General features: G+C 43.1%; 1 protein-coding gene across 1 annotated transcript; it reads left to right on the top strand.

Annotated features, from left to right (window-relative positions):
- The first annotated feature begins 22904 nt into the window (after nt 1-22904).
- Nucleotides 22905-44543, top strand: LOC140485483 (interleukin-8-like). The gene is made up of 5 exons (XM_072583681.1): nt 22905-23058; nt 41327-41492; nt 41987-42122; nt 43851-43934; nt 44384-44543. Exons 2-5 carry the CDS (start codon nt 41429-41431, stop codon nt 44409-44411), a joined length of 312 nt encoding a protein of 103 aa, XP_072439782.1. The 5' UTR covers nt 22905-23058; nt 41327-41428; the 3' UTR covers nt 44412-44543.
- The last annotated feature ends 27546 nt before the right edge of the window (nt 44544-72089 follow it).

The raw sequence follows: 72089 nt of genomic DNA, 5'->3' as shown, positions 1-72089 counted from the left end.
TGTCTGGCTGCTCCCGATTACACTTTATCCTGCTTTCCAGCAGAGACATACCTATATCTCTCTTGAATCAGTCGATTGATTCTGTCTCCATTGCATTCTGGGACTGGGAGTTCCACAGGTTCACAATCCCCTGAGAGGGGTATCTACTCCTCATCTCAGTTTTGAGTGCTCCTTTCACTCTAAATCTATGAACTCTTGTTCAAGACTGTCCTACATCTATTCAGTGTCCACCCTATCGATTCCCCTTTAGCATTTTAGAATACCTCAATCAGATCCTGTTAAACTCCTCACATGAAAACAAATGCATTTCTGACCACCAACCCCGCTGTGTTTAGTAACCTCTCCTGTCTGCTCTTCTCTTTAGCCTTACTGGCCTTAGTTTCAAGCTCCTCCTTTGGTTAATTCACTTGCTCACCTACTGCTCTGGGTCTCACTCCACATGCCACATTCATTCAAACCCTCTTGTGTGGCACTAGCAAACCTCCCTGCCTGGATATTGGTGCCCCTCCAGTTGAGGTGTAACCTATCCTTCTTGTTCAGGTCCTACCTGCCCTGGGAGACATCCCAATGATCCATATATCTGATGCCCTCCCTCCTGCACCAACTCTTTAGTTACATATTTAACTGTACTATCTTCCTATTCCTAGTCTCACTGGCACAGAGGTAATCCTGAGGTTACAACTATAGAGGTCCCTGGACTCCCTTTGCAGGACCCCATCTCTCTTTCCGCCTGTCTCATTAGTATCAATATGGACAACAACCTCTGGCTACTCATCCACCCCTTCCAGAATATCCAGTGCCCCCTCAAAGAGATCCTTGTCACTGGCACAAGGAGGCAATGTACCATACTGGAGTACCATACTCACTCTGTGTTCTTACTATATAGTCCTCAATCACTACTACGACCATCCTGCTGTACAACCGTGCCACTGATCTAGCTGTTGCTGCTGCTTTCCCCGAGAGGCCATTCCCCCCAACAGTATCCAAAATGGTTGACCTATTTTGAGAGGGGGATGGCCACAGGGGACTCCTGTACTGCCTGCCCACACTTACCCATCTTCCTGGTAGTCACCTCACTCTTTACTGTGGTGTGACCAGCTCGCTAAACATGCCATCCATGCCAACCTCAGCCAGGATTGCCAGGGCCTCCCTCCATGTTCAAACCTAAAGAACATAATTAGCATTATTTTAAACCCACTGCCTCTTTTTATCAGAAGGTTACAGAAAGCAGGGATGAAAAGGAGGAAGTTTGGAAACCAAGTTCTATGTATGTCTGTGTTTTGTGTGATGAGAAAGATGGCCCACTGGTGCTCATTGCAGACAGTGGGATGAGGATGCAGCAATGAAACAGTTGAGTTTCATCCCTTCTCAGAAGTTACCCTGTGAGATAGAGTCATAGAGTCATAGAGATGTACAGCATGGAAACAGACCCTTCGGTCCAACTCGTCCATGCTGACCAGATATCCCAACCCAATCTAGTCCCACCTGCCAGCACTCGGCCCATATCCCTCCAAACCCTTCCTACTCATATACCCATCCAAATGCCTCTTATATGTTGCAATTGTACCAGTCTCTACCACTTCCTCTGGCAGCTCATTTCATACACGTACCACCCTCTGTGTGAAAAAGATGCCTCTTTTATATCTTTCCTCTCTCACCCTAAATCTATGCCCTCTCGTTCTGGACTCCCCGACCCCAGGGAAAGGACTTTGTCTATTTATCCTATCCATGTCCCTCATAATTTTGTAAACCTCAATAAGACTTTGTCTATTTATCCTATCCATGTCCCTCATAATTTTGTAAACCTCTATAACCTCAGCCTCTAATGCTCCAGGGAAAACAGCCCCAGCCTGTTCTGCCTCTCCCTATAGCTCAAATCCTCCAACCCTGGCAACATCCTTGTAAATCTTTTCTGAACCCTTTCAAGTTTCACAATATCTTTCCGATAGGAAAGAAACCAGAATTGCACGCAATATTCCAACAGTGGCCTAACCAATGTCCTGTTCAGCCACAACTTGACCTCCCAACTCCTCTACTTAATATTCTGACCAATAAAGGAAAGCATACCAAACGCCTTCTTCACTATCCTATATCCCCGCGACTCCACTTTCAAGAAGCTATGAACCTGCACTCCAAGGTCTCTTTGTTCAGCAACACTCCCTAGGACCTTATCATTAAGTGTATAAGTCCTGCTAAGATTTGCTTTCCCAAAATGCAGCACCTCGCATTTATCTGAATTAAACTCCATCTGCCACTTCTCAGCCCATTGGCCCATCTGGTCAAGATCCTGTTGTAATCTGAGGTAACCCTCTTCGCTGTCCACTCCACCTCCAATTTTGGTTTCATCTGCAAATTTACTAACTGTACCTTTTATGCTCGCATCCAAATCATTTATGTAAATGACAAAAAGTAGAGGACCCAGCGCCGATCCTTATGACACTCCACTGGTCACAGGCCTCCAGTCTGAAAAACAACCGTCCACCACCACCCTCTGTCTTCTACCTTTGAGCCAGTTCTGTATCCAAATGGCTAGTTCTCTCTGTATTCCATGAGAGCGAACCTTGCTAATCAGTCTCCCATGGGGAACCTTGTCAAATGCCTTATTGAAATCCATATAGATCACATCTACTGCTCTGCCCTCATCAATCCTCTTTGTTACTTCTTCAAAAAACTCAATCAAGTTTGTGAGACATGATTTCCCATGCACAAAGCCATGTTGACTATCCCTAATCAGTGCCTTTCCAAATACATGTACATCCTGTCTCTTAGGATTCCCTCTAACAACTTGCCCACCACCAATGTCAGGCTCACTGGTCTATAGTTCCCTGGCTTGTCTTTACCACCCTTCTTAAACAGTGGCACCACGTTTGCCAACCTCCAGGCACCTCACCTGTGACATTCGATGATACAAATATCTCAGCAAGAGGCCCAGCAATCACTTCTCTCGCTTCCCACAGAGTTCTCGGGTACACCTGACCAAGTCCTGGGGATTTATCCACTTTTACCTGTTTCAAGACATCCAGCACTGCCTCCTCTGTAATCTGGACATTTTGCAAGATGCCACCATCTATTTCCCTACAGTCTATATCTCCCATATCCTTTTCCACAGTAAATACTGATGTAAAATATTCATTTAGTATCTCCCCCATTTTCTGTGGCTCCACACAAAGGCCGCCTTGCTGATCTTTGAGGGGCCCTATTCTCCCCCTAGTTATCCTTTTGTCCTTAATATATTTGTAAAACCCCTTTGGATTCTCCTTAATTCTATTTGCCAAAGCTATCTCATGCCCCCGTTTTGCCCTCCTGATTTCCCTCTTAAGTATACTCCTACTTTCTTTATACACTTTTAAGGATTCACTCGATCTATCCTGTCTATACCTGACATATGCTTCCTTTTTTTTCTTAACCAATCTCTCAATTTCTTTAGCCATCCAGCACTCCCTATACCTACCAGCCTTCCCTTTCACCCTGACAGGAATATACTTTCTCTGGACTCTTGTTATCTCATTTCTGAAGACTTCCCATTTTCCAGCCGTCCCTTTACCTGCGAACATCTGCCCCCAATCAGCTTTCGAAAGTTCTTGCCTAATGCCGTCAAAATTTGCCTTTCTCCAATTTAGAATTTCAACTTTTAGATCTGGTCTATCCTTTTCCATCACTATTTTAAAACTAATAGAATTATGGTCGCTGGCCCCAAAGTGATCCCCCACTGACACCTCAGTCACCTGTCCTGCCTTATTTCCCAAGAGTAGGTCAAGTTTTGCACCTTCTCTAGTAGGTACATCTACATACTCAATCAGAAAATTGTCTTGTACGCACTTAAGAAATTCCTCTCCATCTAAGACTTTAACACTATGGCAGTCCCAGTCGATGTTTGGAAAGTTAAAATCCCCAACCATAACTACCCTGTTATTCTTACAGATAGCTGAGATCTCCTTGCAAGTTTGTTTCTCAATTTCCCTCTGACTGTTGTGGTTTTGTTCGCTGAGTTGGGAATTTGTGTTGCAGACATTTCATCCCCTGTCTAGGTGACATCCTCAGTGCTTGGGAGCCTCCTGTGAAGCGCTTCTGTGATGTTTCCTCCGGCATTTATAGTGGCTTGTCTCTGCCACTTCTGGTTGTCTGTTCCAGTTGTCCGCTGTAGTGGCCGGTATATTGGGTCCAGGTCGATGTGTTTGTTGATAGAGTCTGTAGATGAGTGCCATGCCTCTAGGAATTCCCTGGCTGTTCTCTGTTTGGCTTGTCCTATAATGGTACTGTTGTCTCAGTCAAACTCATGTTGCCTGTCATCTGTGTGTGTGGCTACTAAGGATAGCTGGTCGTGTCGTTTCGTGGCTAGTTGGTGTTCATGGATAAGGATCGTTAACTGTCTTCCTGTTTGTCCGATGTAGTGTTTTGTGCAGTCCTTGCATGGGATTTTGTACACTACATTGGTTTTGTTCATGCTCGGTATCGGGTCCTTCGTTCTGGTGAGTTGTTGTCTGAGCGTGGCTGTTGGTTTGTGTGCTGTTATGAGTCCTAGTGGTCGCAGTAGTCTGGCTGTCAGTTCAGAAATGCTCCTGATGTATAGTAGTGTGGCTAGTCCTTTGGGTTGCGGCATATTCTCGTTCTGTTGTCTCTCCCTTAGGCATCTGTTGATGAAATTGCGCGGGCATCCGTTTTTGGCGAATACATTGTATAGGTGTTCCTCTTCCTCTTTTTGTAGTTCTGGTGTGCTGCAGTGTGTTGTGGCCCTTTTGAATAGTGTCTTGATGCAACTTCTTTTGTGTGTGTTGGGGTGGTTGCTTTCGTAGTTCAGGACTTGGTCTGTGTGTGTGGCTTTCCTGTATCCCTTTGTGGTGAATTTTCCGTTAGGTGTTCTCTGTACCATCATGTCTAGGAATGGGAGTTGGTTGTCCTTTTTCTTCCTCTCTAGTGAATCGGATTCCTGTGAATGTGGTGTTGATGATCCGGTGTGTGTTCTCTATTTCTGTGTTTTTTAATGATTACAAAGGTCCTACTATTATCAGACAGGCCAAACAGAGAACAGCCAGGGAATTCCTAGAGGCATGGCACTCATCCCCAGATTCAATCAATAAGCATCTCGATCTGGACCCAATATACCGGCCACTGCAACGGACAGCTGGAACTGACAACCGGAAGCGACAGATTCAAACCACTATAAATGCCGGAGGAAACAGCACAGAAGCGCTTCACAGGAGGCTCCCAAGCACTGAGGATGTCACCTAGACAGGGGACGAAACATCTGCAACACAAATTCCCAGCTCGGCGAACAGAACCACAACAACGAGCACCTGAGCTACAAATCTTCTCCCAAACTTTAAATTCCCTCTGACTATTAGGGGGTCTATAATACAGTCCCAATAAGGTGATCATCCCTTTCTTATTTCTCAGTTCCACCCAAATAACTTCCCTGGATGTATTTCTGGGAATATCCTCCCTCAGCACAGCTGTAATGCTGTCCGGAGATGATGTAAGAAAAGTGTTCACGTGTCTCATTTGCTCCTCAAGGACTTGGCTGGAATTGAGTAGAATCTTATCGATTATCTGTGGCCGGAATGTGCTCGTATGTTGCATGTACATTTGATAATCAACTAAGTTTAAACCATTCCTGAAGAAGGGCTCATGCCCGAAATGTCGATTCTCCTTCTCCTTTGATGCTGCCTGACCTGCTGCGCTTTTCCAGCAACACATTTTTAAGCTCTGATCTCCAGCATCTACAGTCCTCACTTTCTCCTAGTTAAGTTTAAACCATGCACATAATTGTTTATTTTAATGTGTGACAGTTCTCTGGCCCAATAATAGTGCAGGAAAAATGACACCATTCTGTCAAATAGTGATTACATTTACCCTGAGAAAATCTGACACAGATTTATCAAAGACGGTTTATAGTTTTCAATTCCTGGCTTTGTTTAGGCAAATATCAACACAACTGAGAAATTCACCTTCAAAATTCACACGAAACCAGGCTACAGGCCAACAGGTTGATTTGAAACATACAAGTTTTTGGAGCGCCTGCTCCTTCTTCAGGTAGCGAGTGAGAGAGAATACATTGGGCACAGAATTTATAAGCAAAAGATCAAAGGGTCATACAGTCTACGTGAAGGTATTGAACAATCCGAGATGGCTGTTACGTCTTTAATCAGTTCGAATAGAGGTGCAGGTTTATTGTATTTACATATTAATCATTCGAGGACAAAGTGAGGGCTGCAGATGCTGGAGAATCAGAGTCAAAATGTGTGGCACTGAGAAAGCACAATAGGTCAGGCAGCAACTGAGGAGCAGACGAGACAATGTTTCGGGCATAAGCCCTTCATCGGGAATGTGGAGGGGATAGGGGAATGAAAGATAAATAGCGGGGAGGGGGGGGGGGTGCTAATTTTATTCCCCACCTGCATCCACCTATCGCATTCCCACCTACTCTCCTCCCAGTCCCACCCCCACCACCCTCCCCCATTTATCATTCATCCCCCTCCCCCCTCAATGTTAATCAATCAAAACCTGCATCTCCATTCGAACTGATTAAAGACATAACAGCCATCTCGGTTTGTTCAATGCATTCGCATAGACTGTACGACCCTTTAATCTTTTGTTTAGAAATTCGGTGCCCGATGTATCCCCTCTCACTCACTACCTAAAGAATGGACAGGGGCTCCTAAAGCTTGTGGTTTCAAATAAACCTGTTGGCCTATAACCCGGTGTCATGTGATTTTTGCCGTTGTCCACTCCAGCCCAGTACTGAGAAATTCACAGCGCGATTCTGAATCATTTTAAAGAAAATCGCTGAAGTTCCCTGACAAGAAGCTCACGGCCTGGGTATCTAGGGCCTGAAACTCTCCGTACTGGCTCAGGAATTCACATCTATTTACCATCCTAATCAGGTCTCACCCACTTCTGCAACCCCTGAACATTTAACTTATTTACATTGTCATTCGAAGTTTACACTTTTCTATTGGTTAATTTAGAAACGTTTCCATGATATAGCGTTGACTTTTTTTAATATTGCAGTGCATGTCAATTTTATCACATGGGCACAATCGGATTGACAGCAGATTCGATCAGATGCCTAGTTCTGCATTCCTTATTGTTTAATGAAGTATTCGAGGAGAAAGTGAGGACTGCAGATGCTGGAGATCAGAGCTGAAAATGTGTTGCTGGAAAAGCGCAGCAGGTCAGGCAGCATCCAAGGAACAGGAGAATCGACGTTTCGGGCATGAGCCCTTCTTCAGGAATGAGGAGAGTGTGCCAAGCGGGCTGAGATAAAAGGTAGGGAGGAGGGATTTGGGGGAGGGGCGTTGGAAATGCAATAGGTGGAAGGAGGTCAAGGTGAGGGTGATAAGGTGAGGGTGATAGGCTGGAGTGGGGGTGGGGGCGGAGAGGTCAGGAAGAGGATTGCAAGTTAGGAAGGTGGTGCTGAGTTCGAGGGTTGGGACGAGACAAGGTGGGGGGGAGGGGAAATGAGGAAACTGGAGAAATCTGAGTTCATCCCTCGTGGTTGGAGGGTTCCGTCGTCATTTCTGCCGCCTCCAAACGGACCCCACCACCAGGGATATATTTCCCTCCCCTCCCCTATCAGTGTTCTGAAAAGACCACTCCCTCCGTGACCCCCTCGTCAGGTCCACACCCCCCACCAATCCAACCTCCACTCCCGGCACCTTCCCCTGCAACCGCAAGAAATGCAAAACTTGCACCCACACCTCCTCCCTTACTTCCCTCCAAGGCCCCAAGGGACACTTCCATATCCGCCACAAATTCACCTGCACCTCCACACACATCATTTACTGCATCCGCTACACCCGATGTGGCCTCCTCTATATTGGGGAGACAGGCCGCCTACTTGCGGAACGTTTCAGAGAACACCTCTGGGACACCCGGACCGACCAACCAACCCAACCACCCTGTGGCTGAACACTTCAACTCCCCCTCCCACTCCACCAAGGACATGCAGGTCCTTGGACTCCTCCATCACCAGACCATAGCAACACGACGGTTGGAGGAAGAGCGCCTCATCTTCCGCCCACAACCCCTCCAACCACAAGGGATGAACTCAGATTTCTCCAGTTTCCTCATTTCCCCTCCCCCCACCTTGTCTCAGTCAAATCCCTCGAACTCAGCACCGCCTTCCTAACCTGCAATCTTCTTCCTGACCTCTCCGCCCCCACCCCCACTCCGGCCTATTACCCTCACCTTGATCTCCTCCACCTATCGCATTTCCAACGCCCCTCCCCCAAGTCCCTCCTCCCTACCTTTTATCTTAGCCTGCTGGACACACTTTCCTCATTCCTGAAGAAGGGCTCATGCCCGAAACATTGATTCTCCTGCTCCTTGGATGCTGCCTGACCTGCTGCGCTTTTCCAGCAACACATTTTCAGCTGTGTTTAATGAAGTAGTTTAGATTGTATTGTCCAATCAGATTATCACATTCACATTGTTACTGCTGTATTAAGGTGGTAGTTTCTCAGTGCAATTCAGGCCCTGAAATGCGAGGTGCTGCATTTTGGGAAAGCAAATCTTAGCAGGACTTATACACTTAATGGTAAGGTCCTAGGGAGTATTGCTGAACAAAGAGACCTTGGAGTGAAGGTTCATAGCTCCTTGAAAGTGGAGTCGCAGGTAGATAGGATAGTGAAGGCGGCGTTTGGTATGCTTTCCTTTATTGGTCAGAGTATTGAGTACAGGAGTTGGGAGGTCATGTTGCGGCTGTACAGGACATTGGTTAGGCCACTGTTGGAGTATTGCATGCAATTCTGGTCTCCTTCCTATTAGAAAGATGTTGTGAAACTTGAAAGGGTTCAGAAAAGATTTACAAGGATGTTGCCAGGGTTGGAGGATCAGAGCTATAGGGAGAGGCTGAACAGGCTGGGGCTGTTTTCCCTGGAGCATTGGAGGCTGAGGGGTGACCTTATAGAGGTTTACAAAATTATGAGGGGCATGGATAGGATAAATAGACAAAGTCTTTTCCCTGGGGTCGGAGAGTCCAGAACTAGAGGGCATACGTTTAGGGTGAGAGTGGAAAGGTATAAAAGAGACCTAAGGGGCAACTTTTTCACACAGAGGGTGGTATGTGTATGGAATGAGCTGCCAGAGGAAGTGGTGGAGGCTGGTACAATTGCAACATTTAAGAGGCATTTGGTTGGGTTAATGAATAGGAAGGGTTTGGGGGGATATGGGCCAGGTGCTGGCAGGTGGGACTAGATTGGGTTGGGATATCTGGTCGGTATGGACGGGTTGGACCGAAGGGTCTGTTTCTACGTTGTACATCTCTATGACTCTATGTGCAGGTTAGGCAAATTGGCCATGTGAAATTGCTTATTATAGTCAGGAATCTGTACGTCAGATGTAATCGTTAGGGGAAGTGGTCTGGGTAGGGTACTCTTCAAAGGATTGGTGTGGACTTGTTGGGCCAAATGGCCTGTTACCACACTGTAGGGATTTAATGAAAGGTTTGCTTTTATTGTAAGAGGAATTGAGCACAAAAGTGGGGAAGTTACACAACAATTTTACAAAGTTAAAAATCACACAACACCAGGTTATAGTCCAACAGGTTTAATTGGAAGCACACTAGCTTTCGGAGTGCCGCTGCTTCATCAGGTGATAGTGGAGGGCTCGATCGTAACACAGAATTTATAGCAAAAATTTACAGTGTGATGTAACTGAAATTATATAATGTATAATTGTATAATTTCAATTACATCACACTGTAAATTTTTGCTATAAATTCAGTATTACGATCGAGCCCTCCACTATCACCTGATGAAGGAGTGTTGCTCCGAAAGCTAGCGTGCTTCCAATTAAACCTGTTGGACTATAACCTGGTGTTGTGTGATTTTCAACTTTCTACACCCCAGTCCAACACCGGCATCTCCAAATCATGAGAACAATTTTACAGGCATTGGTGAGACCGCACCTGAAGTACTGCGCATAATTTTGGTCTCATAACTTAAGAAAGGATGTAATTGCATGATGTGCAGTTCAGAGATGATTCACTCAAATTGATTTTTGGGATGAAGAGATGATTCGATGAGGTAAGGTTGACCAAATTGGATCTATACTCCCTGGGGTTTTGAACAAAAAGAGATTATCTCAGAGATAGCACAGACTGGAGTTGCTATAGAACGTGAGGAATCCCTGAACAGCAGACTACATGGGGACTACCCAGAAATGGAAGATACTGATAAGCCATTTACCTGTGTTTGGAATCCTCAAAGATTCCTTTAAAGAAGAAGAATTTTGATGTAATCCAGGAAATGTTAGAACATTAAAAAGCTAGTCTAACTGACCCTCGAAGTCACCAGCAAAACACCAACTACAAGGAAAGGAGTAGGTTCGAGGGGTTGTGAGGAAAGCCATATTCACCCAGAGGGTGGTGGGAGTCTGGAACTCGCTGTCTATAATTTGCCGTCCAGTGGGAACCCTCATAAGTTGAGAAAAGTATTTGGGTGTGCACTTGCGATGCCAAGGTGTATGAGGTATGAGCTGAGTGCTGGAAAGTGGGATGAGAATAGTTAGGTGATTGTTTTTGACTATCATGGATGTAATGGGCTGAAGAGTTTTTTTTTGACCCGTAGCTCTCTATGACTCCATCTCCCACTATGCCTTACAACCAAGGACCTCTGACAACCAGCAACCAATCAGATCCCACTAACCCAACACGATTCATTGCCCACTCCTGACCAGACTTCCAAATACAATTCTGTGACCTCACTGGACCCAACACCCTCCCGACAGCTCTAATATCCCCTCGCCTCATTTCCAAACTCAAAACAACCTTGCCCTGCTGCTAGATCGGAAACACACTACCTTGTCACTCCACCAGACCTGACATTTCTCTTTCTCCAACTGAACCCAAGACACTACACCCCTCAGATCCTAGTGCTTCCTACCACCCCCCCACTGAGAGAACACTATTGCTGTGCCAGCCCTGACATACCCCTTCATCTAATGCACACCCCTGGTCCTGCACCCTTGCTGTCAGATTCAATGCTATCCTTGTTGGCTCCAACACAATCACTAGCACAAAATCACCACCTCCTCCTGGTTCCACAAGCACCTTCCCCACATCCAGATCTGACAAACCTTCCCCACCCCTCTTTAGCCTAACCTACCCTGAGCCCTCCGTTACCAACCTAACACCTTAGCACTGAACACACCAGCAATCTGGATCACCTGGCACCCCATCCACCTGGCACTCTACCTGCCTAGTTTCCTCATCACTTGACTAACTGTCAGCCTACCTGCACTTAGCTCACACACTTGGTCTTTCATGGCTGCTGCTTTAAGTTTCCAAACACAGATTATTTAGATTCTGGACGTAAACTGGAAGTTTTGTTTTCAGACTATGTAACATCATTAGCACAGGTGGTATAGCCCGCTTTTTATTTATGTGTTTAGGTTTCCTTGGACTGGTAATGTCATTTCCTGTGATTATGTCATTTCCTGATCCTGTTCTTAGGGAGTGGTGAATGGGATGCAAGTCAATGTGTTTGTTGACAGAGTTCCGATTGGAATGCCATGCTTCTATAAATTCTTGTGTGTGTCTTTGACTTGTCCGAGGATGGAGGTGTTGTCCCTGTTGATGTGGTGTCCTTCCTCATCTGTATGTGAGGATACTAGTGAGAGTGGGTCATGTTGTTTTGCGGCTAGTTGGTGTTCATGTATCCTGGTGGCTAGTTTTCTGAGTGTTTGTTACAGTTTTTGTATGGTATTTTGTGAATGGCAGTAGTTTTGCTTGTTGTCTGTATAGGGTCTTTCAAATTCATTAGCTGCTGTTTTAGTGTGTTGGGTTTGTGGGCTACCATGATGCCAAGAGGTCTGAGTAGTCAGGCGGTCATCTCTGAGATGTCTTTGATGTAGGGGAGAGTGGCTAGGCTTTCTGGACATGTTGGGTCGGCTTGTTTGGGTTTGTCGCTGAGAAACCAGCGGACTGTGTTCATTGGGTAACCGTTCTTTTTGAATACACTGTATAGGTGATTTTCCTCTGCTCTGTGTAGTTACTCTGTGCTGCAGTGTGTGGTGCACTGAAACCTCTAAAAACAAACCTTTCAGCTCAGTGAGCAAACCCACATCCAAACCGGACCCTGAGCTACAAATCTTCTCAAAACTCGTTATTTAGATGATTTAAATCTCTGACCACAATTCACTGATGGCTGCAAAAGGGAACCTGGTTTAACTTTCCCGACAGTTGTACAGTCAGACATAGCTGTCTGACTTCAGGTCCACTTCCCAATTTTGAAAGAGCCACAAAATGCTGAAGTCGGCTCTAAGTTGAAAACAAAAGGATCTGACTGCGGTCGCCAGCCCTTGGAATATCACTCTCCAAATATAGACTGAGACTGTCATAATATGAAGGGTTTTAGATGCAGAAGAATATCTTAAGTGCGTACAAGACAATTTTCTGAATCAGTATGTGGATGTACTGACTACAGAAGGTGCAAACCTTGACCTACTCTTGGGAAATAAGGCCGGGCAGGTGACTGAGGTGTCAGTGGGGGGAGTCGGGGGGTGGGAGAACATTGGGGCCAGTGATTATAATTCGATTAGTTTTAAAATAGTGATGGAAAAGGATAGATCGGATCTAAAGGTCGAACTTTTATATTGGAGTTAGGCTAATTTTGTTGGTATTAGGCAAAAGCTTTCAAAAGCTGACTGGGGGCAAATATTCACAGGTAAAGGCACGGCTGGAAAATGGGAAACCTTCAGATATGAGATAACAAGAATCCAGAGAAAGTATGTTCCTGTGAAAGGAAAGGCTGGTAGATATAGGGAATGCTGGATGACTAGAGAAATTGAGAGTTTGGTTAAGGAAAAGAAGGAAACATATGTCAGGTATAGACAGGAGAGATTGAGTCAATCCTTAAAGTATAAAGGCAGTTGGAGTATACTCAAGAGGAAATTCAGGTGGGCAAAAAGGGGACTTGATATACCTTTGACAAATAAGGTTAAGGAGAATCCAAAGGAAGTTTATAAATACATTAAGGACAAAAGGGGAACTAGGAAGAGAATAGGGCCTCTCAAAGATCAGCAAGGCGGCCTTTGTGTGGAATTGCAGGAAGTGAGGGAGATACTAAATGAGTATTTTGCATCAGTGTTTCCTGTGGAGAAAGACATAGAAAATATAGAATGTGGGGAAATAGATGATGACATGTTGAAAAACATCCATGTTGCAAAGGAGGATGTGCTGGATGTCTTGAAATGTATACACGTGGATTAATCCCCAGGACCTGATCAGGTGTACCCTTGAACGCTGTGGGAAGCTAGTGTAGTGATTGCTGGGCCCTTTGCTGAGATACTTGTATCATCGATAGTCACAGGTGAGGTGCTGGAAGTCTAGAGATTGGCTAACATGGTGCTGCTATTTAAGAAAGGTGGTGAGGAAAAGCCAGGCAACTATAAACTGGTGAGCCTGACATCTGTGGTGGGCAAGTTGTTGGAGGGAATCCAAGATCCCAGACTTCTCCCTGAGGTGGGGAAGTCCAGAACTAGGGAGTATAGGTTTAGGTTGAGAGGGGAAAGATTTAAAAGGCAATCTTTTCATATCGAGGATGATATGTGTATGGAGTGAGTTGCCAGAGGATGTTGTGGAGGCTGGTACAATTACAACGTTTAAACGCATCTGGATGTGTATATGAATAGGAAGGGTTTAGATGGATATGGGCCAAGTGCTGGGAAATGGGACTAGATTAGGTTAGGATATCTGGATGGCATGGATGACTCAGACCAAAAGGTCTGTTTCTGTGCTGTACGTCTCTATGACTAAAGGGTGTATTCATCCTGATGAATGTTGTAATGGATTAAGTTTGCATACCAGTAACTTATTAGTATGTACAACCAACTCTCTCATCCCTACATCAGTGCAAAATAGTAAATTATCTCTAGAATTGCTTATTTAAAGTTTACATTATGACTGTGACTTATTGTAAATAGCTAGAACATGAAGAACAAGAGCTGACTTTAACACCTTTTATTGAGCCTGGTTACAAATAGATGACCTGCTGAACCATTGCTGGGACTGCCACCTTTACGGTGTACTTCTTTCTAAGAGCATGTTGTTTTCTGAATACAACTAACACCATGAGTATGATGGGTTTACCCAGAATTGAGGAATTGAAGCCATACACGTGACAGTCATTCCCCTTTCCTGGCCTTTCTTGGCGAGATGTGCTATGGAACTAACAGTGTTGAGTAGTGGCCTGGTGATTTAATTTGGCAGTCTGCTTATGTGTAATCACAGCATGAGAAACTAGGCATTCTCAAATCTTTTGCAATTATTTCTCCTCTTTTGACCCATGTTGTTAGATTGTCTGAAATGCATTGCGATATGAATAGTTCTGGTGATCCTGTCTTTGACAATAAATGCCTTCTTCCAGTAATATGCTTTTTATACAATTTTACAAACAGAAGTTAATTGTTCTTGAACTGTCACTAAAATACAGACATTGAGAAATAACAGGATCATTTGATCACAGGAAGAGAAGGAATCTTGCAGCCTAGTGAGTCTGTTCTGCTATGGACTTAGATCATTTCCGTCCTGTATGACTCTCTGACTCTGACTATTCTGTACTGTATCATCATCGGTCTATCTTTTTCAACACCCTTTAACGCTAAAACTATCAGTTTCAATTTTCCGATTGAATTAGTCTCAATGGCTATTTGGGAAGACAGTTCCAGCTTTTCCCATATACTCTGTGTGAACAGAGAACCACTGTACAGCCTAACTCTATTGTTGAAGTGATTCCACTCTTTCTGGGTTCTCTGACCAGAGGAATTTCTCTCTATCTGTCCCTCAGCCCAGATCTTCCAATGACAGCAGAGGTAAGACCATAAGACCAAAAGACATAGGAGTGGAAGTATGGCCATTCGGCCCATCGAGTCCACTCCGCCATTCAATCATGGCTGCTGGGCATTTCAAGCTCCACTTACCCGCATTCTCCCCATAGCCCTTAATTCCTTGTGACATCAAGAATTTATCAATCTCTGCCTTGAAGACATTTAGCGTCCCAGCCTCCACTGCACTCTGTGGCAATGAATTCCACAGGCCCACCACTCTCTGGCTGAAGAAATGTCTCCACATTTCTGTTCTGAATTTATCCCCACTAATTCTAAGGCTGTGTCCACGGGTCCTAGTCTCCTCGCCTAACAGAAACAATTTCCTAGCATCCACCCTCTCCAAGCCATGTATTATCTTGTAAGTTTCTATTAGATCTCCCCTTAATCTTCTAAACTCCAATAAATACAATCCCAGGATCCTCAGCCGTTCCTCATATGTTAGACCTACCATTCCAGGGATCATCCGTGTGAATCTCCGCTGGACACGCTCCAGTGCCCAGTATGTCCTTCCTGATGTGTGGGGACCAGAACTGGACACAGTACTCCAAATGGGGCCTAACCAGAGCTTTATAAAGTCTCATTAGCACAACGGTACTTTTATATTCCAACCCTCTTGAGATAAATGACAACATTGCATTCGCTTTCTTAATCACTGACTCAACCTGCATGTTTACCTTTACAGAATCCTTGACTAGCACTCCCAGATCCCTCTGTACTTTGGCTTTATGTATTTTCTTACCGTTTAGAAAGTAGTCCATGCTTGTATTCTTTTTTCCAAAGTGCAAGACCTCGCATTTGCTCACATTGAATTCCATCAGCCATTTCCTGGACCACTCTTCCAAAATGTCTTGATCCTTCTGCAGCCTCCCACTTCCTCAGTACTACCTGCCTGTCCACCTAACTTCGTATCATCGGCAAACTTCGCTAGAATGCCCCCAGTCTCTTCATCCAGATCATTAATATATAATGCGAACAGCTGCGGCCCCAACACTGAACCCTGCGGGACACCGCTTGTGACCGGTTGCCATTCTGAAAAAGAACCTTTTATCCCAACTCTCTGCCTTCTGTCAGACAGCCAATCCTCAATCCATCCCAGTAGCTCACCTCAAACACCATGGGCCCTCGCCTTTCTCAGCAGCCTCCTGTGTGGCACCTTATCAAAGGCTTTTTGGAAGTTTAGATAGACCACATGCACTGGGTTTCCCTGGTCTAACCTACTTGTCACCTCTTCAAAGAATTCCAACAGGTTTGTCAGGCACGACCTCCCCTTACTAAATCCATATTGACTTGTTCTAATCAGACTCTGCTCTTCCAAGAATTCAGAAACCTCATCCTTAATGATGGATTCTAGAATTTTACCAACAACCGAGGTTAAGCTAACTGGCCTATAATTTTCCATCTTTTGTCTTGATCCTTGCTTGAACAAGGGGATTACAACAGCAATCTTCCAATCACCCGGGACTTTTCCTGACTCCAGTGACTTTTGAAAGATCTCAACCAACGCCTCCGCTATTTCCTCAGCCACCTCCCTCAGAACTCTAGGATGTAGCCCATGGGGGCCAGGAGATTTATCAATTTTAAGACTTTTTAGCTTTTCTAGCACATTCTCTTTAGTAATGGCAACCATACTCAACTCAGCCCCCAAAATACTGAGACAGCGCTATGGTTTGTTTCAGTATTTGGAGTGAGTGCCAATATCTGCACATAGTTAACAACAAAGTTTAAACTTCTGATAGGTCGAATTATGTTGCCCATTTCTCTCTGAGAAAGTCTCAGGAACTGACTTGAATGTTGATGCATTCCACTTTCTTGGACATTGACCCCCTCGTTCACCACAATTAATGTCAGGTGGAAGACAGGAATGAACAGTTGGAGTTATATCAAAGAGTTCAAACCCTCTGCATCCCTGACAATGGTCATCCTCCTGTGCGTTTGTTACAATGTTCACCCCCTGCGCGCCCCCAACAATTACTCATCCCTGTGTAGGCACTCAGTCAATGCCTGAGTGAGCAATGGAAGTCCCATCTCCATGGAGCCTTTATCAGCTGCTGGGCTGCCATGCGAAGAGAAACAGAGATGCTACTTCTAAAGGTTCGACACACAATCATCAATTTCTTTTTGGCCCAAAGGGCCTGTTTCCATGCTCTAGGACTCTATAAGTTGGTCAGACATGCCCACCCCTTTAAAAAGTCATGCTGACTGTTCTTGATTAATCGCTGCCTCTCTGAAATAACTGCACAGAGAGTACCTGTGGCATCCTGCCACCAAGTCACCCTTTACATGTGCACAGTACACGGGCTCTGACCAGCCAGCTCAGAGCACACGCAATCATTAGCAGCACATATGGAGGCCATTTGTCCCATTCAATCCATGCTGTCATTCTGTAGAGCAATCCAATCAGTTACATTCCACTACTTTATCTACATGGGCTGCAATCAAATTTATTTCACGTAAATGTTCAGTCAATTCCCTTCTGAAATCATTCATCTCTACTTTGAACATCCTCATAGTCCTAGGGCATGACCACTTGCTGCTTTATAGTACTTATATTCCCATTACCTACCCCACCCCTACGGCACACCTCATATCCCATTTTAACACACACCATTTCTGGAGGAAATGACCACTCATCAAATATCCATTGAAGGACCAGGTCTCCTTGGTTAGCTCAGTTGGCTGGATGGTTGATTTGTAATGCAGAGCGATGCCAACAGTGCAAGTGTAATTCCTGTATGTGCTGAGGTCACCACGAAAGAATCTCCTTCACAACCACACACTTTGCCTGAGGTTAAACTCACCACTGGTATCTTTCTCCAATAAGGAAGCAGCCCAACCTGTGGTTGTCCGGGATTACAGTGACCTTACCTTTTTAAAGGGACGCAATGACCTCGTGCTATTGCCACTGGACCTTTAACCCAGAGACCCAAGAAATGTTCTGAGGATTGGTGTTTCAATCCTGGCACAGCAGGTGGTGAAACTTGAATTCAGTAAAAATCTGGAATGAAGATTTTTAATGATAACCACAAAACCATTGTTGATTGTCAGGAAAAGTCCATCTGATTCACTAGTTTCTTTCAGGGAAGGGATCTGCCATCATTACATGGTCTGGCGTACATGTGACTCCAGACCCATAGCAATATGGTTGACCTTTAACTGCCCTCTGGGCAATTAGGGGCAGACAATAAATGCTAATGTAGCTGGTGATGCCCTCATCTCTTGAATGAATTAAAACAAACTCCCTGTCAATGACATCAGCTTTCAAAGGACAAGTGTTGGCAAACTGCCATTCCACCTCACCTACAGCTACAAAGCCACAGTGCTCATGACACATGGCTGACATGCCCTTGTACATCCAACTGCATTCTTTCACCCTAGTCACTGTTCGACCACTAGATCACACTGTTCATCTGTCCCGACCTACATTCCATCTAACCACTCTCACTGCTACACTGCCCCTAATACCAAAACCTTCTCATTGTCCAGTCAGGGGGACATCACATACACACAGCAACCTGTCAGTTCCACACAAGTGTTTACTTACAGACAGGTAGAGTGAACACAAAGGACCAGGGACTGTGAAGGTGCCCAAACCAGATGCCGGCCTCGTAACCAATTCCACAATGATGCGACACAGCCTTCTCAGTGCCATGTGAGTGTAGTCAATGGCACCCTGAACCCGGGGGAAGCCCAGCTATGATCCTCAATCCAAATGCCTGGTCAGCAGCACTGACCTTGTGATCAAGGAATGAAATGAACTGATGCGATCTTATATAAATGACATCGATTGCTGCCCTAACACATTTGAATTGCATTGGATTAAGTTAGGTTTATTATCACATGTATTGACAGGAGTACAGAGAACTGTTTACAAGTCACCACTTACGGTGCCATCTTAGGTACAGAAGTGCCTTGGTCCAGAATCTTGGTACAAGGCAGAACAAGAAAAAGAAACAAAGTTTAAAAGTTAAACATTATACTCCTTCTTACTAAAAAGTAGAAAAACAAAGAAACACAGTTTGACCCCACACCCCAGAAACGCAGAGTCATGCTGGTTTTACACTCTTCACAACGACTTGACCCTTGACCCACAAGTCCATCAGGAAGTGGTCAGCATATGCTGTCTTTGAGACATTGCGAGAAAAGGAGAAGGCTGGATCCTATTACGTGTTTCCTGGAGCAGACTGACAAAGGCATTTGGCGGAATGCCTCATCACTGGAATTTTCCACTATCACTTGGTTGGTGTCTTGAAGTAGCTGAGGGGGTGGGTAGAGACTGTCACACATCTCCTCTTGGAATTTGCCTTTGCAAAGGACGTCTGGAGAGAGATGCTATGTTTTTTTGTCGAGGTTCACCCTGAGCACCTCAGTGATGCAGGAGTCTGTGTTCTATGGTCTGTTCCCCATGATGCTCACCGAGACAAACATGGACTGTGCTTGCAGGACCATCAGCTTGATGAAAGCAACTCTTTCAACTGCCCAAACCTTGTTGGTCATCCAAAACAAGGAGTTGACCTCAACTGAGTGTTGCAGACTGACACATTCCAAGGTCCAGGACTACCGGCTAAGGGGCAGACTGAAGCCTGGGGCAGCTGCCGCCAAGGCACGGTGGGGAAAAGCCACCATCTAAGGCCTTTCTGCCAAACTTAAATGGAGGTCTGTTCAGTTATTGAGCCCTTCTGATGCCTCACATATATGTAAATGTAATCTTGTACAATTAAGAAATGCCTTTGGCTTGTTTGCTGGATACAGTTAAATTCTGATGCTTGTTTATTTCTTTATATGCTACTGTACAGAACCCAACTGCTTCAGTAACATTGCCTGTACATAAAGGTATGTACATGAAGCTCCTGCTCCTGCCCCTGCCTTGGGCTGCCTCCAACTCAGGAGCAGCTACCTGCTCTCACCGCCATCTATATAACATGCTATACAATAACAACATACAACAACGCAGCACAGTACTGGCTTTTTGGCCCTTGATGTCATGCAAGCGTTTTATCGTACTCTACAAGATCCCACACCCCGGAAGGTCATTCGTCACACCCTGGAAGAGCCAACAGCATAGAAGTAACGTTCGCCCTTCGAGCCATGTCAGAGTGAGAACGAGCCCCCACTTCTGCAGTCCTCAGGGCTAGCTCTGGATTCATCACAGTGTCCCAGGACAAAGGGAACCTATGCCATATCACTCATCCCTAAGCAGTGGAGCTGGGTGAAAATTCTGGATCCCCCTGTCCACTAAGGGGCACTCTAGCTGCGGTTTGTGCCTGAGCTGTCTGTTCCTCATCCTCCATATCAGATTGCTGCTGCTCCTGGGCTTCCTAAACCACCTCCGTCAATCTTCAATTTCAATGTGAACATCGTTTAATCATTTTGATATAACTGAGCTTCGTAAGCGGTGGTGACATTACAGATTTGGTCGCATCAATCCTGTGAAGACTCAAGAAGAAAGTTTGCTATTAGATTGGAAGGCATGTATTGACACCATTCCTCCTAAGACGCCAATAATTCCCTTCTCTATGATCTTGGATTAAAAGACTCAGTCCAGTAACCTACCCCTGCATGCGTCTGAATATAAAGTTCCAATATTTAACTCTACATTATCAATTCAGTCTCGAGTAGCGTGTCAGGCAAACAAATGCTTATGAGTGTACATTTGTCTATCCAACTGAAAACCCTTCATGCTTTTTTTTTGTCACTCATGAAGTATATTCATTTATGCTCAAGATTTGCCATGAATTTTGGAATGAATTAACGTGACCGAAACAAGATCTGGTTCTTTCCATTCTGACCACTCCATTACTCCAGGAGCTATATGAAACCTCCAGTCAGCAGCGGCCAATTGAGTGTGCCTTCTACTGAGTCAGGGCAGCTCCTGCAGTTGGCTTTAGCTGATGATACGATAGGTCACTCCCAATGTATTCACAGTAACATCACTTCCATCAATGCATCCAAACAGTTAACAGTATCAATAACCAATTTATGACTATATTATGCTTCAAGCCCTATCTCTTGTCTGAAGGGAGGTAAATTAGTCCATCTTGATGAAATCTTAACCTATCCTATAACATGCCCTGTACCTCTTGGGGTCTGTAGAGTTTGTCTCCTTTCTCTCCCTTGGATGGTTGCATGTTCTAGCCAGGTTGCAGAAAGGTGTGCTTGCTAACATAAATGGTGGGTGCTTCTCAAATTACCAGGAGGGTGGTTGCCTTTACTGCTACTCACTCTCTGTCATTATTCTGGTGGGTTACCTGAGACAAAGCAATTAACAGGCCTACTTCTGGCCATCCTGTTGGCACAAACAGAATGGGAGTTGAATGAACCATTGGAGATGGTGTCTTTTCTGGGAAGTAAAGCAACTATCTCATTACTTCAAGGCTTTTCCTTTTACAATCTATCTGTACAAGACATCCCTGGACTAAATCACTGAGCTGATATACTTGGCTGTTGTTTTCACATGCAGTCAATGTTTCCAAACAGATGTCAACAATGTACAAAGATACCTCCCTTTCACGGAGTGTTAGAGGTGTACAGTATGGAAACCGACCCTTCGGTCCAACTCATCCATGCCGACCAGATACCCTAAATTAATCTAATCCCATTTCTAAACATTTGGCCCATATCCCTCTAGATCCTTGCTATCCATGTGCCTATTCAGATGCTTTTTAGATGTTGTAATTGTACCAGCCTCCACCACATCCTCATTTCATACATGGACCCCCCTCTGTGTGAAAAAGTTGCCTCTTAGGTCTTCTTTAAATCTCTCCCTTCTCACCCTAAACCTGTGCCAACTAGTTCTGGATGCCACTACCCTGTGAAAACAAAACCTTGGCTAATCACTCTATCCACGTCCCTCATGATTTTCTGAACCTCTATAAGATCATCCTCAACTTTCGATGCTCCAGGGAAAACAGCCCCAGTCTATTCAACCTCCCCCATAGATCAAATATGTCAATCCAAGCAATATCCTTGTAAATATTTTCTGCACCCTTTCAAGCTTAACAACATCTTTCTTGTACCAGGGAGACCAGAATTGAACACAGAATTCCAAAAGTGGCCTAACTAATGTCCTGTACAGCCACAACATGACATCCCAACTCTTATAATCGATGCACTGATCACTAAAGGCGAGTGCACCAATGCAATCTTCGCGAGCCTGTCTACCTGTGCCTCCACCTTCAAGGAACTATGAACCTGCATTCCAAGGTCGCTTTGTTTGATAGCACTCCCCAGGACCCTTCCATTAAGTGTATACGTCCTGCCCAGGTTTGCCTTACCAAAATGTAGCACCTCAAATTTATCTAAATTAAACTCCATTTGCCACTCCTCGGCCCTTTCAAAAGGGCACTTTACTTTGTTACCTGTCCAGTTAGAAATGAGACCTTCTCAGGTAGTGACGCCGAAACATCGGAACTCCTGATCTCTATTTTCACACATACCAATGATAAAAGAAGAGTTGTTTATCGATTCCAGTAATATTATTTTTGTTATCTCCTTCTAGTCGTGTGTTGTCTCATCCACAACAGTCCCCTCATATACTTTTTCACATTTCATTGGTAACCATCCTATCTTATTCATAAGTTCTGGAGAAATTTCACAGTCTAGTTGATTATTAATACAATAACTCTTAAAAACAAAAGTAGCATATTTCTAAGTGGTTTTGCTCATTTGTTCTTTATCTTGGCTGACATTTATTTTACCTCGAATGTAACTGGCTAAGTTAAGCTACATTTTTTGCATCTCAAAATAATCTGAAATTTAAGTAAGTGTTATTGGGCTGACAGGTTCTGTCTGATATCTGATTTCCTTCTCTTCAAAAGAAAGCTTTTAGTTCCTATTCACCGAAACTATCAATACTGTGTGTCCATTATTATTTTCATTAACCCCAAATTAACTTAATTTGGTTCATCAATTCTAATTCTTTGCAAAAGTCTAAACAAATTCTTGAAATTTGTGGGAGTCTTTATTACACTTATAAGAAAAAGGCATAAAAGGCCATTTGGCTTGAGGCAGTCTTGGCTAATCCAACAGCGTGAAATTCAAACCTGCAACAGGAAGGGTTCATTTGTCTTTGTCTCTCCAGAGGGGAGGAGTAGACCAGTTTCCAATTCATGGCCTTGTGTTCTTTTGCATATTTTGTTTTAAAAATACTTTCCTGAGAAACAGAGGAGCAAGCCTGTATTTCAAACTCTGCCTTTTTTTGTTTTAGCCCAAAAGCCTACAGCATCTTACCTTAATGTAAGTTCTTTTAAAACTTTTTTTTAAGCTTCTTTCTCAAAGGCAGCACGATGGTTCAGGGGTTAGCACTGCTGCCTCACAGCGCCAGGGACCCAAGTTTGTTTCCAGCTTCAGGTAACTGTCTGTGTGGAGTTTGCACATTCTCCCCGTGTCTGCGTGGGTTTCCTCCAGGTGCTCCGGTTTCCTCCCACAGTCCAAAGATGCGCAGATCAGGTGAATTTGCCACGCTAAATTGCCCATTGTGTTAGGTGCATTAGTCAGAGGGAAATGGGTCTGGGTGGGTTAGTCTTCGGAGTATATGAATAGCAAGGGTTTAGAGGGATTTGCCAAGTGCTGGCAAATGGGACTAGATTAAGGTTAAAAATCACACAACACCAGGTTAGAGTCCAACAGGTTTAATTGGAAGCACACTAGCTTTAGGAGCGACGCTCCTTCATCAGGTGATAGTGGGACTATAACCTGGTGTTGTGTGATTTTTAACTTTGTACACCCCAGTCCAACACCGGCATCTCCAAGTCGGGACTAGATTAGGTTAGGATAACTGGTCAGCATGGACGAGTTGGACCGAAGGGTCTGTTTCTGTGCTGTACATCTCTAAGAGTCTATGACTCTATAAGACTCAGAACACTGATAATATCTCCTGGCAAGCCAGATAGACAGTTGCAAAGACCTCGGTCAAAAAGTGTGGTGCTGGAAAAGCACAGCAGGTCAGGCAGCATCTGAGGAGCAGGAGAATTGATGTTTTAGGCATAAGCCCTTCATCAGGAATGGCTGTCCGAAACATCAATTCTCCTGCTCCTCGGATACTGCCTGACCGGCTGTGCTTTTCCAGCACCGCACTCTCGACTCTGATCTCCAACATCGGCAGTCCTCATTTTCTCTTCGATGCAAGGACCTAGGACAGAGCTAACATAGAAACAAATTATGCAAGTTTTCATTTGAGCAGTAGTCTAGGTTATTGCAGTCCTTTCTTGTCTGAAAACGAGTGACAAAAACGAAAAATCAACTGTTATGGCACAGCTTAACTTGTGGCTTGGGGTTGGAGTTCAAATAGCAAATTATTTTCTTTGTGGCCAAACACATCCAGGCAGTTGGAATGTTGTTTTTTGAGAGGAGCTCGTTTCTTATTTCCACAGTTACTCGTAGCAGTTTTCTGACCAATTTTTGTGTAAATTCCAACATACTGAGCTCAAACACGAGTGGTCTGCTTCCTTTTATCAGTTTCTTGTTTGTCTCATTCCTGTTTGCCATGGCCAATTTTACAATTCAAATCTGATGATATTCTCTCGCCCTCTAAATGACCTCTTGTTGAGAACAGTTTACCTTTGTGTTTACCTAAGGAACCAAACCACAATTGTGTTGACAGGCATTCTCTGATTACCGCACTGCTATTCATTCTCTCCCGGGCTAAGTGCTATTCACTCCTTTGTCTGTTCAACTGTTCTTCTCTCTCTTTGGGCTCGATCTCTACCTATCATTTACTCCTTATCCCTCACCCCACTCAACCTTCTGCAAAAAGCAGCAACATTTTCCTAGCTACGAGCAGTTCTAAAAAGGGGTCACTGACCTGAAACATTGTCTCTGATTTCTCTCCACAGATGCTGCCAGATCTGCTGAGCTATTCCAGCAATTTCTGTTTTTGTTTCTGATTTCCAGCATCCACAATTTTATCAGTTTTTGTCCATCTCTAATTCAGAGGACTCAGCAAGGCTTAATGAAGAGAGTGAGCCCATGGGTGCTGGCAACCTTTCTGGCTGTTTCAACCAGCATGCTTTGCTCCCACACCAGTGGCGAATTCACGGCTTTCATATGGTCCACGTATTTGTTCAGGACCATTGCACCTACTTTAACGTATTATGTCAGACCTTGCGCCAACCGTGCCTCTTACCCATGTGGGGCCACTTCCATGATTCTTGCATCAAATGTTGTCCCTATATCAAACTGTCTCTCTCACTTGGCGAGTCCTGGGTCCAGCATTCATGATGCATCTCACAGCACCCCCCCCCGCCAATGACCCTCTCCCACCAAGGTCTGGGGAGACCAGTTTAATGGTGCAGAGTCTTCTCCCCATTAGTAACTCTGCTGGAGCCAGCCCTGCAGTTGCATGTGGGGTGCTCCTATAATGATATAAAAACTGAGGTAGCTTTGTATCTAGTGAGGCTGCAGGTTGTTTCTTCAAGCCAGCCATCAAAGTTTGGAATGGACTGCTCTTTCTGCCAGGCTGTTGGATGATGGATGGTATGGAGCCTGTCTTTTGTATTGAATCCCATTCGACTTTAGCAAATGCCCCCAACTCCCTGCTGGTACACTATGGTCCATTATCTGTGACCAACAGTCCCAGGACTCACACGTTGAAAATGATGTCTTTCAGTGTCTGAGAAGTTCAATAAGGCCTCTCTAATCTTTTTAAACTTCAGTGTATGCAAGTTCAACTTCCTCAACCTCTGCTCCAAAGGAAATCCTACAATAGCTGGAACCTTCTCTGGACTGCCTCTGTAGTGATTGTAACGTGGTCAGCCAGGGGGACCTCATAGAATAGGAGCTCCCTGATTGGGGCTGTTAATCTGGTCCAATCAGGGAGCCCTGGCTGACAGAGATAAACAGGAGTGTCAGAACTCCTGTTCACTCTGAGAGTTGGCTCTGAGACAGCTGGATCAGTATCAATGACTCTCCATGTGTCAATAAAGAGTGATTTGGTGACAGAATACCAACCTCCTGTGGAATTATTTCAGCATCCAATGCCAATATGTCTTTATTTAGGTAAGGCGACTAAAATTGTTCACACTATTCCAGGTATGAACTGGTTAGTGTCTTGTATGCTTTTAGCAAAACCTTGTCTATTTTTAAAACTCTGTTCCCTTTGAAATAAAAGCTCGCAGTCGATTTAACTTTTTCTATTACCCACTGAATTGGAATTCCCTCCTTAATAACATTGTGGATCAACTTACAGCAATTCAAGAAGGTAGCTCAACACTGCCTTTCCAGGGACAACTAAGGATGGACTGCAAATGCTAGTCCAGCTACCAATGCCCAAATTTCAGGAATGAATAAGAACAATTTGGATGCTAGCATTTTGTGATACATGCATGACAACCCTAAACCCACCTGTAGTGCACTTTCTCCATTTCAATAATATTCAGCTTTTCTACTCTTCCTGCCCAAGTGCAGAACTCACATTTTCCCATAATACATATCATCTGCCAAGTTTTTGCCCATTCACATAACCTGTCAATATCCCTCTGTAGATTCTTTGTGTCATCCTCACCACTGGCCTTCCCACCCAGTTTTGAGTTATTTGTAAAGTTGACAATAGTACATTCACTACCGTCATCAAATTATTTATTTATAGGTCATGTATTGTAAATAATTGTGTCCCTAGTACTGATCCCTGTGGCATTCCCCTAATGACAGCTTGCCATTCTGAATTCACCCCCATTATTCAAATGTCTTCTGTGAGTTAAATAGCTTTATGTTTTGGGACTTACCAAATTCCTTTTGGCATTCCAAATGTATTAGATCTATTGGTTCCTCTTCATCTATCCTACTTGTTACTTGCTTAAAGAACTCTATTAAACTTGTCAGGCATCTTTCCTGTCATGATGCCATATTGTCCCTGCTTGATTTTATTATGTATTTCTAAATGCTCTGCTTGAGAACTTTTAAGCAAACTGACTTTACCCCTTTCTTAGAATCCTTCTTTATCATGGGAATATCTTTGCTGTTAGTCATTTTTCTGTAAATTTCTGGCATTGATCATCAACCGTCTTTTCTACTAATTGTTTCTCCCAGTCCATTTCAGTTAACTATGCCCTCATCCCTATGTAATTACCTTTATTTGAGTTTTGCACATTTGTTTCTGAACCAAGTTTCTCACTCTCAAACTGAACGTGAATTCTGCTATAATATGGTCACTGTTCTCTTGAGGATCATTTCCTCTGAGATTATTTATTAAACTGACTTCATTAAAGATTACCAGCTCCCAAATAATCTGATTGCTCTTGGATCAATGACATATTGATCAAGGAAACCATCCTAAATATATTCTATAAATTCTTCCTCATGGCTACCTTTGCCAATTTGATTTTCCCAATGAAGATTACAAACAGCCATGATTAATGTACATGTTTTACATGCCTTTGTTATCTACTCGTTTATTCTTTGTGTTACACAGCAGCTATTGTTAGGGAACATAGGTCACTCCCACCATTGTCATCTTCCTGGTGTTACCTCCACCCATGTGGTTTCAGTATTGGTTGATCCCAGAGCATTTGCTTTTGCATCTATTCCACCTTGTATCAGCAAAGCTACCACATCACTCTTCTCCTCCTGTCTGTCCTTTGAAAAAGTCACATAACCCTGAATTGAGCACTGGGTTAATCACCTACACCATCTACAAGATCACACTCAGTAACCTCCATTTATGCTATTCATTTTTTTGATACTGATTTGAACGTTAAGCACATTTAACAAAGAGTCATTGATTTTGCCCTTTTGGAAACTGTTTCTGATCCTTTGACTTTACCGGATACTTTTTTTTACACCACAGTAGAATAAAAAATTAAGCTCTAAGGGACGACAAATGGAAAGGATGGGGAGAAAATACAAATGAAAGTTAATTAAGAAATAAAGAGTAATAGTTCTTATTAAATGAGAAAGAAGCGAAAAGAAAATCTTAAAGAAAATAAATTGGTAAAAGACCGAAAACTGAGAAACAGACAATAAATCAATATTACAATGTAGCCCACAGTGACAAGATATTATTAAAGATTAATGCTCACGACTCAGGTACTCTCCAAAGGAAGTACAACTACAACTCCCCTTTGATGAAAATTAATCAGTTGCCTTTTTTATGCCAGTGGGACATTTTGTGGAAGTAGAAATATATGACCTTGTAATGGAAGTGGGTGCAGTGGAAATACAGGCCTAGTTTAGATTAGATTAGATTAGATTACTTACAGTGTGGAAACAGGCCCTTCGGCCCAACAAGTCCACACCGCCCCGCCGAAGCGTAACCCACCCATACCCCTACATCTACATTTACCCCTTACCTAACACTATGGGCAATTTAGCATGGCCAATTCACCTAACCTGCACATCTTTGGACTGTGGGAGGAAACCGGAGCACCCGGAGGAAACCCACGCAGACACGGGGAGAACGTGCAAACTCCACACAGTCAGTCGCCTGAGGCGGGAAATGAACCCGGGTCTCAGGCGCTGTGAGACAGCAGTGCTAACCACTGTGCCACCGTGCCGCCCATTGCCACCGTGCCGCCCATAGTTCTTTGTACCTAAATGGACATTAGTCTTTTGGTATCATTTCAATGGTGGAGTACAAGACCAAAAACTGCTGGAGTTGCAATTGGTCTCAAATAATCGAATGTAGGAGTTGGGATGTATGACCCTGGATAGTAGCATCATGGTGGAAGGTCACAACTTGGAGATCAAACTTGAGCAAGAATACTGGGAGGTGAGAGAGGCTGGAATGGATTCAGGGAACAAGATTTTGGACAGTACTAAGGGGTTAGGGAATTGCCAACTGGAGATTGCAAGAACTGGAAATGTGAGGCAGGGTCAGTAAAGGGAAATCATAGGTGGGGAACGAGGGAGAACAGGATGTGAGTTTGGAAATCGAGGCAGGAAGCAGTGACCGGGTGATTGTGGTGGGGAAAAAAAGAGAAGTGCAAACTGGCCAGATATGCTGACTAGTAAGAGAGAAAAGTCCATTGTGTGTTAATAACACGCTGAGTAATGTCATGTTTCTTCTATCAGTTGGTCTGCATGATCAGACACATCCTGTGGACAAGAAAACAGGAAATGCTGTCGTACAACTGACAGGCAAAAGTTCACAGCAACAACTGAAAAGTAGAATTCAATGACACGGCTGTTAGTTCATTCGATGAAATCATTCAATGTAACAAAATAACATCGATTTCGTATATTAAGTCAATAATTGATACAATTACAACAGAACTCCTATCACAAGTAAGTGGCATCTAATGGTCATTGATGTGCTCATTATTTATGCAATTAATGATTCCTGTTAGGAGACTGATGAACTGTGAAATCTCTCATCATTGAATAAATGACACTTTTTATATATAGTATGTATGATAAATGCAATGATTTCTTTCAAGCTTATTTGATTTTCTATGGAATTATTTCCAAAGTTTTAACATACAGTTGTGACTGCATCCAATCCAAGTCATGCAAAGGATGAATAAAACAAGGCAACATTTCCCTGTGTGGAATGATAAAATGAAAGGAAACTAATTGAGTATGAACAGGGAGAGACAATGTCATGAACATGCAAATAGAGAAAATAAACTAGCAAGGAAAAACAGTGAGAAGAGGAAATTAAAGAGTAAATCATAGAATCCCTATACTGTAGTGTGGAAGCAGGCCATTCAGCCCATCAAGTCCACACCTACTCTCCAAAGAACATCCCACTCAGGCCTACCCCACCACCACCTTAAAATGTAACCCTGCATTTCCCATGGCTAATCCACGTTCCTGCACGCTATTGGCAATTTAGCACGTCCAATCCACCTAATGTAAAGGACCAAAAAAGGACAAATAAATAGGGAAAGGGGAAAATCGCAGGTATGAATGTCCAAAAGCTAAAACTGGAAGGGAAAGCATTAAAAAAAGTGATGTCGAAAATGTAATGTAGTGTAACTGACATCATGAATTAAAAAGAAGTACAAATAAGAAAATAAGTGAAGTAAAGGAGGAAAAGCAACCCAGAAATATGAGAAATGACCACTTGAAAACTGATGAAAGCTTTGGAGAATAGGAACACAAAAGCAGATAGCAACAGCAGAAGTAAATTACAGGAAAGTGTAGGCAGTAAAAGGTGAATGAAAAGTGAATAGAACAATCTTAAAAAGTTAGAAATAGCGAGGAGATTGAGGAGGGAGTCAGTGCAACTCAAACAAAGCATTATCATATAAAACAAAATAGAAAACGGAAGAAAGTGTTTTAGAACCAAGCAGAAAAGTAATACAATTACAAAAGGTTCAGGGAAATATGAGAAAAAAAAACAATATGAGACCTACAGGAAGGTATCAGAAAATCCACAACATTTTAATTGATTTTTTAAAAACTTTTTATTCAACAGAATAACTGACATGAAGCAGACTGAAGAGTTGTTTTGAGAATTCTGGTTTTGTTCAGTTGCTGCCAATCTGCTTCATTGTCAGTAATCAGTCTGCTGTATTCAAGAAGTGGGAGACTGTAACTTCCCCCAACTCTCCCCTCCCACTAACTTTTTATCCCCAATTGCATTGAAATTGTTAAAGTATTAAATACTGACTAGATTATCTTATCTAGGGGGCGGCACAGTGGTTAGTACTGCTGCCTCACAGTGCCAGGGATTTGGGTTTGAGTCCAGCCTCAGGCGACTATCTGTGTAGAGGTTGCACATTCTCCCCGTGTCTGTGTGAGTTCCTCCAGGTGCCTCGGTTTCCTCACCCAGTCCAAAGATGTGCAGGTCAGGTGAATCGGCTGTGTTAGGATAGGGGTTATGGGTCTGAGTGGGTTACTCTGCGGCGGGTTGGTGTGGACTTGTTGGGCCAGACGGCCTGTTTCCACACTGTAGGGATTCTTATCATTGCACTTTAATATTGCGAAACCTGTGGTTCACCTAAAGGCAAGCAGGGAATAATGACACCTCTAATAAACTGGGGATTGTATATGTGAATCAGAGCTGAAAATCAGGTTGAAACCTCAGTATGAGGTCATCCTTGTCATTACTACCCCTGACAGGACTATTAAAATGTTTTTGTTTTAAGTCATTTGGATTATGATTGTAGCCACATTGTCATTCTTACAAAATTAATCATTATGAAAAGAATAGTGGTTCGGTTAACTTTTACAACATTAAAATGTAGGCTGGATATTGACAATGGTAAAAGCTATTCTGTTCTCTGACTTTAAAAAACTGGCAGAGATTTTGGACACAAAAGTTGAGAATTTCAAAAGTATTGTGCTGTAAACAGGCAAATTATCAAAGTGTGTTTAATCCTTGAGACAACTGCAAAAAAATTGATGTGACAGACATTTAAATAGCAACAAGCAATCTCTCTCACACACACACACACATATACACACAAACACACGCACGTGCACACACACACGCGTATACACACACACACACACACATGCGCGCACACACACACACACGGAGATGGACTTGTACATACACACACACACATCTACTCACACACACGGACATGGACTTGTGTATACACACACACACACACACACACACACATATCCAGGCACTCTCTTACACACACATACACAGTCACTCACAAACACAGACATTCACCTGCATACACAGGCACTGTTACACAAAACTGCACAGAACTGCACTCATGCACAATATATTGGCACTCTGTCACAAACACCAATCTCACACAGACATTAACTCCCACAAACTCATACACAGAATCACTGACAGATTCACACAGTACACTCTCACATAACAAGAAAACAGAAATATTCATACAAGTACTTTCACAGAGCCACTCATGCAAACACTCTGACATATAGATCAAGTTACCCTCCAATACACCTTCCCAACTTGAAAGCAGTGACATATTTCTGCTCCTTCATGATCACTGGATCGTAAACCTGGAACTCCCTTCTCAGCAGCATTGGGAGTGCACATTCACCATGGTTACAACAGCACTTCAGGAGGTCAGCTCACCATCACCTTCTCAAGGGCAATTAAGGATGGGCAACAAATATTGATCTGTTCAATGATGAAAAGATTAAAGAAAATCTGCCAAAACAGCAGAAAACTGTGTGCCAACCTCATGGCCTGGTAAACTCCCCATCCTAAGACCAGCTTGGGGTGAAGATGGCAGTATGGCATCAGGAGCAAGAGCAGGCCATGTGTGATGGACGTAGCCCCAGTGATTGGCTGCAGGGGCGTCTGCAGCAGCAATGACATGGCTCCTTCCAGTGTTTGGGGGTGATGAAGATGCATGCCGCAAAAGCTAGTGCTTCCAAATAAACCTGTTGGACTCTAACCTGGTGTTGTGTGATTTTTAACTTTGTACACCCCAGTCCAACACCGGCATCTCCAAATCATGGAGTTTCTCAGGGTATTGTCATAGGCCCAGTCATAAGTCCAGACATTTTCTGGTGATTGCATAATGTGCAGCAGCATTCATGACTCTTCTGATACCATAGCAGTCCATACCCATGGATAACATACAAGACCTGGACACCATTCACAATAGACACATGCTACATAAAATACAAGCAATATTTGAAAACTGGAAACTCAGCCATATTCCCTTGACTTTCAAATGCCTTATGATCACTGAATTTCCCAGTGTCATAGAAAGTCACCTTTTGCAGTATTCTGGATTCCTAAACTGATACCTTTCTCTATTTTGACAAAATCCTGGGTCTCTAAACCAGGCCGGTTCCTTCATAAATGTGTCGCAGAGTCTGGGGAATTTGGTAGTCACATGCCAATGGTGCCTTCGATAAAGTTGTATGCAGATCATCTTCGATCTCAAAGAAGCCAGGAAATGTGTCTCACGTACGAAGAGTCCAACTTTCTGTTTCCGCTGGACATTTTCTTTGAGCCCTTGTGGTTACTTTACTGATGAACTCAGCATGTTGACTTGCTCAGCCGTACCACTAGAAAATTGTTCTTACTTGGCACAACACCTGTCATTCAAAATGATTCTCCTTTAGCAGGAGAATGACACAAACTCATGAAACTCAGTTGAAGAGCCAGTGTTGATGCAATGAGCTGAATAGCCTCTTTCTGCCCACTAACCCATCTGTGATTCTGTGAAAATGAAGAAATGAAATTTTCTCCTTGAGCTTGTGCCTTCTCACCATCTTTTTCCAATCTACCATCATAATTTGTTCCCCGGGTTATACAGCCATTTGAATAACAAGTTAAAAACTCAACAATAAACTGAAGTGGTGCGCATATCTCAATAGCTTTCTTCAATGATAGGAACATATCCTACCCATCACAGGTTTGACAATAAGTCATGAGATCTTCAATGTCTTTGGAGATCACTGATCAGATTCTGGCTGTACATCTTCTGATCCTCAAGTGTCTCTAGTATATCCTTTCTAGTCTCTCTCATGTTTTCTTTCCAAGATGAAGCTGGAAGAACCAGTCTTCCATTATTCATCAGTGAAATGCTGATTTCACATTTGTGGAATGCTGTTAATGTTTAAAATATGTGTTCATTGCCAAACTACCTATTGTGTGGTTATCCTTTTGACATAATAGTAATAATTGGTACCATATTCCTGGTCACTCTTGTGCAGCTGTTGTATTTGGTGAAGTCAGTTGTGGCCTCGATGTCTTAACAAAAATACAAACTGATTATTTTAAGTGGAGTGGGTTTTGTCTTCTTTTTGGGCTCCTCCATGGGTCCATAGCAAGCTCTTTGAAGTTTTCCACAGGATGGCCCTTGACTGCTTGCTTGCTTACTGACATTTCCTGTTCCTGTGATTTCATGACTGACTGTTTCTTGACCAATTGTCCATTGACTGTAACCAGTTTAATCCTTCCACCACTTGAAGAATACCAATGTTGAACACTCGATATCCTTCAGTATTTATGCTCAAGAATGAGAATTCTTTGATTGTGAATTGTGTCTGTGTTCTCAACTATCTGACATCCTTTGTGTGGTAGAGTTGCTTAATTGCATGGCTTTCCTTTTGCATGCTATATCCCCTCTACCACCTATTATCACTGTTGCAAAATTTAGGAAATATTAGAATATCCTTTATTGTCATGTGTACTCAAATACTGAAGTACAGGAGTACAGTGAAAGTCTACAATGTCACTCCAGATGGGCTATCTTAGGTATAAAGTACCTAGGTACAGATCTTAACTACAATATATAGAAATAAAGGGAAAAAGAAAGGAAAAAAGTTACATTATTTAAACATGATCACAGAATAAGTTAGAAAATTAGAATAAAGTTAAAAAAGTAAACATTCCAGTCTTTCAGTAGATCAGAGCGGGGGCGGGGGGAGTAAACAATGTTTCTTCAGCCATGACATAGCCATCTGATACTATAGTAACACGTGGCCTGTTTCAAACTTAAAACTACTAAGGTATCTCTTGCCGTAAATATCTTCTTGCCAAAACGTTTGGATTGGATTATTTACTTCCACTAGGAATAACTTTGACTTTTCTTCTGCTGTAATCTGTTCTATCTCATTAACTTCTTTGACTGAGTAGCTATTGGACTTCTTGATGCTCTGTAACTGTGTCCTACTTCTATGTAGCTTCTGAATGTAATATATTGTTTTACGGGTGAAGCAGTATTTTTTTAAAGCCGAGTGCTGCTTGTGCCTTTGATGCTTCCTTGCTCCACCGTTTTGGCACTGATACTAAGTCTCTGTTGCCTAGCCTACCCTCTATATTAGTTTCACACGTGTATCTTTAGAGTTTTAGGAACTGAATGGATTCTACTGATCTTTTCAAAGACTGATCCGCTCTTCTGAGGACTTCTGTTCCACTCACCACTTAAATGGCTTTCTCCATAGTCAGGTCTTCTTTGCCCTGCAATAAATCTGACAAAAACTCTTCCAACAACAACAATATCAGTAAGTGTCCTACTTTTTATGCTTTCTGACTTCCAAGTTTCATAATCACATTTTTCCATCATCTATAGAGAACATTGATTAAATTATTTATGAATTCTCCTGGATGCTAAATCTTTTGTTTAAATCTTAAGAGTCGTGGAGTCATCGAGCTGTACGGCACAGAAACAGACCCTTCGGTCCAACTCATCCATGCCGACCAGATATCCTAAGTTAATCTAGTCCCATTTGCCATCACTTGGCCCATATCTCTCCAACCCTTCCTATTCATATATCCATCCAGATCTCTCTTATATGTTGTAATTGTACTGGATAATCCAAGATGGAAGATGGGAAAAAATTGTGGGTGTAAGAGATGCTCCTTTTCTGAGGTACTTTACATGTTTGAGCTGATTTTGTTGAATTCCATGAACAATAATTCCATGAACAGCTGATGAAACTGTTGCATTGTTTTGGAACATTGCGGAAAAAAAGATCAAAACAATGGCATTTTAAAAAGGAGGAAGAGAGACAAAGGCAGAGATCGCATGGTCAGTGCGAGGGAGTGAGAAACAAGCCAACACTGCTGTCTGACACAGCAGTAAATCTACACAGCTACAGCCTTTGCTGTTTGAGTTCACCTGAATTTTGCTGTTTCAAGAATTTAGTTTCTTCTAAGGTTAAAATATTTGTCAAAAACTTTTAGAACTTCACCAAATGTATCTGTTTCTTCTTTTATACCTCAATGAGCTGTAACATCATGGGCCAAATTGAATACAAAAATACATTTGTGTGTTCAGCTTCTCATTTAGTATCTAGTTTGGAAGCCAATCCGCCTTAAGAACTGTTTTGTCAAAGATGCCAACTCTGTGTTCTATTTGGCCCACCTCAGAAATTAAAACTTCCTAGCAATATTATTTCTGCTGCCTCATCTTCCTAATACGATCATTTATTTACCCTACTTTCATTCTGCTGTACAGAATCATAATCATATAGCATGGACACAGACCCTTGAGTCCAACTCGCACATGCTGACCAAATTTCTCACCATTTTCCTTGCATTAAATTATTTCCGTTATGTGATAAAAGCATTGCTACTATATTTAGCATTATTGTAATATGTGTGGTCAAATGAAGGATTCCCACCTTCTGCAAATAACGTGGATGATTCCCACCTTTTTGTGGCCCAATAAATGATTCACATTCTCTTTAATATCTTTACTGAATAAATCCTTGTGACTTTAAAGATAATGCAGGTCTCTCAAGATCTTTGTTTAATAAATCTCACTGCTTGAAGCATTAAAGACAAATCTGTGTTCTTAAGGGCTTTATTGATTGTCTCTATAACCCAAATGTTCTCTTTAACAGATCTCGCAAGACAATTGTACTGTCTGTGGTTCTAATAGCAATCCCTCTGGTTTTGTTTCCACATGGATTAGTTCTGCTGTCTGTGGTCTTAATAGGTTATTCCTGCCTTTGCTGTGGTTTAACTAAAGAATCGTAGTTTCTTCTGCTGCATTCATATTCTCCAGCTTTTCCTTTTAGTCAGACCTTACCAGCTAAGGCTTCATATTTGCCTCAATATCGCTTTAATTCTGGCTTTGTGACATGCCTGATGCTGCAAACCCATTTTCAAATCGCTTTTGTTGCCCTCAATTTCTCTGGCTGTGCCTCCTGTGCATGTTTCTGAGGTTGCCAGCACTTGCTCTGAGCTATAATTACCCAGCTTGCCACTACCGTGGGCAGCACGGTGGCACAGTGGTTAGCACTGCTGCCTCACAGCGCCGGAGACCCGGGTTCAATTCACAGGCGACTGACTGTGTGGAGTTTGCACGTTCTCCCCGTGTCTGCGTGGGTTTGCTCCGGTTTCTTCCCACAGTCCAAAGATGTGCAGGTCAGGTGAATTGGCCATGCTAAATTGCCCGTAGTGTTAGGTAAGGGGTCGATGTAGATGTAGGGGTATGAGTGGGTACGCTTCGGCGGGACAGTGTGGACTTGTTGGGCCGAAGGGCCTGTTTCCACACTGTAAGTAATCTAATCTACTTTCCCTCGGTGCGTAACTACACTACGTTTGTAAAGGTTTCATCCTTTCACATCAGGGATTTTGAATTTGACTCATGGAGCCTCTGATGTCTGTTTGCTTTTGAGCTGAACTTCGATGTGAGACCACTCCAGAAGCTCCTTGGTGCCTTGATTGGGAAAGGAGATCCATGAAAGAGGCAACCCCATCTTTTTCAATGCCACCCAGGCAGGTTTACCTGCCAGCTTGCCATGTGCTGCCAACCATCCCGAGCTGGTCAAGAATATGTGGTTGAGTACAAAATTGCTATTTATTGGCCGTTTAAGGGTCTCACTTGGCACTGGGGCAAACTGGCAAAGTCTTGCCTGCTGCATATGAGAACAAGTTCAATTAAGGGTCAAGGAAGATGGAGTGCAAATAAAGCCTTGTAAAATTTCTACTCTGCTCTAAACCAATAAATTTATTTTCTCCACAAAAAGAAGAAAGCATGTTGAAACCTTCAGAGAGAGAGTCATATTATTGCAATTTCCTGCTTGGTCTGCAGCCCGCTGTCACTCCCCATTCACATACCTTTATCGCTCCACAACATTCCTGAAGCTTTTCGGATCTAGTTTTCCCATCTGTAGCATGACAGTAGAATACCCTGGGGAATATGACACAGGAAATGCAATAACTCTGACATAGAAAAACGCATTTCAAACTCTGTCACAACAGCTTAACTTCTAATCACTTCCGTTACCTCAGTGAGAACAGTGGCACAAGACTTGTGCAACAGTGTAACTTTACAGAAGAGATAGAGCAAAACAAAATTTAAATATGTTAATTGGCAGATCTTTTGTTCAAAGAATCAACTGAGCATACATGTCATATGCATATACTGTAAAGAATGCTTTGTAGAATCATATAAGCCCTACAGTGTGAAAAGAGGTTTATATAAAATGTTTCATCTCATCATTAATTTAACTAATGTTCCACATTTTAGGTTGTATAAACAGCACCTTGCATTTGTATATCACCTGTGGCACGGTGGCTCAGTGGTTAGCACTGCTGCCTCACAGTGCCTGGGTCCCAGGTTTGATTCCAGCCTTGGGCATCTGTCTGTGTGGAGTTTGCACATTGTCTGCGTGGGGGTGCTCCACAGTCCAGCGATGTGCAGGTCAGGTGAATTGGCCATGCTAAATTGCCCGCTGGTGACACTGCATACTGGTGGTGGATGGGGGAATGTTGAGGGTGGCGGCTCGGGTGCAAATCAAATGGGCTGCTTTGTCCGAGATTGTGACAAATGTCTTGAGTGTTTTAGGAGTTGCATCCATTCAGGCAAATGGAGTGTATTCCATCAAACTCCTGAAATTTGCTGATGATAGACAGAAGTTTAGGAGTCAGAAGGTGAGTCTTTTTTTTATCTCAGGATTCCCAGCCTCTGAACTGCTTTTGCAGTAACTTAAGCATCGTGGCGAATGATAACTCCCAGGTCATTGACAGTGGAGGATTCAGTGATGGTGACACCATTGTGCTAATATGTCTCCAAACAGTGGAACCTTTTCCCCCATTTTCCCATTGACTTCAGTTTTGCTAGGCTTCCTTGATACCATACTTGAATAAATGTTATTTTGATATCAAGTGCAGTCACTCTTGAGTTTAGCTATTTTGCCCATTTGAACAAAGGTCAAAGTCAGGGGTTGAGTGGCCTTGGCACAACCTAAATTGGATATCAGTGAGCAGGCTCTTGCTGTCTAAGCAATGTTTGATTATCACTATCAATTACACTTCTATCAATTTACTCATGGGTAAGTGAGCTCTAAGGACTGTAATTGGCCAGATTGAATGCCTTTTTGCAGACTCGATATACCAGAGCAGTTTCCATCTTATTGGGTAGATGCCAGTACTGCAGTTGTACTTAATTAAGGATACAATGACATGTGACGGGAACCTTAACTGCACAGCTAACCACCCAATTAAAGCGACTTACAGGAACAATTAAAGAACATGTCCCATCCATGCCATCATGGCAGAAGTGGCTGCTATTGCTTTATCAATGGGTTACTGAGGGAACTATGCCCCTACAAATGAGGAATGTTAACAGCATAAAGGATTCTGGGTAATTCAAGATGGTAGGGTAGATGGGAAAAAATTGTGACTCTAAGAGCTGCTCCTTTTTTTGAGGTATTTTAGGTGTTGAAGGTGATTTCCTCGAATTCCAAATTAGTGTTTTATATGCTGTTGCATTATTTTGGAACTTTGGGGGAAATCAGATCAAAACAATGGCACTTTAAAAAGGAGGAAGAGAACGAAGGCAACAAACACATGGTCAATGAGAGAGAGAGAGAAACCTCCGCTGCTGTCTGACACAGCAGTGAATCTGCACAGCTACTACCTTTACTGTTTGAGTTCAAGTATTTCTGGACATCAGAGTGCGTCTAAGAAAAACTAGCAAATAGCAAAATTCACAACTGACCTTGGAGAAACATTTGTTGGAAGAGCTCACAGCACAGGAGCAGAGAAGTGCATGGTTTTTAAGTGTAACTTTGCTGTCTTTTCTTCTTAGTGAGTAGAATGGGTTATTCCTGGTTCTATGTTTTATTGAGATCTGTCTCTTGATTAAAATTTAAAAATATAAGACATAGGTACAAAGTTAGCTTGGAGCAGTGCTTTTTAGAACAGTACGATTGTGCTATTTTCTGTAGATTGTTAAGGTGCAAAATTGGCTTTTAGTAAGTGATGTGCTCTCCCTGTCAGATTTGGCAGTTTATGATGAATTTCCATGTTACTGATGATTATGTCTGCAGTAAGTGTTTTTAGTTGTGAATCCTCTCAGATCGCATGGATCGGTTGGAACAGCAGTTAGAGGCAATGAGGAATTTACAGGAGCCGAAGGTGTGATGATTGGCAGTTATAGGAAGGGAGACTGCAGGTACAATCAGGTAATTGGGTTACTACTATGAGAGGGAGGCAGATGGTACAGGAGTCTCTTATGGCTATCCCCATCTCAAACAGGTGTGCTGTTTTGGAAAATGTAGGGTGTGATGGACTCTCAGGGGAATGTAGCACAAACAGTCAAGTTTCTGGCTTGACTGGCTCAAATGTAATGAGGGGTATGTCAGGTTCCAAGCTACCGATTATGATAGGGGACTCTCTAGTCAGAGGCACGTGCAGACGTTTCTGTGGCTGGCGTTGAGAAATCAGAATGATGTGTTACCTCCCTGTTGCCAGTATCAAGGAAATCTCTGAGAGGGTGCAGAATATTCTCAAAGGGGAGTGGAACCAGATGGTGGTCGTTGTACATGTTGAAGCTAACGATATAGGAAGTAAAAAGGATGAGATTCTGAAGGGAGAATATAGGAAGTTAGGCAGAAATTTAAAAAGGAGGTCCTCGAGGATAGAAATATTTGGATTACTCCTGATGCGACGAGCTGTAAGGGTAGGAATAGGAGGATAGAGCAGATGAATGTATGGCTGAGGAGCTGGTGCAGGGGAGAAGGATTCACACTTTTGGATCATCCGAATCTCTTTTGGGGTAAAAGTGACCTGGATAAGAAGGACGGATTGCATCTGAATTGGAAGGGGAATAATATGCTGGCAGGGAGGTTTGCTCGAGCTACTCGGGAGGATTTAACCTAATAAGGTGGGACCCAGGGAGATATGAGGAAAGAGATCGATCTTAGGCTGAAACAGTTGAGAAAGGGAGCAAATCAAACAGTCAGGGCAGGCAGGGACAAAGCAGAGAATGAGATAAATGATACTACATTTATTTCAATGCAAGAGGCCGAACAGGGAAGACAGATGAACTCAGGGCATGGTTAGGAACATGGGACTGGGATATTATAGCAATTACAGAAACATGGCTCAGGGATGGAAGGACTGGCAGCTTAATATTCCAGGATACAAATGCTACAGGAAGGATAGAAAGGGAGGCAAGAGAGGAGGGGGAGTGGTGTTTTTGATAAGGGATAGAGTTACAACTGTGCTGAGGGAGGATATTCCCAGAAATACATCCAGGGAAGTTATTTGGATAGAAATGGTAGGTGTGGGGAATGCGGATGACTAGAGAAATTGAGGGTTTGGTTGAGAAAAAGAAGGAAACATATGTCAGGTATAGACATCAGAGATTGAGTGAATCCTTAGAATATAAAGGCAGTAGGAGTATACTTAAGAGGGAAATCAGGAGGGCAAAAAGGGGACATGAGATAGCTTTGGCAAATTGAGTTAAGGAGAATCCAAAGGGATTCTCCTTAATTCACTGAATTCACTCTCGGGGTACATCTGTATTTAAGTATTTGAATAATCTAATGTTATGTTTCCACAATCTCACTCATTATCCAAGCAAAGGAATTTGTAGAAACATTGCTTATTCAATAATGACCTTCTGGCTGACTTCTTACACAAACCTTTTGCTTCTGTTAGCTCTTGGCTGTTTTTTGATGTTTAAATGTTCAGTAAGCTCAGGGAGTATTGGTCATCCTGCATTGGAAATGGTTAAATAATTTTTATAGCAAGAAAATATTTTCTCAATAGTGAACAGGTGATGAAAAAGAAATCTGATCTTTTTTACACATGACTTCTTCTAGTTACATAATCTTTAACACGTTTTGCTAATGATCAATGCAACACATTTAACCACAACCTTCTGGAAATGCCCTCCAGCCTACGTCAACTTTCATTTGTGACTCACAGGATTTAGACAATAAATACAGATGTTGAATAATGTGGATCGGACATAGACTGCAACAATATACAAGAGTAAGAAGATAAAGTATATTGTACAAGGAAATCACAATGAGCAGCAAGGTTACTCTCATCACCCTTACTCTCTTTGTATTTTATGTGGCTGCCACACAAGGTAAGAAATGAATAAACTGTGGAATTGAATGTTATTTTTCAGAACCTAGAATTAAATTTGAATCCGCTCGCAAACAAAATTTATCCTAAAGTTCTTGTTTTGGAATTACTATTGTAATTATCCATGCATTTTCCACGATACATTGAAATGGAGGCAAGTAGAAATTTACAGTGATCTACATGTTTAATTCAATTTTTTTAGAGAAAGTTCAATGGAAAGTGATAATGAAAAGGATGCTTTCATGTCATTGGGATATGGACCTAACTAGCTAAGCCAGCATTAATTGGCCATTCTACATGTCCCTCAAGAATGTGACAGCGAGTTGCCTTCTTGAATCACCATAGCTCTTAGAGTGATGGAACACCTTTTTCTAAATTAACTGTCAATAGCAGAAAGTTAGAAATTAAATTTCAGTACAAATAAGAAGGTACACCTCTGAAAAAGAAAATTCAACTGTTTTCAGAACTAATCCTTTGTATATTTTGATTTTGTAGCTGCATCCATTGGAAGAACAGGAATGAACCTGCGCTGTCAGTGTATCAAAACATCTTCGAACTTCATCCATCCACAGTTCATGGAGAATATTGAAATCATTCCAAGTGGGCCCCATTGTGAAAACGTGGAGATTATGTAAGTGTTTACAATGGAATATTTATGAATCTTACTTATTTTAGATGTACATTTAATTATTGTTTTAATAAAATGTTGTTTTAAAATATAGTCAAAATAGATAAAACAACATGCAAATAGTACAAAATAGCATTGCTTAAAATGCTACAGGAATGTCGCTTCATTTAGGTGTCTGGATCTTTAACATTTTAGAGTTTTAACTCCTCACTTTATTTATTACTGGGAAAGAAATAACTTGAAATGGTCACTTGTAAAATTTCCTTTTGACTCAAACGGAATGCAATTTGTCCATAGCGATGCAATTTACTTAAAGAAACACAGAGAACTTGGAGACTCAAGTGTTAAGTGATTTTACACTATGTTAGGCATGTTGCTGAGCTTATCCACTTAAACCTTTGCAATTGAGTAGCATGGAACCAGGGTGCAACCTTCTGGTGAGTAAATAAAACTCACCTACCTATTTTGGCTTAGAGTTATCAGCCCCCCACCCCCTCTCCGGCCTATCACCCTCACCTTAACCTCCTTCCACCTATCGCATTCCCAACGCCCCTCCCCCAAGTCCCTCCTCCCTACCTTTTATCTTAGCCTGCTTGGCACACCCTCCTCATTCCTGAAGGAGGGCTTATGCCCGAAACGTCGATTCTCCTGCTCCTTGGATGCTGCCTGACTTGCTGCGCTTTTCCAGCAACACATTCTTCAGCTTAGAATTATCAGCAGTCCAGTCAGAGAAGTTTTCCACCCACTGATGGGTTTGCTTCCCCACAACCAGTCAATAAGCCAAACCTGTCAATCAAGAGTGAACATGCATCCTGGCATTAAACTGTGAATTCTGCCAAGAAAAGATTAATCTCTCAGTAACTGGTATATTATTGCAAAACTTGCATGACACTAAAAAGACTCCACTTGGCTTTCTTCCCCATGGGCAATAGCCATTTATTGATCATCTGATATTTGTCAGAGCATGGATTTTAACCCTTGCTCAGAGAACTGCACTATTGGAAGCCCCACTGATTGGTTTGTGAGTAATGTAACTTAAAATGAAATGTCTGAATCCATTGCCACCAGTTTCCTGGACACAAGCATAAAAATGTACCATAATCTATCTTTTCAGGACATTGAAACTAGTTTTATGCTTTTTTGCAAGCTTGGGAACAGGTAGATCAATGTTACTTCACAAGTTACAGTTCATAGTTTTAGCATCAATGTCTTAACTCTCTGAAACCTAATCAAAGTGGGCACCAAATATATCAGCAATGCTTTTACTCACAGCTCCTGCCAGCCACTGTCATTCAGTGGTACAGAGCTTGTTCTTCCACTGTTTGGAAGGTGCCTGCTTTAACCAGGATACAGGATCTGTATTGCAACATGACAACCATCTTGATCTCACTGGTTTCAAGTCCAAACCATAGCACAAAATTGATTGTCAACGGCTTAATCCATGTTGCCAAAAACAATGTTACCCAAACAAGTATAGCCAGGGTTTTATGATTCAACAAGATGTCGACTTACAGAGTTGGTGCCAATCTTTCCAGTTATTCACAATCTCACATCACAGATTGATCATGGATCTCACACTGGGTCTGCTGTCAAGTGCGCACCATCCCCAAACCAGGAAGATGTTAAAATAGAATTAAGAATTTCAATAGCATTGTATTGATAATGTTTGTTATACCCATGTTCTGATAACGGACAGCCAATTTGAAATGTATGTATCTTTCACTCCTTTAGTGTCACTCTTCAAAGCAGTGATCGGGTTTGTCTGAATCCCAAATCCCCCTGGGTGAACAAAGTTATTAACAGAATAATGAGTCGGTAAGTTTCTACTCCTGTATAGGTCAAGGAATGGGCAGGGGAGAGCCTTTCCACTGTGATTCTAGTTAGAGCAGTAAAAAGTCCTTGGTGTACGGCATATAGTGCAAACCCTTTTGAATCATCACTTGTACCTTGCAGAAAGATCAGAATGTCCAAGATTTTACGATAGAAAGGATATTAAGGAAAATTCAGTGACCCACAGTTTGCTCTTGGATCCATATTGGCAGATATTTAATAGGAAGGGTAGGAGTTCAGGGAAAAACACTATTGCGCTGCCTCTCCTAACTGCTTGAGTGCAGTTGCTGACAGGGGCATGGGATTGCAGCATTTAGGCAGTGTTTTAATGCCTAAAGACCAGATATCCACCAAGAGGGCCTCCAAAACTACCAGATCTTTATTGACCACAAGCTTTTCTACAATTATTTTATTAATTTTCATTTATCCCACAGTTCCAAGAAGACTACTGAAGATCAATGAAGATAACGTCACTGCACAATGCTGACAAATACCATTCCAAGGACTCTGTCGAACTTAAGGCTTCATATTTGCTGACCATCTTGTTCAGATTTTCCAAGATCACAACAGCCAGTGTTTGTAGAACTGTCTGAAGTCGGCATTCAATATTTATGTATTTATTTATTTAACAATGTTTGCACTTGAGAATAAACAGATTTTTTTTTTCTGTTTATTTTGTACCATTGTATCTGATTGACAGAATCTTGTAAACTGTTATCATTTGGACATGTGATTTTCCATGTGATAAATAGCAGCATTTGTTGCATAAATAATTATATTGACAAATTGATGGTAGATTGTCATTTGGCAGAACTACATCAGTTTCTCAGGTTGCACTGTACTATTATCAGTGGAAAATTAAGTTTACAACATTCCTTTGTTATCATCTTCTTTCAAATTTGTGGTCACATCAAGATGTTGCAGGGCACAGTCATGAAGAGGGAATTTATTTATCACTGTGATCTATTATCAGGATTGTGATTCTGAGCAGCTCAATTATTAATTACAAACCACCATTTTAATTAATACACTTCAATATTTATGAGCACTCAATTTTCTATTAAACTATTTTACTTATATCTATTATGTGCAGAGAATAAATCTTAATGTTATCAAAACTGGATTTTCCCTGATCAATTTAAATTTTTTGAATGTATTACACTGCTTGGAGTTTTTAATTTTATCAAGAAATAAATTATTTCATTTATTTAATGTTTAAAATGTGCAATGTCTTACTTTCTAAAAAAATTGACTTTTTATCATAAACAATTGTTAAAATATTTTGAAGTTGGGTGAAAAACAAGAATATGAATTTACTGCATAATAATGATTGCCACCCTCTACAGATTATTTGGATTGTCAGGGATTCATTTTCCAAGTTTTGTTGCAAGTAAATTGTGGGAGAATACTGGAAATAGATATTGTGGTTTGAACATAGTATCTGTAACTTGCGACTTGCTTAGTTGAATTGAAAGGGCTTCTCAATGTTTGAAGACTTTCTATTTAGCATTAACAGTCTCTCTCCCTCTCCCTCTCTCTCTCTCTCTCTCTCTCCTTTTCACCTCCAACCTCTGCTGCTTCATTCTATTCTTTCACCCTTTGTGTTAATACTCTCTTTGTTGCCTCTTCTTTGCTGTCCAGCTAAATTGTAATGAGCAGCATATTACTGCTGCAGGTCATACTGATTCTTGTCCATAGCGCCACCCTGATGTAAATGAATAAACCTGCAAAATATTCAACATAACCATGCACCAAAAGTTCATAAGTTCACCACAAGTTATCGGAGCAGAGTTAGGCCATTCAACCCAATGAGTCTACTACACCATTCGGTCATGGCTGATATGCTCCTTTCTTCTCCTCCCTTCTCTCCATATCCCTTCAACCCATTACCAATTAAAAATCTGTCTAACTCCTTCTTAAGTTTACTCACTGTCCCAGCATCCACCACAATTTTAGGGTAGCAAATTCCACAGGTTCTCAACCCTCTGGGAGAAGTGATTTCTCCTCAACCCTATTTTAGATGTGCTTCCCCCTTATCCTAAGACTATCACCTCTCATCCTGGAATGCTCCACAAGAGGAAGCATCCGTTCCATGTCTGTTTTACCCACACATTTATCATCTTGAATACCTCCATTTGATTTCCACACATTCTTCTAAATTCCAAAGAGTATAGGCCTAAACTCTTCAATCTTTCTTCATAAAACAAACCCCTCATCTCTGGGATCAATCTAGTGAACCTCGTCCGAACTGCCTCCAAGAAGGGGATCAAAACTTGTGCACAATACTCCAGGTGCAGTGTCACCAATGCCTTGTATATTTGCAACAATAATTCCTTACCTTTATATTCTATGCCTTCAGCTATAAAAGCTGTTGTGCCTGCCACACAGTGTGTTTGAACTCTTATATCTAGCTAAAGAACTGAGAGTTAACTCTTAATAATAGTAAAACAATAATACGCATTAATTTGACATGATGAATATTAGAACAACAAATACACTATGAACTAACAATAAACAGTACAAATCTATCATATGCTTTATCTTAACTCTTCATGATGATATACCACCACATTAGAACTTGGCCAGGCTCCACATGGCGAAGTCGTCTGGTCTTCTTCAGATGGTTACGGAGGTGTCTTCTCTTTTGGTAGTTATTCTAGAGTTACCATGCTGAATGTGGTTTTGTGGTGATTCTTATACTCCAAAGTCTTTGTGCCCTGTTAGGAGAGTCTTAAGTATCTTCTAATGGATCGATTAAGTTTGATCACCCTGATCGATCGGACTCAACCAGGTGTTGGCACGCTGATGGCATGGTGGTTCTTAAGTGTCCATTACTGGAGGGGCTGGGTGCACGGGGCCTTCTCCAAATGAGGGTGTGAGGTGCCTCCATGTCTGTAGCACACCTCGATGTTTCTGACTGTCCTTTTCAGTTGTCCCATTCTAACCCAAATTCAGGTGTGTATTGTAGGGTGTGCAGCTACCAGGTGCGTTTACAAACTGTCAGAAAGCTGGTCCTTTTTTCTCAAAGTTACTGCGTCCTTGATCTTTTTTCAAGAGGGGCTATAAAACAGCCCAAGCTCTGAAACAGCTGAGTTGGTGCAGAGATTAATGGTTTATTGGGGCCCTTTTTCTTTACCCCTAAATCTCAGGCCAAAGGCTTTCATGCTTTAGAAATAACTTGTATAATGAAAGGGGAGTGGCCAGTCCTGGAAGCTGAGGTTTTTTTTGGTTCAGTTACAGCAGGGGATGTGTGAAACAAGCTGCTGGACTTCTCTCACTCCTTGCAAACTGTAAACCTTTTGTTTGATTTTACCTTTCGTGCTAAGAGATGTGTGTATTGGGACTGTTGCATGTATTTTCGGAACAGCATCATTACGTCGGGTTTGGATAGGATAATTTATCGGGTATTCTTTTTTCTGTTCTTTGTGTTGCATTCTGTAATTTTGTAAATACATTTTGTTTGTTTAAAACCTAGCAATTGACCCAGCTAATTTACACCAGGAATATCCACTGTACACCTAGCTAAATAAATAGTAAAGTTATGGTCTGGGCTACCTGCTTCAAAATGTTTTGAGGTTCTTGGCCTACTCCATTACAAGCCTGTCTAGATTCTGCAGGAAGTGGATTAGCACAGTCACTTTGGTCAAGGCTGCTTCCAATTTCCCAGCCTGCTTTAATGACTGTCCATCTTTTGTAACTCCATGATAAGGTCATTACTTTCCATCATTATTCCGAGTGCCCCGTCTGGTCACAGCCCCTCCGTTTGATCCTGTATGTGAAGCGTGATGGGTTACATAATTAAAAAAAGCTCTTGTGCGGTGACTACACAATCATCCAAGTACAAGCAAAGCATACTTAAACCAATATATGCTTACAGAGAGTATATGAGAATCAAGCAAACATCGTAAACTAAATAAATAAGGAGAACTGAGCAAATACAAGACAGATTCATAATGAAAGATACAATTACCAAACAATGTTATAAAGTCATAATAAAAAAAGTCATTAACACTATTCATATATGATGATAACTATGATTCATTGGGCCTAGTCAAATATTTGTAAGGTCTCAATAAGTTCAGGGAGACTGTAAGTGGATTGAGGTCTCCAAATTCAGTTTGTTTGACAGCTTATTTTTCCACCGTGAAAATTTAACAGTGAGGATGGTGAGGCATACCAGGGCAACCAGAAGTAGCAACACAGACACAAGGCAAACCTAGGGATGGATTTGTATGTTGGAGCCCCAGTCCCGTAAATCCATCCACCAAGTCATTACTTAAACCTCCTTTATCTGTTTGGTACTGTGGGCCTGCTGTATAACCTTGTTGAAGGTTCTATGGGCTGTGGCCAACTGGCCTCGAGTCTGGTGTAACTCTCCCCGGTAGGGGCTGGAGACCAGTGTCGCACCGCTCCAGAAATTCCCCCAGTGTTTGCCAGAGTTCCTCACTCAGATTGAATTCCACCCTCTCTCTTCTGTGTATTCTTAATAGCAATATTAGGCCTATCCTGGCAGGTATATGTGGCTTACTACTGAAGGTGGTCTTGGTGATATTACATTGGACCATCCCATACTGCCCCATACTGATACAGTCCCATACTGATACTGTCCCATACTGATACTGTCCCATACTGTCCCAGACTGATACTGTCCCATACAGATACTGTTCCATACTGCCCCATACTGTCCCATACTGATACAGTCCCATACTGATACTGTCCAATACTGCCCATACTGTCCCTTATTGATACTGTCCCATACTCTCCTATACTGTCCCATACTACGGCATACTGATACTGTCCCATACTGTCCTATATTGTCCCTTACTGATACTGTCCCATACAGATACTGTCCCATACTGATACTGTCCCATAATGTCACATACTGTCCCATTCTGATACTGTCCCATACTGATAGTATCCCGTACTGATACTGTCCCATACTGTCCTATACTGATACTGTCCCATACTGATACTGTCCTGTACTGATACTGTCCCATACTGTCCTATACTGATACTGTCCCATACTGATACAGTCCCATACTGCCCCATACTGATACTGCTCCATACTGTCCCATACTGATACTGTCCCATGCTGTCCCATTCTGATACTGTCCCATACTGATACTATCCCATACTGTCCATACTGACACAGTCCCATACTGATACTGTCCCATACTGTCCCATGCTGTCCCATACTGATACTGTCCCATACGCCCCATACTGATACTATCCCATACTGATACTATCCCATACTGTCCCATACTGACACTGTCCCATACTGATACTATCCCATACTGTCCCATACTGACACTGTCCCATACTGATACTGTGCCATACTGCCCCATACTGATACTGGCCCATACTTTCCAATACTGTCCCATACTGATACTGTCCCATACGAATACTGTCCCATTCTGTCCCATACTGATACTGCCCCATACTGCCCCATACTGATATTGTCCCATACGATGCTGTCCCATACTGATACTGTCCCATACTGATACTGTCTCATTCTGTCCCATACTGTCCCATACAGATTCTGCCCCATACTGTCCCATACTGATACTTCCCCATACTGATACTGTCCCATACTGATACTGCCCCATACTGTCTCATACTGTCCCATACTGATACTGTCCCATACTGTCCCATGCTGTCCCATACTGATACTGCCCCATAGTGATACTGTCCCATAATGTCCCATACTGTCCCATACTGATACTGCCCCATACTGTCTCATACTGTCCCATACTGATACTGTCCCATACTGTCCTAAACTGTCCCATACTGATACTGCCCCATAGTGATACTGTCCCATAATGTCCCATACTGATACTGTCCCATACTGTCCTATACTGTCCCATACTGATACTGTCCCATACAGACACTGTCCCATTTTGTACCATACTGATACTGTCTCATACTGTCCCATACTGTCCCATACAGATACTGTCCCATTCTGTCCCATACTGATACTGTCCCATACTGTCTCATACTGTCCCATACTGATACTGCTCCATACTGTCCCATACTGCCCCATACTGATACCGTCCCATACTTATACTGCCCCATACTGTCCCATACTGATACTGTCCAATGCTCTCCCATACTGTCCCATTCTGATATGGTCCCACACTGTCCCATACTGCCCCATACTGATACTGTCCCATACTGATACTGTCCCTTACTGTCCCATACTGATAGTGTCCCATACTGTACCATACCGTCCCGTATTGATACTGTCCCATACTGCCCCATACTGATACAGTCTCATACTAATACTGTCCCACACTGTCCCATACTGCCCCATACTGATACTGTCCCATACTAATATTGTCCCATACTGATACTGTCCCATACTGCCCCATACTGATACTGTCCCATACTAATACTGTCCTATACTGTCCCATACTGCTACTGTCCCATACTGTTCCATACTGTCCCATACTCTCCTATATTGTCCCATACTGATACTGTCCCATACTGTTCCATACTGTCCCATACTCTCCTATATTGTCCCATACTGTCCCATACTGCTACTGTCCCATACTGTCCCATACTGTTCCATACTGTTCCATACTCTCCTATATTGTCCCATACTGTCCCATACTGATACTGTCCCATACTGTCCCATACTCTCCTATATTGTCCCATATTGATACTGTCCCATACTGTTCCATACTACTCCATATTTTACTGTCCCACACTGTCCCATACTGTCCCATACTGATACTGTCCCATACTGTTCCATACTACTCCATATTGATTCTGTCCCACACTGTCCCATACTACTCCATATTGATACTGTCCCACACTGTCCCATACTGCCCCATACTGATACTGTCCCATACTGTCTCATACTGATACTGCCCCAAACTGTCCCATACTGCCCCATACTGATACTGCCCCATACTGTTCCATACTGTCCCATACTGATACTGCCCCAAACTGTCCCATACTGCCCCATACTGATACTGTCCCATACTGTTCCATACTACTCCATACTGATACTGTCCCATACTGTCCCATACTGTCCCATACTGATACTGTCCCACACTGAAACTGTCCCATACTGATACTGTCCCATACTGTTCCATACTACTCCAGACTGATACTGTCCCATACTGATTCTATCCCATACTGTCCCATACTGATACTGTCCCATACTGCTCCATACTGATACTGTCCCATACTGACTCTGCCCCCATACTAATACTGTCCCATTCTGATACTGTCCCATACTGAGTCAAGAGTGTGGTGCTGGAAATGCACAGCAGGTCAGGCAGCTTCCGAGAAGCAGGAGAATCAATGTTTCGGGCATAAGCCCTTCATCGGGAATTCCTGATGCCAAAGTGTCGATTCTCCTGCTGTTCGGATGCTGCCTGACCTGCTGTGCTTTTCCAGCACCGCACTCTCGATCTCCAGCATCTGCAGTCCTCACATTCTCCTGATAATTTGAGGTGTTTCTTTCTCTTAAATAAATGTGCTATCTATTCATCACTGATGCAGGATGGAACCTGTTTCTGTCTAACCTGTTCAAGATTTTCCCTCAACTGTTCCATTAACTACTGTCCACATGTGCTGCACAGGGTTCGGTTCTGTGTCTGCCATTATCTTCCGATTTCCTTTTTATTATCTGGTTTATTGTTTTGGCAAGTCCTTCCAGCATAGCAACCATATGGCAGCTGGCTTAATTTCCCATTAGTTCCCATTCCGCATCCTGCTAACTATTTTCATTAATTGTGTCCAAGGTTATTTATCAGGCCAGAATTCTAAACTTATTGTCCAGATCGGCCAAAGCAAGGGTGTGAATGGGTGATATGCCTGCCCCATATGCTGCTGCTAAGTCATTCAGTATTTCCTCTTTATTTTGTCTCTCTCTTATGGTTTTGGTTTTCCTGTTGTCTGTCCCTATCTCTTGTCCCAATAATATATGGGTCAAGTGGAGGTATAGTTGACTTAGAAACAGCACTATTCTGATAGTTGAGTTCCTGCTGAATACACCACCACAGGCACCAACTTGGGATGGATGTTATCATATAAGGTTTTCCCAAATGGCCTTAAAACTAGTCCGTTTTGTGAACCAGTGGTGGCTTCAGGATAAATGAGTTGGGGTGTCTCTGCAGCTGGTTTCAGGCCGTTCCTAATTTCATGCAGAACGAACTTCCCTTCCACGGGTTTCCCGAGGCATCACTGCCTCAGTTCCAACCCCTTTTCTGGGCCACTTGCTAAGCATCCTATCTTGGGACACTCATTGCCTGAGAATCGACACCAACCGCCCTTGATTTCCACGCTCACGTAACAGTCACCTGAGCTTCCATTTACTTTTTTGTATACCGCTCGCTGATTGTTGCATCCTAACATTATCCCCTTATCGGGATCTACCCACAACACATCAGCCTCACATTCACCAGCATCCAATGGACCAAACCACAAACATCCTGGGTACATGTACCCAGGTTTATTAAATGTCTCATGGTTCCCGATGGCAATGATGATCCTGACGAGGTATATCTTGAACGTATCTTGTGTAGGCTTGGTTATCCTGGGGAGAGATCAAGGTTGCTTCTGTTGGTATCCAAATTTAATAGCTGAATAGTTGTGACTAACATAATGCCTCTGATGCATTTGCCCTAACCCTCCCTCACCTTTTTTCAAACACAAATAACAAAAAAAAGCCATAATAATGGGAACTCCATGTGGAATGTTAAGTCAGGTCTAGAGGCCTGGTAAGCTCCAACCTCAGTTTCTAGTGATAGGGGTTCGAGTGGTTGAAATGACCCAATCGTGAAGTGGTCAGGGAAGACTGAAATGAGGTGGTCTTGACGGTCAATGATGTAAGATAAGTGAAGAGGGGTAAGACGAGGTGGTCAGCATGACCGATGAGTTAAGTATGAGTGAAGATGTAGATAATCTCCAAAAACCAACAATTCAAATATCAGTGAAAATGAAAACAACGGCAAGAGACCAATGCTTTTCATCGTTTATGTAAATGATTTGGATGTGAACATAGGAGGTATAGTTAGTAGGTTTGCAGATAACACCAAAATTGGAGGTATAGTGGATAGTGAAGAAGGTTACCTCAGATTACAACAGGATCTTGACCAGATGGGCCAATGGGTTAAGAAGAGGCAGATGGAGTTTAATTTAGATAAATGTGAGGTGCTGCATTTTGGAAACGCAAATCAGAGCAGGAGTTATACACTTAATGGGAATGTCCTGGGGAGTGTTGCTGGACAAAGAGACCTTGGAGTGCAGGTTCATAGTTCCTTGAAAGTGGAGTCTCAGGTAGATAGGATAGTGAAGAAGGTTTTTGGTATGCTTTCCTTTATTGGATAGAGCATTGAATATAGGAGTTGGGAGGTCATGTTGCGGCTATACATAACATTGGTTAGGCCACGTTTGGAATATTGCATGCATTTCTGGTCTCCCTCCTTTTAGAAGGATGTTGTAAAACTTGAAAGGACTCAGAAAAGATTTAGAGTCATAGAGTCATAGGGATGTACAGCATGGAAACAGACCCATCAGTGCAACCCATCCATGCCGACCAGATACTTAGAAGGACGTTGCCAGCTTTGGACGGTTTCAGCTATACTGAGAGGCTGAATAAGCTGGAGCTCTTTTCCCTGGATTGTCAGAGGTTGAGGGGTGACCTTACAGAGGTTTACAAAATCATGTGGGGCATGGATAGGATAAATAGACAAAATCTTTTCCCTGGAGTGGGTGAATCCAGAACATAGGCTTAGGGTGAGAGGTAAAAGCTTAGAAAGAGACATAAGGGGCAATTTTTTCACACAGAGGATGGTGCATGTATGGAATGAACTGCCAGAGGAAGTGGTGGAGGCTGGTACAATTACAACATTTAAAAGGCATCTGGATGGGTATATGAATAGGAAGGGTTTGGAGGGATATGGGCTGGGTGCTGGCAATTGGGACTAGGTTATCTGGTTGGCATGGTCGAGTTGGACCGAAGGGTCTGTTTCCATGCTGTATGATTCTATGACTCTAAGTGAAGATGAAGATAATCACAAGAGATCAATGATTTAAATATAAATGAAAATGAGCGGGAAATTGAAGGATTATAAGCTGCTGAATCCCATCAGCAGGTACCGGAATAAGAGTTGGGAGATGTGTGAGATGCTTGTGAGTTGGACCATCAGAAACAGTTGTACCTTACCTTGGGGAGCTGTCAGGAGCTGTCTCATCACCTGGATTAGTGAATGAGTGCATGTTTCAAATAGGCACCAAACAGAGAGTCGTCAGTGTGTTCTGAATCCTCTGTCTCTCAGGGTGTGGCCATATTGAATCCTCCCAGTTCCCATGTTCTTGTCTGGTCATTGCCTCTAGTGGTGACACCCGGAATTACTGTTTGGTGGTCGGAGTTAGTCAGTTCCTCTGTAGTCTGTACTAGCTTGTTCCTAATGTCATGTGTCCATGGAGTGGGGTGCCATTAGTGGTGTCAGTTATAGTGAGTCAGGAATGCTCAGTTTGCCTGTTTGTCAGGGGTTATCAGGGATTCAGGTGATGTCTGTGTGGTTAGTGAATTGTGAGTCATTCCAATCTGTCAGAAAGTCTCCTGTTGGGTCACTTAAAATGGCTGGGGGGTCCCGTGGACGTGGAAGTCTCTGTTTGTAGCAGTGATGGAATTGCATCACTTTCACCCTTGGGGGCAGTCTGAGGATGTGTCATGGGATCTCCTTGGTCCTGTAATTTGTTTTGGAACAGTACCATCCACCACACATATACTAAGGTAGTGAGAGTAGCTGTGCTGTATGATAGAGGCTTTTAACTGGTTTACTTGGTTCCAGCCAGTTTTTGTCTGTGGTTAGTAGAATCTTGTAGACCGAGGGACTCGCTTTATCCACCATCGTGTGGGGATCTGAATATTTAGGGGGAAGAAAGAGATAGGGATGGCATGGTGGCTCAGTGGCTAGCACTGCTGCCTCACAGCGCCAGGGACCTGGGTTTGATTCCAGCCTCAGATGACTGTGTGGAGTTTGCACATTCTCCCTGTGTCTGTGTGGGCTTTCTCTGGGTACTCCAGTTTCTTCCCATAATCCAAAGATGTGCAGGTCAGGTGATTTGGCCATGCTAAGCTGCCCATGGAGTTCAGGGATGCGTAGGTTAGGTGCATTAGTCAGGGGTAAATGGTGGGTTACTCCTTAGAGGGTCAGTGTGGACTTGTTGGGCTGAAGGCCCTGTTTCCAAACTATGAGGATTATAGCATTACCTGTTGCCACTGGGGTATTTGACAGGGTGAACCTTGCTATTGAAGTAAGCCTTACTTACTTGCCTTTTGGTCCCTAACCAGACAGCTGCCTCTAACTGAGTGACCTCGATATTCTCGGGGAGCTGCTGCACCACTTTCTCCTGGATCAAGGCAGTGAGGGCAGGTTGAGACTGAACAGGTTAATCGACCCCTTTCATGGACTGGCCTGTCATCAAGGTATAGCAGGGGGGTGGTGGGGGGGTATATCCTGTAGATCGGGAGATGGTGCTGTGTACCATCATGAGGACAAACGGAAATACTGTGTCCCAGGTTTTATTGTTCTCCTGCACCTTCTTCCTAATAATTCCTTTTAGGGTGTGGTTCACCTTGACCATGATCCCACTGGATTTGGGGGGTGGTGTGCAATGTGGAATTGCTGCTTGATACTAAACACAGTCATCACATTCTGCCTGACTCGACTGGTGAAGGGGTTCCCTGATCTAACTCGATACTGCGGGGTAGACCCCATCTTGTGTACACCTGTTGTGTTAGGATCAGTTTGGTTGCTCCATAGTCTGTACTAACTTGTTCCTAATGTCATGTGTCCATTTCTGCCATTAGCAGAAATAAAACCTCTGGCTTCCCAGAGTGGTAAGGATTCAGTGAGGCTGTTACACACACACACATACTGCCCGAATATATATCTGTGGGTGAAGGGAACAGATCGAGGTGACTGGCTACCTAGGCTACAGCAGCCTGGGCACTCAGATGGCTGGGTAATATTAAGGCTAGTTCAACTAGTGGCTGTCCTTGAGTGTTGGCCGCATATACCCCCCAGCCGGTGATCCGACTGCCATCCTCTACAGTGGAGGACCATCTCCATCAAATCTAACGGCTGGGTCTGCCTGGTTTATCCTCTTGTCTCACCCCTGACTGTTCTTCCTGCTGTTGAGGTATAAAAGGGTCAACGGGGTGTTTAGTGGCTCATGATATGGCAATCACATGGGTCTCCTCCATCATTCATGTTAGCAGCTCGGAAGGTGGGCATCTTGGTACATCTGAACGTGATGCCCTGACCTTGAAACAGTAAAGTCCATCATGCGGCTCGAATCTGGCTCACTGAGACATCTTTGATTTGGCTGTTCAGCAGGAGCTGGACTGGGGGGAATGGGGGGGGGTGGTGGGGGTAGGGGGGATTGTCCAGTCAGTATGCTCCGTGGGATTAACCAATGATATAGTCAGGATACTGGACTGCCCAAAAGACTGCCAGGAGGTGTCCTTCACACACGGAAAACCCTTGCTCCAGGGGCTGTAGGACACTGGGCCTGACCTAGTGTGCAGCTCTTGCAGTAGAACAGCAGCTATCATCTGGTCTGTGGCTGCAAGTTCCAAAGCGTGCAGTAAGTCAGGGTCTGGTGCAATTAAGGCAAATGTTGTTGCAATGGCGCGTTTTAAATTAATTACTGCCTCAGTGGGTTGAGATGTCCAATTCCAGGCAGCATTCTCTTTCAGCAACTCTGAGAGTGAGGCTGCTTTGGTTGCGAACCCATCGATGTGGTTCCTGAAGTATCCCACTAAACCTAGGAAAGATCGGAGTGCACTAACATTGCTAGAGAGTGGGGTTTGTTGTATGGTTTCTATTTGGTTTTGGTCTATCTCCCTTTTCCCATGGGTGCCCATCGTTCCCATGTGTGTAACTCTAGGCTGTAGAATTTGCATTTTTATTGGATTTATTTTGCATCCGAGCCTGTGTAACAGATACAGTAATTCATCCAGGAGCTGGATAAACTCCTCCTTTGTTTCTGTTTGTAGAAGTGGGTCATCTGCATATTGGGTAAGGCAGTCAGGCCGGGAAACCCTTTCTCATCCCTTGGGTAATAGTCTATGGAAATTTGAGGATGATTTATGAAACCTTGGGTGTAGACAAGTCCAGGTATACTGTTGTTCCTGGAAAGTAAACGTGAATTTCTCTGGCAGGACCAATTCAAGGGTATAGACCAGAAACCATTGCTGATGTCATGTCCTGTGAAGTATTTCCCTTGTGGAGCTTGCTTCATTATTGCAGCCAGGATGGTGGCTACTGTTGGTGCAGTGAGGGGGGTGATTTTATTTATTTATTTATTTATTTTCCTTGCTTTTTTTTTTATATTTTAACCCCCACACTACCGCCTAACTGCGGTAGTGCTTATTTTTCCCCAGCACCCATGGTGTGTGTGTGTGTGTAGGTGTGAGACACAGTGAAAGACACAAAGTGCACGAATCTTTATTCAATTGCCACCACCAGGAAGATATGAAAAACACCCGAGTGGCCAGTGACAAGCACTGCCCTTCAAACCACAGGGCAATGCTGTGTGATCAAAACAGTGAAGGGGAGGGTAGGGACTAAATCAAAATAGAGTTGGAGGGAGAAATGATGCACTCCACTCCCTGCGGCGCCCACCTCTCCCTGAACAACTCCAGGTTGTTGGTGGACACCGCGTGCTCCTTCTCCAAGGACACCTGGGCTCTAACGTAACCACGGAAGAGGGGCAGGCAGTCGGCCCTAACGACCCCCTCCACGGCCCGCTGCCTCGACCTGTTGATGGCCAGTTTGGCCAGGCCCAGGAGCAGACCCACGAGGAGGTCTTCGGACCTGCCTCCCTCCTCCGTATTGGGTGCCCGAAGATCAGGAGCGTGGGACTGAAGTGCAGCCAGAAACAGAGGAGAAGGTTTTTGAGAAAATCAAAAAGGGAGTGCAAACGCCCACACCCAATATATACATGGTCCACGGACTCCACAGCACCACATAACAAGCAGTTGGGCTGGGAGTCCGTGAACCACCGCAATCTGCGGTTGCAGGGGACTGCTGAGTGCAGCACCCTCCACCCCAGATCCCCGAGAGAAAGGGGGAGGACTCCCGCGTAGAGAGCCCTCCACTGGGGATCTCCGCCGCCTGGTGGCAAATGGGCACGCCAAGGCGTGTCCGGGCGGTGGATGAGAGAGAAGAGGTGGACGGTGTGCAGCAGCAGTCTATACAGGGCCTTCCTTTTTATATCCTTTAAGGGGACAAAATTAAAATTCCGGAGGCGGCTCAGGTTGTGGGGCACAGGCTCCCGCGGGAAGTACGGGACCTTGGGGCCAATGTGAAATTCCATCCGGGCCGGGGTGAGCGCGGACGGGATCCCACCGCACACCTGAGCGTCCTCCAACTGGTGCCCTACGTCGGGTCCGAGCACCGCCGTTTTAAGGCGTCGGATGGCGGCGGCCACGTACCGGACGTCTACCGCTGCCCTGCTCGCTATGTCCTGCGGCAGCGTCCAGCCCAGGCCCCCGGCACCCAGCACGTCCCCGACCCTGGTCGCCCTCGCCGCCACGGCCCTCCCCTCCGACAGCCACTCGAACCCGCGAGAGTAGGGTGATTTTATTGAGTTCTTGATAATCAACGGTTAAACACGATGAATCATCTGGTTTCCTGACCGGCTAAATTGGAACATTATTAGTGAAGACGACAAGGCTCAGCACTCCTTGCTAATACAGATTGTCAATCACCTTAGCCACCTCCCCCTCTGCCTGTCTGGGGAAACTATATTGTCTTTGTGGTTTCGGGTCGGGCCCCTTGATTATCATCTCTCCCAGGATACACCACAGTCTTGTTTATGCTGGGTGTTTTCAAATGCCTCTCTCATAGCTGGATCCTTGGACATTGTCAGAGGATTAAACCAAAATACCCCTACTGTGCTGATCCAATTAGCATCATGGCCTGTTAAATTGATGATTTGGAGGTGCCAATGTTGGACTGGAGTGTACAAAGTTAAAAATCACACAACACCAGGTTATAGTCCAACAGGTTTAATTGGAAGCACTAGCTTTCGGAGCATTGCTCCTTCATTAGGTGGTTGTGGACATTAAGATTATAAAACACAGAATTTATAACAAAGGTTTACAGTGTGATGTAACTGAAATTTTCTATTGAAAAAGACCTGGATTGTTTGTGAAGTCTCTCATCTTTTAGAATGACCGTTTTGGTTTCAGTTCTTTCATATTTAAATGACAAAACTTTTTTTAAGAGTTACATTCTCAAGTGAACTTTAACAATTGGTGTCATGTCGGCCCAGACAATGTATTGAAGGTGTGAGCTCCCCGTGTGAGACTGTCTGTGCCACAATGGTCAGACTGATTCTCATCTAAAAAATGGATTTACAGAATCTTACTTGGATTCTGAGTTTTTGAGCAAAATGTAAGTCTGCAAGTACAAATTCACCTCACAAACTTACATGTGTATGTGTGCATGTGGGTATGTGTGTGCATGGGAGGGGGGGGGGAGGGTCATAAGTGTCTGTGAGAGAGTGTGTAAGTGTGCGAGTGTGAGTGTAAAGGGATATAAGTCTGTGAGAGGTTATGTGTGGGAATGTATGTGTGAACGTATGAGAGAGGCTCTGCGTGAGTGTGTGTCTGTAGGAGAGAGAGAATGTGTGTGTGTGTTTGTGCGTGTGTGTGTGTCTTTGTGTGTGTGTGTCTTTGTGTGTGTGCGTGTGTGTGTGTCTTTGTGTGTGTGAGTGTGGGTGTGTCTTTGCGTGTATGTATGGGTCACCTTTACTGTGACATGAACCCAAGGCTCTGGTTGAGGCCATCCCCGTGGGGACCAAACTTGGCTATCAGCCTCTGCTTGCCCACTTTTCATTGTTACCTGTCCAGAGACACCCCACACACACATACACATATACACACACATACACACATACAGACACACACAAACATACACTTCTACCCACGCACACTCTCACACAGACCCTCTCATACACTCACGCACACACTACCACACACACCCTCTCACAGACATATATCCCTTTACACTCACACTCACGCACAAACACACACCCTTGTACAGACACTCATAACCCCCCCCCCACACACACACAGATGCAGACATGCATTTATAAGTTTGTAGGTTGAATCTGTAATTACAGAATTACATTTTACTTTGCTCAAAAACTGCATGAATCCATGTAAGATTCTGTAAATCCCTTTTTTAGATGAGAATCAGTCTGACCATTGTGGCACAGACAGTCTCACACGGGGAGCTAACACCTTCAATACATTATCTGGGCCGACATGACACCAAATTGTTAAAGTTCACTTGAGAAAGTAATTCTTAAAAAAGGATTTGTGATTTACAAATGAAAGAACTGAAACCAGCATAGTCATTCTAAAAGATGAGAGACTTAACAAACAATCCAGGTCTTTTTCAATATATAATTTCAGTTACATCACATTGTCAACTTCTGCTATAAATTCTGTGTTCTATAATCTTAATGTCCACAACCACCTGATGAAGGAGCAGCACTCCAAAAGCTAGTATTTCCAAATAAACCTGTCGGACTATAAACTGGTGTTGTGTGATTTTTAACTTTGTTAAGTTGATGGATGGGGTGTTAATGACTGGATATAATTGCCATAAATAGGCATTCACTGGTTTGAAACTAAGATTGCGGGGGTTTAGATTAGAGTGGTGCTGGAAAAGCACAGCAGGTCAGGCAGCATCCGAGGAGCAGGAAAATTGACATTTTGGGCAAAAGCCCTTCATCAGGAATAGAGACAGGGAGCCCAAGATTGCACCTAATCATGTAGTCGACCCCGAGGATGTGTTCTGTCCCTATGGGAAGGTTGACTAAAATAGCAGGGCGCTGGTATGTTAATATGCCCAGTTTAAGGTATGTCGATTCTGTAACATACTTCTCCTGTTACAGAGATAATGGCCAGTTAATCCACTTTAAGGAGTAGCCCCGTGATCTTCCAGAGTAGATTATTAAATCTCAAGGTGTTCAGGATTGAGCAGGAGCCTCTGATATCCCAAAGGAATTTGACAGGGTGGCCTCCTACCTCAACTAGTGGTCTACCTGCACTAGCCCACTTCATATTACAGATGCACACTGCAGAGACAGAAGTCTGAACTGTCATGTCGATGTCTAGTAGGTTTGGATTGCAGGGGGTGGTATAAGGGTTGGCTAGTGTCCATGGCATGGACTCAGTACAGACCCTGCCGAATTGGGCCATCAAATGGGAGTTGATGGCTCCCTTTATCACCCCTTGGTCCTGCGGTGATTGATGGTCACTGTGGCTGAGTGCGGCTGTGCCTGGGTTCGACATTCCCACACATAGTGTCCTGTGCACCCGCAGTGGTAGCCCTGCGCTGGCTGCTGCATGTTCCCCTGCTGTGTCCCTCCATCTCTCCCTCTGGCTGTCTATGGTGGTACTGGGTTTCTCTGATAGTAGCTCCATCCTTCCTTCATTCTTCCATACTGGACCCTGGTTGGAGGTTCAGAAAGGAAGCAGTTTCCTTCCTTTCTCTACCTTGCCTTTAGTCAACTCATCGGCTTCTTTCACCCACACCCAGGACATTCTCCTCAGAATCCATGCCTCACTGTGGCTTAACTCTGCGGGATCAAAATTCACATGGGCCTCTCTGCTCTCCTCAGTGCCGTGGGAAACTAGAGAGCTAGCCCACTTGGCTGAGTCAGCCTCAGCTAACTAACCCCTGTCTCTTAGACTCCTGTAAATTACACCCATAAGCGAATGGCAATAGCAGTCTGGTGATCCCCCTTCATTTGCCTGCACTTTTATAACCGGTCTGCAGGGTCTCCCTTATTATAGCCAATTGCAGTCAGGATCACCGTTTTCATACCAGCCATGACTCTGTCCCCTATATTTAGTGAGACTGGGATTGTGGACAGTCCGGACTGGCTTAAACACATTACAATGTGTTTCACCTGTTCTTTCTCATCCAGCCCATATAAAACTTTCTGCTGCCTGACCCTCTCAAAGAACGTAAATGGGACAGCTCAAAATCAGGAATCTTCTTCACGATCTCTGCTAACTGTGCCACCGTAAATGGGGGGATGTCTGTGATTGCTGGGGTTTGGTGTCCCTGACCCGTCTCTCTCAGTAGTGATCAGATTCATCATGACAGGGGATGTCTCCAGGGGCCCTGAAGGAGTTGACTCCTCTGGGAAGGGTAAGGGTGGACACCAATTCTCCGTGTTCCTGGCATACCACTGGGCATCTTCCCTGAGCTCATCCCAGTCCATTCCTTGTTCTTCTCCTTCCTCTCTAGCCTCTCCAATACGCGCATGTTATTCCATTGCGGACTGAGAGCTGCGCTTTTCATTTCTCAATCTCCTGCAGGAGCTTGGTGCGGTCTGCAGCTCCCAGCTGTTTCACTCGGTCTGCCTGGTGCAGTACTTTCACTGCAGCTTGTAAATCCACACATTTGCTCTTTAATTTCCTTACTTCCCTATCAGCTGCCTCTTTCTCTAGCACTGTGTGCTGAGTATCCTGATATGTTCGTTCACATTGGGACTGGAATTGGCCCCTGTGCAGCAGGTTTGCCTGATTCCTCTGGCCTTGAGTCGCGTTTTCCAACTCTAACCTGCGATCTCCCTTTTTGCATCCTTTAGTTTCTTACAGACGTTTTTAATTCCTGCTCTGTTTCTAGTAACTGCCCAAAACAGCATATTTGCATTGTGACCGTCTCATGTTCGGAAGCCCAGTTCACTTGAGTTCTCCTAAAACCCTCTCAATATTTCTGTCTGAGGAAACCTGGTCCCATTTCATTGTTACAACAAAAGTCTGCCCACAGAGGCCCCTTTATTTTACTGATATACTGCCTCAGGTTTGTTTCCCATTCAGGACAATCCTCTACTCCACCACCTTTCTCTGTCATTTACAACTAAACCACGGGGTATTGGGGGGGGGGGGGGGGGGGGGGGTGTATGGCTTTCACTATGATCTGGTCCAAATCCCACTGGGCCTCTATAGAATTTCAGTGCTTTCTCTTACCAATTCCCCACCCACCACCTCCCCACCCACCCACCCTGTCTCTCTCTCTCTCTCTCTCTCTCTCTCTCCCTCCCTCTCTCTCACACACACACAGACAAACAGACACACACACACACACACACACACAGACACAGACACACACACACACGGATGTACCTACTAGAGAAGGTGCAAAACTTGATCTACTCTTGGGAAATAAGGCAGGGCAGGTGACTGAGGTGTCAGTGGGGCAGCACTTTGGGGCCAGCGAGCATAATTCTATTAGTTTTTAAATAGTGATGGATCTAAAAGTTAAAGTTCTAACTTAAAGGAAGGCCAATTGTAATGGTATTAGGCAAGAACATTCAAAAATTGATTGGGGGTGAATGTTTGCAGATAAAGGGACGGCTGAAAAATGGGATCCCTTCAAAAATGAGATTACGAGAGTCCAGAGACAGTACGTTCCTGTCAGGGCGAAAGGCAAGGCTGGTAGATGTAGGGAATGCTGGATGACTAACAGGGTTGGCAAATAGGGTTAAGAAAAATCCAAAGGGATTTTATAAAAATACTAGAGACAAAAGGGTAGCTAGGAGGAGAATAGGACTCCTCAAAGATCAGCAAGGCTATGTCTAGAACCAGAGGAGATGGGGGAGATGCTAAATGAGTATTTTGCATCAGTGTTTACTGTGGAGAAGGACATGGAAAATATAGAGAGTGGGGAATTAGATGGTGACATCTTGAAAAATGTCCATATTATACAGGAGGAGGTGCTGGATGTCTTGAAACGGTTAAAGGTGGATAAATCCCCAGGACCTTATCAGGTGTACCCTAGAACTCTATGGGAAACTAGGGAAGTGATTGCTGGGCCTCTTGCTGAGATATTTCAATCAGCGATATCGCAGGTGAGGTGCCAGAAGACTGGAGGTTGGCAAACGTGTTGCCACTGTTTAAGAAGGGTGGTAAGGACAAACCAGGGAACTGTAGACCAGTGAGCCTTATATCGGTGGTGGGCAAGTTGTTGGAGGGAAGGGCTTTTGCCCTGATGAAGGGCTTTTGCCCGAAACGTCGACTTTCCTGCTCCTCAGATGCTGCCTGACCTGCTGTGCTTTTCCAGCACCACTCTAATCTAGACTCTGGTTTCCAGCATCTGTAGTCCTTGTTTTTACCAAGTTGTTGGAGGGAATCCTGAGGGACAGGATTTACATGTATTTGGAAAGAGAAGGACTGATTAGGGATAGTCAGCTTGGCTTTGTGCGTGGAACATTATGTCTCACAAACGTGATTGAGTTTTTTGAAGACCTGGAGAGTCAGAGGCTGAGGGGTGACCTTGTAGAGGCTTGGATAGGGTAAATAGACAGGATCTTTTCCCTGGGGTGGGGGAGTCCTAAAATAGAGGGCATAGATTTAGGGTGAGGGGGAAAGATTTAAAAAGGACCTTAACAGGCAACATTTCATTCAAAGGATTGTGTGTGTATGGAATGAGCTGCCAGAGGAAGTGATGGAAGCTGGTACAATTACAGCATTTAAAAGGCATCTGGATGGGTATTTGAATAGGAAGGGTTTGGAGGGATATTGGCCAAATGCTAGCAAATGAGACTAGATTAGTTTAGGATATCTGGTCAGTATGGACGATTTGGAGCTAAGGGTCTGTTTCCATGCTGTATTTTTCTATGATTCTATCACTTGTCTGTCCTCAATCCTAATATATTGCTTAGTACCTTTTCCTTATTGATGTTGATCTTATCGATTACCTCCGACATGCCTGTCCCAACAAGAGTGGTACTACTGTTCTCTACTGTGAAAATGGAGGCAAAGAGATTTAGCATCTCTGCCAGCTCAGTGTTCCCCATTTTTAACTCTCTGGCTTCATCTTCCTAGGGACCAACATTCCCATTAGTGACTCTCTTCCTTTTTATGTACCTATGGAAGCTTTTGCTGTTCCTCTTTGATATTTCATGCTAGTTTTCTTTCATAATTTACCTTAGGTCTTTTTGTTAATTTTTTTAGTATTCCTTTGTTTATGTTTGAAAGTTTCCCAATCTTCCAGCCTGCCACTGGCCTTAGTTTTTGACTTTATGTTATCCTTGGCCTCCTTGTTTGGCCATGGGCATGTTTTTTACCCCCCTTACAATCTTTCTATCTCACTGTTAATAAATACCTTCCCATAGCAGGTAAGAAAGTTACCATGCGTACTGAGTGTACATTGCAGTGTTTGATCCAGGTTTCCGAACTGCTGCTGTGCTCATACCTTGCTTTTGTTGGTTCACCCACGAATCCCTGAATGTGCTGTGAAATCTGGAAGTAAGTGAAAATATTGCTCCAGATATATTAATAGGAGTCCCACCTCTCTTTAAAGGGATTGTATCCAGGCAACATAATGCTCCAGCTAAACCTCGAAGGTTGAAGCAGACAGCTTCTCAACACAATGGTGTTTTTGCCGGTTTTAAGCACTCAGCTGCATCCTGTAGTCACCCAGATCAAGATGCCTCTCAATTGCCTTATTGTTGTGATGCAAAACAAACATCTCTGAATAAGTGACATCCTTTTTGAAAATATTAGGCATGTTAGGACACGCCCTTATGCCAAGTGGATTGAATTCAACTGTAGTTACTTTAACCAATCTGTTTGCTCTATTATGGTGCAGCATAGTGTCCCTACGCCTAGACTGAGAAGCCTGGGTTCAAGTCCCACCTGTTCTAGAGCTGTGTAATGATGTCTCTGAGCAGGTTAACATATGTTTTTAAAAAAAGTCAATCTGTGAGAGTGCTTGTGGCACAGTTGTAGTGTCCCTGCCTCTGGACCAGGGGGTGTGGGTTCAAGTCCCATCTAGCCCAGAGGTGTCCAAACAGACTGACTAAGTTGCTTTTAACCAATTTCAAAAGCAAAACCAGCAGTTGTTGGAAAAGCTCAGCAGGTCTGGCAGTATTCATAGTTAACGTTTCTGGTCCAGAATGTTCTGAGGAAGTGTCACTGGACATGCAATGCTAACTCTGATTTCTCTCCACAGATGCTGCCAGACCTGTTGATCTTTTCCAGCAATTTCTGTTCTTGTTTCACATACTTCCAATGTAGTCTAACACATTATTGATCCATTCATCTCATTGATTAGGTTTTGCATGTCCCTATTACATTTTGTTGAACTTCTGTAAAGTACATGAACTGCTTAATGCCAGATTTACCCTTTCAATATTTTAAAGAATGCTTGAATTAACCTTTCTGGTTTAAATTGAATGGCTTAATTTATTTGCATTACAATTCATCTGCTACAGTTTTGTCCATTCATTTACTCTTTCAATGTCCCTTTGCAATTTTATGTACCCACCTACCCAACTTACCTTTCCACCATTGGACTGGGGTGTAAAAAGTTACAAATCACACAACACCAGGTTATAATCCAACAGGTTTAATTGGAAGCACTAGCTTTTGGAGCAACGCTCCTTCATCAGGTGGTTCACCCAATGAAGGAGCAGTGCTCTGAAAGCTAGTGCTTCCAATTAAACCTGTTGGACTATAACCTGGAGCTGTGCGATTTTTAACTTTGTACTTTACCACCAATGTTTGTGCCTTCAGCAAATTGAATTGGTTATATTGTTACTCAATCCTGAGCAAATGTCATGAACAGTCCAGGCTCCAACACAGTTCTCTATCTCCCATTTCCTCATTTGAATTTACAATATTACCCATCAGCTTTTAAATGGACACATTGCCCTTGACTGCCTTTTCTCTTTTAATACAAGTGTAAATATCTTGCATTAATCTTTATATCCCTTTGATCATCTCTTGCTGAAGCACTTATTGTTTTTTGTTGTTCTTTGCTTTTCATCTCATCCCTGTTAGTCCTTTACATTATTCCTTGCAGTTTTATATGCTTTAAGTTTCCTTTTATTTCCGATCTGTTTTTTGAGCTTTGCCTGCCTGTTTTTTATTCACAAGTAGATCTCCTACCTTTGAGAGGGCCTGTATTAAGTGTGTTTTTTTTAGCATTCCCAACTACTCACCAATAATTTCATTCGACAACAGTTTTGATCAGTTTGCTGTGGTTTAATTATCCACCTTCCTTTTGTTCTGACCTTGCTATCTGTGTCATGCTACTGTGTTCTAACAGAGCTCAGCACAAGCTCAAAGAACAACACCTCGTCTTTTGACTGAACACTTCACGGTCTTCTGAACTCAATATTGAATTAAATAATTTTAGATCATAATTTCTGCCAAATATTTTGTTTGTGCTCCTTTGTTGGTTTGGTTTATTAATCTCTTTTCTTTTCATTCGGATAGCAATTATTCAACTATTCACACATCCTCTAGATACGTCTTTTTTAACATATCCCGTTACCACCCCCTTGAGACTTGCCCTGTGTAATGTCATCTAATTGAACCTGCCCTCCACCCTGTTACATGTCTTTTTTTTTCCCACCTTCCTACTTTCACTTCTTCAAAACTATTAGATTTTAAAATTTCCCACTTCTGACGAAAGGCTGCAGATCTGACATGTTTAACTCCATTTCTCTCTCCACGTATTCTGCCAAAACGTAGATTATTTTCAGTATTTACTGCTTAATATCTGATTTCCAACATTTATAGCAATTTGATTTGATCTTCCTGTGATCAGTCATTATCTCAGCCCATTAATATTAATCAAACCAAAATGTGAAATCCCCATAACTATGCTAAGTTTCTCCATTTCAAATCTAACATTGAATTCGATCGTATTACAATCGCTATGAAGTAAATGTCCTTCCAGAATATTTGAGAATACGTCTTTACCCATCCTAAAGTAATTCACAAATTCTTTCTAAATATCATAATCTATCAAGTATATTGATGCCACTTGAAATATTTCCAACAGTTTATCATCAGCAGATAGTAAAATTCTTGACTATATTCAGTCAGGAAACAATGTCCTTTTGTTTGCAAGATTTCCAGTTGGAACACAACTGTCCTAGTCTTCATGCTATCTGAACGTCCGGGTGGCTCAGTGGTTAGCACTGTTGCCTCACAGCCCCAGGGACCCAGGTTTGATTCCTGCCTCAGGCGACTCTCAGTGTGGAGTTTGCATATTCTCCCCGTGTCTGTGTGGGTTTTCTCCCTCAATCCAAAGATTTGCAGGTCAGGTGAACTGGCCATGCTAAATTGCCTATCGTGTTCAGGGATGTGTAGGTTAGGTGCATTAGTCATGGGTAAATGTAGAGTAGTAGGGGAATGGGTCTGGGTGGGTTACTCTTCGGTGGGTCAGTGTGGACTTGTTGGGCTGAAGGGCCTGTTTCCACACTGTCAGGATTCTATTCTATCTCAAGATTTTCATTTGTTTGCCTAATATATAATTTGGGATCCAATTGATTATAAATTTATTTTATCACTTTTTGAACCTGACTTAAGTAGAAATCTTCATAATCAACTTTGAGATTAATTGTTTTTACTCATTTTTGTTAATCTTCATAATAATGTCCCAATTTTCCTGAAGTGCTAGAATCATAGCCATAGAGTCATTCAGCATGGAGACATACCCATTGGTCCATTAGTGCACACCCACCATATTCCCAAGCTAAACGAATCCACCTGCCTGGTACATACCCCTCCAAATCTTACCTCTTCATGAACATATCTTTTAAACGTTGTAACGGTACCTGAATCCACCACTTTCTCTGACAATTCATTCCACACATGAACCATTCTCTGTGTAAAAACGTTTCTCCACATCTTTCCCCTAAACAAATCTCACCTAAAAAATATGCCCCCTAATTTTGAACTCCCCAAACTCTATATTTCGGATAATGGAAGCTATAGAAGAATATATTTAACGGCTGGGAATTGTCCACATCACTAAATTCATTCACAGGACCTTCATAAACTGCTTTGTATCATTTCATTCCTTTCGCATGTTGAAGTTTAAATGGTAATTGTCTCCATAATTAGATCCAATCTGCACTCAGGCATGTGTGCAGGAGAACACCTAGTGTATCTTCATAACTGTGCAGAAGATTGGCCAGTTTAAAAGTTCTTGCATGATTGTTTCTTAAATTAATCTCTTTAAGGGATCTACCCTGTTATCATTGATTTGCCATCCAAGTTGTCAAAAATAATGTTTACTTTTTAGAGCATTCTTAAAGAATCAGATATGTCTGAGGATCTTGTGAAGATGTCTAACAGATTAATTTGGCAGATTTCCACATTATGAATAATAATTCAAAACCTCTCATGCTTAACATTCATAGCTTCCTACCATTTCTAGACGCATTTCTAGGCTGAACACTATCGCACCAGACAACTATGAAGACAGAATACAATTCGATGTTATAAGAAAACTAATTAACTTCATCAAGAGTGATTTGAAATTCTGCGTACCACAATGAGAACTATCACAGTACTTGACTTGCAATTTTCTGATAATATTGTGGACTGTCTAAATACGTTTATGGTGCAGGACTGTTCAAACTACAAAAACCTGGGAACGCTATGTATGACAATGCCATTAGCAAGGGCCAGCAGTACGATGACTATTCTTTCCACTCAGAAAGGTAGCACACAGAAAACCACAGTGGGCGTTCAAAAGGTAAGAGAACAATTTCTTAAAATGGAGTTAGTCGAAGTAAAGAACTTGCGCAGTGAAAAATATCAACCTGGAAAGGTCAGTTATCTCTTGCTTGTGAAAATCACAGAAGGCTGAATTCCATCAAAGAAGTTGCCAGATTTAATTCTCCAAAGTAGCTCTTTAAAAGAATTTTGATAATTTTACTGTGATATTTCAGTAAAACTAAATTCACACCAAACATCTCCACTTTAAAATGTATGAAGCTAATTTTCAAATATGTTCTCCTCAATTGTTGGCAGTTTCATTTTATGGGGCAAAAGTTTAAGTTGAAATGAACACTCATTAACTAACAATCTAGAATTTGCATACAATGGAAGCCTAAAATAGAACGGGAAATTTTGGAAATATTCAACTGGCATACAGCATCTGTTGAAAGAAAAGCAGTTAATGGTTCAGGCTCTTTAAATTGCTCTGAGGAAGGCTCACTCGACCCAAATCGTTATCTCTGATTTCTCTCCACAGATGCTGCCAGATCTACTGAGCTTTTCCAGTAATTTCCATTTTTGTGCTCAGGATTTAAACAAGTTGGGATGAGTGGGGGAGAGGGACCAGGGCACTAGTGAGGAAAGAGATCTGACTGAGACTAGTACTGTTGGGAAAAGGGGCAAGTCAAACGGTCAGGGCAGGCAGGAACAAAGCAGAGAACGAGATAGGAGTGACAAATTAAACTGTGCTTATTTCAATGTAAGGCAGGTGAACTCAGGGCATGGTTGGGCACACGGGACTGGGATTTCAGAGCAATCACAGAGACTCAGTTTAGGGATGGACAGGACTGCAGCTTTATGTTCCAGGGTTTGGATGCGACAGGAAGGATAGAAAGGGGAGCAAGAGAGGAGCGGGAGTGGTGTTTTTGATTCAGGACAACATTACGGCTGTACTTAGGGAGGTTATTCCTGGGAATACACCCAGGGAAGTAATTTGGATGGAACTGAAAAATACGAAAGGGATGATTATCTTATTTGGGGTTATGCTATAGACCCCAATAGATCGCAGGAAAGTGAGAAAAACATTTGTAAGGAGATCTCAGTTATCTAGAGGAATAAAAGGGTGGTTATGGTAGGGGATTTTACTTTTCAAAGCATTGACTGGGGTTGCCATAGTGTTAAGGGCTTGGATGGAGAGGAATTTGTTAAGTGTGTACAAGAAAATTTTCTGATTCTGTGTGTGGATGTACCTGCTAGAAAAGGAGCAAAACTTGACCTACTCTTGGGAAATAAGGCAGGGCAGGTGACTGAGGTGTCAGTGGGGGAGCACTTTGGGGCCAGTGAGCGTAATTCTATTAGTTTCAAAATACTAATGGAAAAGGATCTAAGAGGTGAAGTTCTAAATTGGAGGAAGGCCAATTTTGACTGCATCGAGCAAGAACTTTCAAAAGTTGATTGGGGTTGAATGTTCGCAGATAAAGGGATGGCTGGAAAATGGGAACCTTCAAAAATGAGGTAATGAGAGTCCAGAGACAGTATGTTCCTGTCAGGGTGAAAGGCAAGGCTGGTGGTTGTAGGGAATGCTTGATGATTACAGAAATTGAAGCTTTGGTCAAGAATAAGAAGGAAGCATATATCAGATATAGACAGCAGAAATTAGGTGACTCCTTGTAAGAATGTAAAAGCAGTAGAGGCACATTTAAATTAGGAGACTATAATGGGGATATGACATAGCTTTGGCAAATAGGGTTAAGGAGAATCCAAAGGGATCCTACAAATACATACAGGACAAAAGGGCAGCTGAGGAGAATATACGGCCCCTTAAAAGATCAGCAAGGCTGCCTACGTGTGGAACCACAGGAGATAGGGGAGACACTCAATGGAGTCACAGAGTGATAGAGATGTACAGCATGGAAACAAACTCTTCAGTCCAATTCATCCATACCGACCACATATCAGAAACCAATCCAGTGCTATTTGCCAGCACCTGGCCCACATGCCTCGAAACCCTTCCTATTCATATACCCATCCAGATGCCTTTTAAACATTGCAATTGTACCAGCCTCCACCACATCCTCTGGCAGCTCATTCCATACACGTACCACCCTCTGCATGAAACAATTGCCCCTTAGGTCTCTTTTAAATCTTTCTCCTCTCACATTAAATCTATGCCCTCTAGGTCACTCACCCCTGGGAAAAGACCTTGTCTATTTATCCTATCTATGCCCCTTATGATTTTATAAATGTCTATAAGGTCACCCCTCAGCCTCCGACGCTCCAGGGAAAACAGCCCCAGTCTGTTCAGCCTCTCCCTGTAGCTCAAACTCTCCAACCCTGGCAATGTCCTTGTAAACCTTTTCTGAACTCTTTTAAGTTTCACAACATCCTTTCAATATCAGGGAGACCAGAACTGCACACAATATTTACAACAGTATTTACTGTGGAGAGAATGTGGAAGGTAGAGATTTTATGGGGGAAAATTATTATACTACAGAGGAGAAGGTGCTGGATATTTCAAAATGTTTAAAGGTAGATAATTCCCTGGGACCTGATCGAGTGTAGAACTCTGTGGGAAGCTAGGGAAGTGAAGGCTAAGATATTTGTAACATTGATAGCCATAAATG

This window comes from Chiloscyllium punctatum, chromosome 14 (assembly GCF_047496795.1).
Source record: "Chiloscyllium punctatum isolate Juve2018m chromosome 14, sChiPun1.3, whole genome shotgun sequence".
Classification (NCBI taxonomy): Eukaryota; Metazoa; Chordata; class Chondrichthyes; order Orectolobiformes; family Hemiscylliidae; genus Chiloscyllium; species Chiloscyllium punctatum.
This window is presented reverse-complemented; position numbering and strand designations above follow the sequence as displayed.

Bases quoted from the DNA above. Each gene is read 5' to 3' on its own strand.
- LOC140485483 (XM_072583681.1), top strand. From the start codon at position 41,429: ATGAGCAGCAAGGTTACTCTCATCACCCTTACTCTCTTTGTATTTTAT. The intron at 41,493-41,986 runs GTAAGAAATGAA...TTGATTTTGTAG, and splicing joins TTATGTGGCTGCCACACAAG to CTGCATCCATTGGAAGAACA. The intron at 42,123-43,850 runs GTAAGTGTTTAC...TCACTCCTTTAG, and splicing joins TGTGAAAACGTGGAGATTAT to TGTCACTCTTCAAAGCAGTG.